This window comes from Amblyomma mixtum, chromosome 3 (assembly GCF_055824585.1).
Source record: "Amblyomma mixtum isolate Tamu chromosome 3, ASM5582458v1, whole genome shotgun sequence".
Classification (NCBI taxonomy): domain Eukaryota; kingdom Metazoa; phylum Arthropoda; class Arachnida; order Ixodida; family Ixodidae; genus Amblyomma; species Amblyomma mixtum.
In genome coordinates this window covers 409,049,622-409,120,180 of record NC_143014.1, presented here as the reverse complement: position 1 = coordinate 409,120,180, position 70,559 = coordinate 409,049,622, and the positions used below count along the sequence as shown (strand labels likewise).

Below are 70,559 nucleotides of genomic sequence, written 5' to 3'. Positions count from 1 at the left end.
ATATTAAAAACAGCTCCGTGCAGCTGCATAGGACGGTGGCTCTTCTGCGAAACACTAACAAAGCAAAATGTTCACTTTGTCAGCTTTTATTTCATGACCAGAAGCTTGTGTTCAGAAGTATTTGATGGTGATATTCCCATATTACCAGGAAATACTTCACTTTCAAGCTGCTGGGGATTTGACTCTTACTGGCACACTGGAATGTGCTCCCCTGAAGTGAAAATAGAAACTAAATATTTATGCCCTCATGGAAAGACGTGCTTATTTTTATTAAATTAATTTCTACCTATTTCTCTCTATACCCCTGTCAAGCGGGCAAGTTAAGTGCACTTACGGGGAGTGCGCTTTGGCATCCCGAGTGACACTTTGGGCTACGCGGTGCTAAACGGAAAAGCAAAGTGCACTCATAGTAAAAAAATAATTGCTACAGAAAATGAGCGGAATTTCTGAACAGGCCGATGGAAAAGAAAAAAGACTAATAATATTTGATTGCTTAACTATAGTGCCTAGAATATACTGGCTAGTGTGCTGAGCGCGGGCGGCGCGGTGGCACCCGAGGTGATGCCTGCCGCGGCGGCCGCATAGCGGCGCTGTGGTGCGAGAGGGTGTCGGGTGAGCGCGCGCGTCGGGGCGAGCCGGTTTCTCGCACGCGTCGCGCCGCTGAGGGTTGGAAAGGGCTAACCAAACCAAACGCTGACCAAATGTAAGCACACGCGAGCGGTTGATGGAATTCAAACTAAAAAAAAACACGTTTCACAAAAAACACAATTCGGTTTAATAGAATGAATGCAGCGTGTTTAATCAAAGGGGTAGTGCGAGTTGAGGTAATGCTTTTTGGCCAGCAGAAAGTACGAAAAAGCGCGTATTCAATTGCAGTGGCAACAGACAGACACTGTCGCAGATTGCCAGCAACAGACAGACACTGTGTAGGCTTCACCTGCACAAATTAACTTTGAGTGTGATAGAGTAGCACAATTTATATTTGCCACAGCGGCAGTATATCAAACTTACAGCTTTTGACTGTATTAGTACGGAAACAGATAAAACACTACGCTATTATGAATCCATCGCAGCCTATAATTTATATAAATTTTAAAAGTTCCAAGTAAAGAGAACTTGTTACAATTACGGCTGAACGTGTCCATGCTTTTGGTCTTTTCGCTTAGTCTCAAAAACCTTCGTGTTCAGACCAAAGCCACCCTTAAATCATTGCAGATATTTTTGCAAGCATTTTCGCCCAGGCAAAATCATAATGTTCTGCTTCCGAGGGTGCTCGTAGAGCTTTGGGCTCCGCATCCTCATTAGCAAACATTCCACAATCCAGGCATCATCATATGGCATGCCTCTCAGAGACTTTCGTCTTGCGGCCAGGAAACAAGCTCTCACAGCTAACTGCTGCTTCTTCGGGGGTGACTGTATTTTTACCTCGAGTGCTTCTTCGCTCAGTGCTTTGTTTTGTTCCTTCATTTGAGCCACATGACGCTGAGCATTGGCCAGGCTTTTCTTTGTCTTTTTCAAAGCACGAGAAAAATTCTTGAATTTTTTTTTGTCACTGCAAGGATCTTTCGTCTTTTTTCTTCTGCACATGTTGTTCTGCGAGAGCTTCCGTAAATATTTGTAGTGAAAGCATGACTCTCCTTTACCATCGGTGGTCAGCAAGCATTTCTCTGCAAAGTACATACTTCTGTATGAAGTGTGCTTGCCTGCAACAGGAATCATGCCACATCCATTACAGAGGCCACGCAGAGCCATTTCTTTGATTAATGTCTCTGCCTCATGGCGGGCTGTAAGCACGCGCTTTTCCTTTTCTCTTCCTCGGAAGTAAATTGTGGCAATTACAGAACTGTGCTCACGCAAAGGTTTTCCAAAAGTCACCATTCTTTCGATGAATAGTTTCGAAAAGTCACCAGCTTCGGTCTCGCAACAGGCATAAGTTAAAGCGACATTAGGCGCAGCAGGCAACTTCATCCATGTCACCGGAATCAGAATTACATCCAACGGGTGCCGAACATTACTTGGGCACGGACACTGCAGTATCGCTTCTCTATCACACATCGGTCCTGTAGCAATGTCTGTCTGCTCGGAATCGGAACGGTTCTGGAGTTCATCTGATGCGCCTCCACGAGCGACGCAATGAGAGTCAACCCGCGTATCATCACAGTTGACTGCAGAGCACAACTCGGGATCCACCAGCTCGACATTTCGCTTCCGTTTAGGTGCCGGTCCTTGGTCGCAAATGTTTCGCACCTTCCTTTTCACCGTCTTTTTTGGCAGAAGAGGAGGTGGATAATTTTCGAATACTGTAGGAACAGCATCGGGCTTCAGGCGTGGCTTCACTCGGGCGAGTTCGTTCACGACGCCGTTCACCGAAATCTTAAAAGATCTTTCGATGCATTCGTTCTGGAAATGTTTTTCGCATACGATAGCCTTCGGTGTCAGCCTTCTGTCTGCCCTCTTGATCTTACTTTCCCATTCAGCAAGCCGTGCTGGGTCCGCCGGTGCAGTGAACAAAGACACCCTTTCTTCGTTAGACCGATAACCGCTTCGACGCAACGGAACAATACACGTCCTCTCTTTGCATCACCGCTTAGCCTTCAACATTTCAGGACGTTCTTGCTCACGTTTAGCGTCTTACAGCTTCACAATCCAAGAGATAATGCTTGTCAAACATTGATTTCACGAGAGCAATCGCGCGAGGCTGCGGTATCGGCGCGACAGCAGACTACAGGAGTTCGGCGGCTTTTGCGCACCCACCCGACTGGCAGCGCCCCTTGCGGCCTCTCCGCGCAGGCATCGCGGCGGGGGCCTCGCCCTCCCGTACGAAATGCGCGCGCTGCGCACACTAGCCAGTATATTCTAGGCACTATAGCTTAACGTGATAGTGCAAATAAAGCGAGGCTCAACAGTTTTTAACGATGAAAAAAAAAATTAAATAGCAGAAAAGCCAAGACCAGCCAAGGCTATCCAGAATTTCGACAACAAACAAGATGGCCGCGGGCAGCGATGTTGCATCTGATCACGTTTACTTGTTTTGTTGCTTCGGTTGTAGCTATAACCAACGAACTTTTTTCTGAAAACAGTTTATAACACGTAAAATAATGTTGTAAGTACTATTTATGCATTATAAATTTTGTACCATTGGAACCGCTGGCGTCGAGGCTACGCACTCGGCCAGCAAAGTATGTTCCGTGAACGCACTCCTGGCGGAGTGCACTTTCCGCGAGTGACACTCCACTTGCGTCGTTTAGATGCGGCAAAGTGTACTTACAGCAAAGTACACTTTCCGTAAGTGCACTTAACTTGCCCGCTTGACAGGGGTATTACTTACGCTCCGCGTCGCTACTGTGACTCCTCCTTCTATGGCGGCCATCGCAACTGGTCTTGCGGCCAGCAGCAGCAAAACCAGGTTGTTTTAACCATTGGTTCCACCTGCGTGTGTGTGTGTGCGTGATCGTGTGTGCGCTCGTGTGTGTGTGTTTACCGTCCCTAAGCAACTCAGGCTATGAGGGACGCCGTAGTGAAGGGCTCCGGAAATTTCGACCACCTGGGGTTCTTTAACGTGCAATGATATCGCTCAGCGCACGGGCATCTAGAATTTCTCCTCCAAAGAAATTCAACCGCCGCGGCCGGGATCGAACCCGCGTCTTTCGGGTCTGCAGCCGAGCACCATAACCACTGAGCCACCGCGGCGGCGTATGTGTGTGTGTGCAACGTTACTAGAACCAAGTCAGTTTCACAGCGGTGCCCAGAGAGCTGTCCCAAGTGGCGGTCGCGCGAACTAGTGGCGCTGCGATCGAGTCTTGCTCCCTCGTACCCTCGTCGCCGCTCTGTGCGGCTCGCTGCCCTGCTGCGCCCTTTTTAAGGTGCACTCGCGACAGCCGCTTTGTGTTGTCCGCTTCTCAGTTAATTTTAAGGCGAAAGCCTTTAATGCCTCATACTGTCGTTTGCAGCCGTGTCGGCAGATGTGTCCGTGTTTCGGCGTCACTACTTAAAAAGCTGTGTCGAGGCTGAGCATCGAACCAGGGCCTTTGGCATTTGAAGTCATTAATTACTCATTTGGCATTTGAACCAGTCATTAACTCATGACTAGTTAGTCATGATTGTTTAATGACTAACTAGTGATGATTAACCAGTCATGACTGGTTAGTCATTCGTTAGTCATTAATCACTCATCAGTAGTTAGCCATGATTGGTTAGTCGTGACTAGCTAGTCATCAACCAGACATGTCTAGTTCATCATTAAGCAAAGATGACTAGTTAGTCATCAACTAATAAGTCAAACTAGCTAGTCATTAACTAGTGATCAATTAACTAGTCATAACTAGTTAGTCATTAAGCAATCATGACTAGTTAGTCATCAACCAATTAGTGATGACTACCTAGTTCATTGACCAGTCATCAATTAACTAGTCATGGCTTGCCGCCGCGGTGGCTCAGTGGCTATGGTGCTCGGCTGCTGGCCCGAAAGACGCGGGTTCGATCCCGGCCGCGGCGGTTGAATTTCTTTGGAGGAGAAATTCGAGGCCCGTGTACTGTGCGATGTCAGTGCACGTTAAAGAACCCCAGGTGGTCGAAATTTCCGGAGCCCTCCACTACGGCGTCTCTCATAGCCTCAGTCGCTTTGGGACGTTAAAACCCCATAAACCAAACCAAACCAAACCAAACCTAGTCATGGCTAGTTAGTCATTAACCAATCATAACTAGTTAGTCATTAACTAATAAGTCAAATTAGCTAGTCATTAACCAGTCATCAATTAACTAGTCATGACTAGTTAGTCATTAACCAATCATGACTAGTTAGTCATCAACTAATTATTCATGACCTAAATAGTCCTGACCTATTAGTCATTAACCAATCATGACTAGTTAGTCATCAACTAATTAGTCATGACTAGCTAGTCATTGACCAGTCATCAATTAACCAATCATGGCTAGTTAGTCATTAACCAATCATGGCTAGTTAGTCATTAACTAATCATGAGAAGTTAGTCAATAATCAATCATGACTAGTAAACGAAGACAAGTCCCCTTGTCGAAACGTTGGCTCTAGCAAACTGAGGTTTTCCCCTCCCTTGTTCATTTTGTGATCACCAATCATGACTAGTAAGTCATGACTAGCTAGCCACTAACCACTCATGGTTAGTCATGACTAGTTAGTCATTACTAACCATGACTAATTACTGATTAGTCATGACTGGTTAGTCATTAAGCAGTCATTAAGTAGTCATGACTAGTTATGATTGGTCAATGAATGGTTAGTCATGAGTAGTCAGTCATTAAGCAGACATGACTAGTTACTATTGCTTAATGACTGCTTAGTCATGACTAGTCATGACTGGTTTGTCATTGCTGGTTAGTCACGACTAGCTAGTCATTAACCAGACATGACTAGTTCATAATTACCGAATCATGACTAGTTAGTCATCAACTTATTAGTCTTGACTAGCTAGTAATTAACCAGCCATCAATTAACTAGTCATGGCTAGTTAGTCATTAACCAATCATGACTAGTTAGTAACCAATCATGACTAGTAAGGCATGGGTCATGACCCAATTAGTCATGGCTAGCCAAACCAAGTCACCCCATAGCCTCCTCGCAAAATAACGTTGGTTCTGCCGCCTCGTGTGTGCCAACAGCCGTGCGGCCAAAGTTGCGTGGAAAGGCTTTCGTCTCGCGCAGTTTAGATCCTCAAAGCGGGGCCTGAATTTTTTGTTTGTATGTTGTAACATCGGGCCTCTTCATGCTGACCTGTTTTGCACCGGGGTGCAATAGCGGGTATCGCAACGATGACTCGACGGACAGTCATTTATTCAGGCCACCGATATACAGCTGAGCCACCACCGCTGCCACGTGCAGACAGAAGAGAATTGAAAGCAATACATGGTAAATGAAAGGAAAAAGATTGTTGCTAGCTCCGGCATCTGCCATCGCTGCTGAAAGCACCTCAGCTGGTTCAGCAGAAATAAAGGATAGCAGGCAGTGTGTAGGAGTGAAATGAAAGAGGTGAGAGGATTGTAGAAAGGACAGGGGGAGAGGTACAATGGTAATAAAACTATTTACATATTAACGTAACAGCAACAGAGATAGAAAAGATGCGCGTCGAAGTAACAGCGTCCGCTGAAGCGGAGACGTTGGTTGCTGGCCCTGCTACGCCCTTGAAAGAACGCGCGTCGCAGTAACCGCTTCCGCCGAAGCCAACGTTTCTAGTAAAGACAGTTGGCAAACTGCGCCGGCGAGCCAGGGAGCAGAGCGGCCCCACGCGATCACCGTCTAGGCGGTGGCGCTGCGGTCGCTTTAGGATGAGCGCGTCGTCTGCTACTCCCAGCCCAACGTTTTTATATAATATTATCAACATAAACTACGAGGAGGCAAGCGGTACGTAATGTTTCTCTAAACCGCGGAAAGAAGGGCTTCCAGTTATTTCCGATATTTACAGCCAGAAGCTCTACCTCGAGCATCCTGCCCTGACGTACCCCAGACGTAGAGCGCACGCGGACTTCGCAATTCGTAGAAAGCCCTTTGGTAACTTCACTTCCAATAGAGGAGTGCGCCAGGGCTCCGTTCTCGCCCCAACATTATTCAATGTGGCTTTTATTCCTCTTGTTAGAGCCCTAGAAACCGTCCCTTCTATCCGTGTGCTTGCGTACGCCGATGACATAACCTTGTGGTGCTGTCACCCAGATGCGTCTATCCATCAGTGGGCCCTCCAACATGCGCTAGATGTCTTGATATCTCGCCTCCCACCTCTGGGTCTAACCCTCTCGCCTACTAAGTCATGTTTCATTCGCATTGGAAACAAAGCTGGCTTACGGAAAGCAGTCCCTTTAAACTTTACAGTAGATAGGTCTCCGATTCCTCAGGTAGAAACTGTTCGTATTCTTGGCCTCCTCCTTCATACCTCTGGGACTGGCACCCCTTGGCTGACAGCCACACGTAAATCAGCTCACGCTACTATAGGTCTGATTCGTCGCATAGCTATGCGATCTGGTGGCGCACGTGCTCATACGGCCCGCCAGCTTGTGCGCTCTATCCTTCAGCCACGGATAATATATCAGGCACAATTTCAACGTCTCACCCGCAGACAGTGGGACTCCCTTGAAGCTATCAATCGTGAGGCTATGCGCGCAATAACATTTTTGCCTCGTTTGACACCCATACCCGTGCTTCAGGAGTTCGCCCAAATTAATACTCTCAGTGAACTCATCGACCAGCGGGTGGCAAACAGAGCTCGCAAACAGTCTCTACAACTTCATCGTTTAAAGACGCTCCCTCCGTGGTCGTATTGTCAGCTCACAGACAATCGCCCCACTGTTTCCCCGTCGGTATCAGCCGCGCATCTGCCTGAAGGGTGCATATTGTACACCGATGCGTCACATACTGCAGAGCGGGGAGTTACCGCTGTATATAGTCCCTCCCATCCGCATCTCAACTCTCGTGCGACGTACACCGCAGATACATGTACCCCCCTGGCAATGGAACTTCAAGCCATTTACAATGCCATTGCTTCCCTTCCGCTCGTTCCCACATTCAATGCAGTTCATATTTATACAGACTCCCTCGCCGTCCTTAAACAGCTTAAGGCTGTTCGACGCACATTCCAGATTACACAATCAATTCACCTACTCTGCGCAAAATACACATGTCCTGTACGCATACACTGGATTCGCGGTCATGCTCACGATCCACATAACATTCAAGCAGATGCTATGACTCACATTGACACATCAGACGACCCGCCACCTTCCCCTCTTCCCCCAGATCCGTTCCTGTCCCATGTCTCCGATTCACAAGCTCTGCGCCAGTGAACACGCGCTCTAATTCCTCCGTGTTCGCACCCTCTCCCCCGTAGTCTAACTCGGCAGGAGGAGGTATCAGTGCGCCGGGTTCGGGCAGGGGCGGCCCTGACCCCATCTGTCCGTTATCGGTGGGGTGATTAATATCTGCCAGCAACTGACAGCTGCCCTCACGGCGGCGCTGCACAGGACATTTGTGATGTGCGGCACCTGTTGTGGACTTGCCCAGCGACGGCCCCTATTAGAAAACAGCTCCTCAGGGAGGTCGGCCTGTGGTGGAACCGCGACGGGGACTATGTGAAGTGCACTATGGACAATCACTTCACCAGCAGCCTATGGGAGTACCTCGCCGAAACTGGTCTACACTCCTTCTTTTAACTTTCTGTAACCTACATTCCACTCCTCCTTTTCTCAACTTATGCCTCAAGGCAGACTTCACGAATTAAAAAAAAAATTCGTAGATGAGCGCGGCTAGAAGCAGCCGCCCCCTGCGCAGACGATGCGAGGCGCGAGCTAACAGTAATCATTCGCGCAGCAAACTGTGACCAAGCGGAGCCAATGGGCGCCGCGGCGGTGAAGAGAAATCGTGGCCTCTGAGATCAAGCCCAGTGTTAAAGTACCGATGCTTCAGCTGGATACGGAGGCACGGAGGCCATGGAAAAGCAAACGCGGTACTCCTACCAGCCGAAAGATGGCGCTCGTATCTCTTTGAGATGAAATCGGCGACAGAAAGGGGCCGCATACCCGGAGCATGTTTTCCAACTGTCTTTATCTAGAAACGTTGGCCGAAGCGGAGACGCTGGTTGCTGGACCTGCTGCGGCCCTTTGTAAAGCGCGCTTGCGACAGCCGCTTTGTGTCGTCTGCTTCTTAGTTAATTTTTGTTTGTATTTTGTGACATCGGACCTGTTCATGCCGACCTGCTTTTCACCGGGGTGCAATAGCGGGTATCGCAACGATGACTCAACGGACCGTCATTGCTTCGGGCCGCCAGAAGACCACATCGAGTTTAAAAGATGGGAGCGTGCACTTCACAGAAAGGATCGCAAACTGACTTCGAAATGCAAAGTTTGTGATCTCCATTTCGAAGAAGAAGACCTTCTAAAGCACTATCCCCATGTAGTGCAAGGTACGGAAGTGCTTTTCGAGACAGGGAAATGGATGCTGGCACCAGGCTCTCTTCCGAAGCTGTTTCCTTTATTCCAGGCGCATATTTCAAAGCCAAAATGCACTACGCCGAAGAGAAAGCCTCCAATGGATCGCGGTGCCCAGTGTGTCGGGACAGCAGTGCCACGAGGTGACTTAGAGGATTCCGAGATCGCAAAAGTGCATTCCGAAATGGCCAGCTGCGCTGCACAAAGTGACAGTCTGGAGTCCGCAGCATTACCGACAACGCAGTGGTTATTCGAATATTCACTACGTTCCCTCCTAAAGTAGAGTGCACCCACGCACTGAAACTTTGTCTGACCTCTTTACATTATAGGAACTATGCACTGGGGTACGCGCTAGAAAACACAAGCCATTGAGCAAAGCAAGAAACAATGCTCGCGAGCGTGTTGCCAGCATTTTTGGACTTTTTTCACAATATTAAAAGCCTAATTTCGCATCACAGAAACGTGTTCTCCCAGATAACACGCAGCTTCGAAGGAAAAGCTGCCGCAATTGAAGTATTATTTTACTGCAGCCATGTAGAGCGCAAACGCAGCTCGCCAAAACCTGATATGTGCCGGCCGCTCCTCGCTTCTGTGCTGCCTGTAGCAGACGACGCTCCCGGCAGGGAGCAAGACTCGACTACACCGCCGTTAGTTCTCGTGACCGCCGCTTGGGACACTCTCCTCCGCTGGGCGGTATGGGGAGCTGTGAAACTGAGTTGGTTCTAGTAACTATGTGTCTGTGTGTGTGTGTGTTTGTGTGTGTGTGTGTGTGTGTGTGTGTGTGTGTGTGTGTGTGTGTGTGTGTGTGTGTGTGTGTGTGTGTGTGTGCGTGTGTGTGCGTGTGTGTGTGTGTGTGTGTGTGTGTGTGTGTGTGTGTGTGTGTGTGTGTGTGTGTGTGTGTGTGCGTGTGTGTGTGTGTGTGTGTGTCAGACGCGTTATCCGTTGCGCCACAGGCCCACAAAGACCTCCGGGTTCATCTATTTTATTTATTAATACAGGGGAAGAGTGTAACCAAAGATTAACTACCACGTTCCTCTTTTTTGTCAGTGTGTTGTTCTATATGTTCGTTTGTTGTTGTTTTATAAACGTTGGAAATAAACGCTGGAATAACTTTTCCTGACCTTCAGTAAACATTTAAACTTTGAAACGTTTAACCACGCAGTTAATACGACGTTGCAGCCTGGGGCTACAAAGCGACACGAAATACAACAGAGCACAATTAATACGTGCTACTTAAAAATTCCCCTTGAAACGGACAGCATCGACTCCAAGATTAAACAGCCTACCGTGAAGGGTGCCATAATTGATCATGGCGGATGGGTGACATTTAGAGTTTTCTCGTGACAATTCGGGACTGTACATGCGCTCTATGGCAATCACAATCTCTAAGGCATAAGTAAAGCAGGGCGAATGAAGAAGCCCGAAGTAGAAACGAAGAAGGGACGCCTTCGGGCACCTTCATTCGCGCTGCCGAACTTACGTCAGAATGGACCATCTATCCCAGCAAAAAGTTCTACTTGAATACCGTCTCATGAAACAGAAAAGTTCTGCTAATAGGAAAACCTCACTACGTGCCAAACACAGATATATTCCGAGATACGTCAAACCTTAGAAATAATGCAACGTTCCTTTATCGCTATGGTTTTACATTATACTAACATTAGTTTTATTCGAAGCTTGACCTGCCCAGCCATCGATGTCGACTGCAGTCGATTTTGGAGACTGTAAAGCAAATTGAACCTTTCAAGGAAATCATAACTTTTTACCACACATATAAAAACACGTCGTATACTATAACGCAAACCTTGTTTCAAAAAAGAAAAAGTTGTTTTTCTTTGTCAGCATATAACTCTGGCCACCACTCTTCTAACTTCGAAAATCTGCACACAATGTGCCTCACACACACACACATAGAATCATAATCTACGCGTCGCCAAATTTGCGTCATCATTTTAAAGGACGTTAAGTAATAATGGACTCCTAAAAGGTGTTAAAAAAGTCATTCAGCATAGAAGTCTGGCCACTATGCACTTTTAAAGCTCGAAAATCTAGACACAATGTGCGTATTACATAAACTCAAAATTATAACGTACGCGTTGCCAATTTTAAGTCATCATTTTTATTGCCGTGAAGTAATATTTGGTTCTTAAAGAATATTGTTCTGAAATAAATTACTAATTTACTTTCGAAATCTGGCCACAGTGTTTTTCACGAGAGTCTGGCAACAATATGCTATTTTTCAAATAAACGTAATATTGCTTCTTTTGCCACAATAATTTTTTTTCTAAAATTTTTGAAGTATATTCAACGCATGATGCGCATTCGGAGCTGTTTTTAGTTGGAAGCAGTATGCATGGATTCGAAAATGCGCTCATAGACTACCCGGGTGCGGAGCTGTTTAGCGCTGGTTTGTCTCAGTGACTGTCACTTTTGCTGGGACAATAGCACCTAACACCGTGCTCTCAATGAACGAGAGGAAAAGAGGCATTTTTCTCAATACAGTGTGGTTTCGCCGAGTGCGTGTAGATGAAGTTGAAACCTATTGTTAGACTGATATTAAAAAACAGCTCCGTGCAGCTGCATAGGACGGTGGCTCTTCTGCGAAACACTAACAAAGCAAAATGTTCACTTTGTCAGCTTTTATTTCATGACCAGAAGCTTGTGTTCAGAAGTATTTGATGGTGATATTCCCATATTACCAGGAAATACTTCACTTTCAAGCTGCTGGGGATTTGACTCTTACTGGCACACTGGAATGTGCTCCCGTGAAGTGAAAATAGAAACTAAGTATTTATGCCCTCATGGAAAGACGTGTTTATTTTTATTAAATTAATTTCTACCTATTTCTCTCTATACCCCTGTCAAGCGGGCAAGTTAAGTGCACTTACGGGGAGTGCGCTTTGGCATCCCGAGTGACACTTTGGGCTACGCGGTGCTAAACGGAAAAGCAAAGTGCACTCATAGTAAAAAAATAATTGCTACAGAAAATGAGCCGAATTTCTGAACAGGCCGATGGAAAAGAAAAAAGACTAATAATATTTGATTGCTTAAAGGGGTTGTGAAAAGAAAATGAAGCTGCCCGGTTTTAATTTTTACTGCTTCCATAAACATTAGACATGCTGATTCCGAAATATTTCGTCTCAATATTGAGTCTGCATTTAATAAAGCCCGTTCGAAATCGCTGCCTTTTTGCGTTCATGAAACGACCATACGCCGCCGTCGGCCGGCACACGCACTACTCGACTACGTCATTTTAAGACCTTCAGAAACGTATAGAGAGATCTTCAACTTTCGTTTGCCCTAAAATAATAGCTTTATGAGAAATTGAGAAAGTGAAACAAGGTTTTCCAATTATTTGCACACGTAATTGCACTCTGTTGAACTGCAGCGCGTGGTCATACATCAATCACTGACCTGGGACCAGTTTCGGTTTCGGTTCTGCTTCTCCATCCTCCTTGGCTTCAGTATCAGCGGCTCGACATAGCCTTGCTTACGTGAACCTATCTAGGTGGTGTTCCTTGACAGCGGTGGTTTGAGTCAGAGAATCGAGCTGAGCAAAGTCAGCCCATCTCGACGACTCTGTTTACATGAACTCGATACGAACGAGTCAGCTATCGCGGCGCGCATCGGTTCCGCGCTTCTGTTCTTTGCTGCAGAAAAATATATTCCAGAAGCGTGAAGAGGGTTAGGCATAATTTGCAGATGGGGCTGCGAGTCAACCCACCCCTTGCGATAGAGATGAAGACTCGAGTCTACGACCGGGTTCGGAGGTTCACGGTTGGGGCTCCCGCAGGCAGAGGTGTCGCGGGCTCTCGGCATGACTGCTACTTGCCGGGCGCGCGACGCGCCGTTGAGAGCGGCGTAACAACGACTTACAGCAGCTCGCCGCCTGCGCCCAACCGATGTCAATGACAGGCCGCACGCGGCGCGTCGCACTGACAAGGGGCAGAATGCGAGCGCGCAGAGCGCCAGCGTCATAATGACGTGGGGGCGCGTTTCTCGGGGCCGGCCTGTCAGCCTGGATGCCGGCCGCCGGCGTCAGAAAAACACGCTAGTATTATTTGTTCACGCTCATAACAAGCAGTGGAATAGATGAATGCCAAAAATGAATCATTTTTAGGATCGTTGGCTGATGCCAAGTTGCTGGCAGTATTTAATTCGGCGATACAAGCAAATTTCATCTCCTGACCGCTTTATTTACTGCCTGGTCGCCGCTCGCATAGCTGGCATTTGCTAGCTCCGCTGGCGTCGCGGAAATCGAGCATATCTTTATTTTATTATGGGACAGGTTCACAGTTAAAGGGGTGACGAGAGTAGTACCTTTTACAGCGCTGACCAGTTCCGAAGCTCCCTCAGCTGCGGTATCGATAGTCGATGCAAAACCAGGTAGGCTTAGCGACGACCAGGGCCGCCGGCAAGCCTCGCAGTTCATCGCCCGGCGCGTCCGCAGGCGGCGTCGTTGCCGAAAGCTCGGCATGCTGCCACTGCTCGAATATAATAGGCAGCCTTTCTGATAGCATGGCTGTTCTGTCTTTTCTGGTGCGAATGTGAAATACAGCGATCGAGTCTGCAGGCCGGCCGGCAAACCTGGATCCCGTCCGCTGGCGTTATATGAGCTAAATATTTTTTTTTCACGTAAATAATAAATTGTGGGAGCAAGAAGTGTGGAAAATAGATCATTCTTGAGGATCGTTGAACAATGCCGAGTTGCTGGTAGAGCAGCAACTGTAATACGAGCAAATTTCTTGCCACAACCGCCGCTCAGCTGCCGCTGCCCGGCCGTTGCGGTCCGGCTTGCGCGCCTGGCGTCCGCTATATGGCTCCGCTGCCGAGCGCACCGCAACAGTGACAATATTTTTTGTTGTGAGACGGTGCTGTTGACAGTTAAGTGATGCCAAAAGCAGGCATTTTATTATAACCCAGGCTACTTTCGAAGCGCTGTCCACCGCGGCTTCAATGCAAAACAGGCCTAGCGACGACCAGGGCAGCCAGAGAGCAGTGCAGTTCGTCGCCCGGCGCGCCCGCGTCCAGCGCCGTTGCCGAAAGCGCGCTACGTGGGCAGGCATGTTTTGTCGCCGCCCGAGTACAGCCGGCAGCCTTTCTGATAACTTCGCTATTTTGTCTTTTCTGGTGCGAACTTCAGTAGCCAAGCACCGCACAGGCGCTGCCCAAGCAGCACATGACATCGGTCCAATGTAGGATCTGAGTTGGCAAACGACAGCCCTGTGAAGGCCCCGCGTTGCCTCTGTTCTCCCAGCCTTGGCTCAGCCATTTTTAGAAGTTGGCGGTATTGGACCAGTTTCTCAGACGTTCTCCCAGCCTTGGCTCAGCCATTTTTAGAAGTTGGTAGTATTGGACCAATTTCTCGGACGTTTCACCCGCCTTGGCTCAGCCATTTTTAGAAGTTGGTAGTATTGGACCAATTTCTCGGACGTTTCACCCGCCTTGGCTCAGCCATTTTTAGAAGTTGGTAGTATTGGACCAATTTCTCGGACGTTTCACCCGCCTTGGCTCAGCCATTTTTAGAAGTTGGCAGTATTGGACCACTTTCTCGAATGTTTCCCCTGCATTGACTTTGCCATATTTAGAAGCTGGCCAATTCCTGCAATAGGCAACGCAACTTTGAAGTGCCGACTGCTATGGAGCATCATGCAGTTGCTATTGTGACTTCTTAGTTTTATCAATTGCGGCGATAGGCGCGATATATATATATATATAGCTCGCACATTGTTAATTATTTATAAGCATATATAGTTCGGGGCGTAGATAATGATATCTTCGTAAAAACCCGCATAACCTCCTGTGAGATTTTTTAAATCTCAGTTTTTTAAACTAAAATATGCAAAGTTGCATGCATGCATGCGATTATTTCCCCCTTTAAGGTTGTGGTCTTCGTTCTGTGTAAATGTAAAAAGTCCAGTCGTGCAATGAAAGAATGCGAGTCGGAGAAACATACATGCAGCACCGATTTTCAGGCCTGAATTTCAAAAACTATAAATAGCATTTTATAAAAATAACTTCTCGACTCTAACGTTAAATACGCTGTACCTTGATGTGCTTGGGCGTCGCAGTTAATGCGGTATACCTGCAGAACAGCACCAAAACATATATGCATGGCGCAACGTGTCGAGCACTCCATTAAAGCAGGAATGGGTAAACAATAACGTGCGTTTGCTCCATGATAGGACAGCGCTGACCATGCGCTTATATAAGAGATACATATAGCTTAAGAAAAAAACGTTACATCGTCTGCGGGAACTCGAATTGGAAGAATACGAAGGCATTGCGCCTCCACGGTACTCGTTCTCTCCCTTTGCCTCGTATGCAGCCCATATGAGTTATATGTGTCAGTATATGTGCCTCATATGAACACATATAGGCTTCATACGAGTTCATATGTGCCTCGTTTGACTCATATGGGCACCATATGAGCCATATGTGTCGACAAATGCGCCTCGTATCAGCACATATACTTCATACGAGTTCATGTGTGTCACAAATTAATGTGTCTCGTATGAACGCGTATAGGCTGCGTACGAGCTCATACGCGTCACAAATGTCACAGATGAACACATCTGCTGCATATATAGTAGTTCACGCGCTACGGAAAGGTGACTTGTATGGATTACATATGTGGCATACCTTAACTGACACGCGACACTCGTGCGTACACAAGAGCTCCGATATGCACCGTATCAGCTTACATCAATCTCGTGCGAAACACACAGCCGCTGATGAGTGCCTCTCATAGAGTGGGCCTTGCTGTTTGAAACACGCGGAAAAGAAGGGATGAACAAGCGATTAACAAGTGCCCAACCAACGCATAAAAAAAACTCTTGGCCTGTTTCAAATATTTTTCTCCTTGATTCTCTGCTTGTGCCCTCCTGTTGTAAACCGCGCCTATCCAAACAGTATGACGTTAGGCGTTTCCAATGTGCTTGGACAAACGTTCAGCCAGAAGGCAAATGTTGCCTTCTGGGCTTAGTTGAGCTAATAACGCCAGGTATTTTCATGCAAGAGCTCCGACTGTAGTTAACAATATGTGCGCAATGAGAGTACTACGATCAATGGTGCAGGCGCTGTGAAAATTAAAATACATACAAATATCAGATCTTTCAGTGCTTATCACAGAGCACATCAAGATCCACAATATCAGTGGAAGTGCAATCGGCTGTAGTTCAGCTCCTTATACCTTAAAAATAAACATTTGTCCTCGCACCTAACCGTCGAATTCTATAGTAGTGGGAAGCATAGCATAAGTCTTGTCATCGAAATGTAAAGCAGTTTTTACCATGCCAGCAGTGGTGTAGTGAGTAGTGTAGTGAGCTGTAGATCTCTAGGTCGGTGGTTCGAATCCGGAACAGCGCGTAGTTTTTTTTTTTTCGCGTCCGAATTTTTTTTTTACTTTCTTTAGTTTACTAACTTCAATGGAAGCTATTTTATTGTTAATTGCCTTATAATTCCACCCCAGCCCTTCCCTTTCCTTTCCCAAAAATTGTAAACCAGACACATATGACACATACGAGATATTCCATAATCATACGAGATATTCCATAATCTCGTATGAACCAGACACATATGACACATATATACGAGATTTTTCGATAGGGACGTATTAATCGCTATCGGTTAATCGTCTTCATATTGATTACGGTCATAGATTTCAATCACGCGTCTTCAGCGCGCACTTCGCTTCTGCGTCGCGTGGTTGCTTCGGACGGTAGCAAGAGTTGGGGGGTGCGTACGTCGACTGATGTTTCGGAGTGCGATCGTTTCCTGCCGCCTTGATCCAAGCTTGAAGACGTAGATGCGACCGGCCGTTGTGAAATACCGAGATCTTGCAAGATCTCACGGTATTCTTTTTCAACGATACGGTACTTGCGTTGCTTTGCATTCATGGCGAAATGCAGAAGCTTTGCGGTGAAAGACGAGAACCGCAACAGCCGCACAAAGGGACAGCAGACAGGCAGTACGACCAACACCTCCACACCACAAAAGAAAAACAAGCGCGAGCACTCGCGGCATGACTCGCGGGCAGGGTTGCCGTTGGGAACATTTTAAAAGGAGCCAAAACTTGAGCTGAAAGTAGTCAAAAGTAGCCATGCCATTCCATCTTAGCTGTCGCGTAAAATACGATGTTTTGCTCATTAATAAATTGAAGTGTAAAAAAATTGATAAAAATTATTCTTGGCGGTGTTGTCAACACTAAGCTTCAAAGAAATTTTCCGAAACTAAACGTGTGTTTATCCACCGCTTTACGCATAAACGTAGGCATCCGCTCTCGCTCCCACGTGCGTTCCAAGCCAATCCCAATCCATAGCTTGTGGTCATTTCGTTTGGACGTTTGGCAGCAAAGCGCTCGCTTGTGAATTTTTATTTCTTCAAGCTTTTTGAAGTTTGGTGGCGGCACGCGTGAGTCACCGAGGGGAACCAGGAGGCACTGCTTGCGTAAGTATACATTCTGTCCTTTTTTCCCTTTCATGTTAGTTGTCAGCTAATATTTACTTGTGAACTTGTCAAGAGTGAGGACAATGAGCACGCCTCGTGTGTCGCCCCTTTATCTAACTTGTCTGTAGGCATCTGTCAGCAGTTGTCTTTTGATTAACTCAGCGGCGCATTGCAAGGTGTAACTGCGTGTAAGGGTTGGGGTAATATGAAGTAACACACACGTACACGAAGGGAAGCGCTTCTAAATGTCGTGTGTGTTTGTGTGTTCCTTCATCAGGGTGAACGCACTATCCCGGCAAATCTTGTTGGCGCATTGCTTCTGAGAGGGTTTGTTTCTCACGGCACATCGTACATTTATGTACGTGTATAGATATTATGATCATGATCGCAATGACAGTCGTCACGTGGTTACGGCGCTCGGCTGCTGACTCGAAATAGGCGGGTTCGATCCCGGCTGCGGCGGTCGAATTTCGATGGAGGCGAAATTCTAGAGGCCCGTGTACTGTGCGCGATATCGGTGCACTCTAAAGAACCCCAGGTGGTCGAAATTTCCGGAGCCGTTCTCTGCGGCGCCCCCCATGACCAACCAGTTGCCACGTGCGATGCAGTTGAGTGTTTTTCATCGCCAATTTTTGCTTTTGTGAGGCTAATCGCTTGGTTCAGGCATGCATGTCAGACGTCATAGAGTCGCAGCCTGCATGCCTTGTGCTTGATTGACAAATGCTTCCATGGCAGTGTTGACATTGTTGCGTTGCGAGTCTCCGTGCGATGAGAGAAATGTGACAAGAACAGGATGAATGAACACAATTCTTCTGTACTGCCAGAAGTAATGCTGCTCCTGCCAGTGATCGGTTACAGAAAAAAAATTGAGAGTACTTTTTATTTATGTGTGTCCCTTCCCGCTACTGAGAGCCTTGTATTACAAAGTCTAGATCAGTGTGACTCTACATATAGCGAGTGCTAGTTTCGAGCTCGCTAATTGAACGCGCTTGTTTTCTCTCTTCCTCATTTGGTCAATCTTGCGTTTTACTGGTTTCTTTTTTCATCACTATGCTCCTGGTAGACTGCACTCAGTTTGATGTTCAATGCAGTGAAGTTGCACGCCACTATTGCTGGCTGTTATTTGGTTCACATGACAGCAGGCACAGAAATATTGTTTAAATAAGTCCCAAATTGCAGGCGCTCGTGACACTTGTAACTCTCAACTCATGAAAGTTCAGAAGTGCGTTGCGAAGTAGAACGAGATGGTTGTAAGAGTACCTGTCAGTTGTCATGGTAGTGTGAAGTTTTCGGCACCCAAACAGGCAAGTGCCAGTAGAGTATGGCACAGACAGTGTCTGGTAAAAATCTTTGTTTCCCCATTAATCTTTTGTCGTGTTTCCTCTGTGCAGCATGTCAAAACCATTCGCTGTGGTGAAGTTTCCTCTTGAGGACGACTGCCTTGCAGTCATTCCTGTCGGATGGCTCACAGAGACAAAAGAAGAGTGCTACTGGCCTGTGGCCAGGAGCTCGGAGGTGACGCGGCTCGCAAAAGCTGAGGCCGAGCCAGCTCTCGGAGGGGAGTGGATGCGTTGCCCAGTGGTCGTCGTTACCACTTGCCATAAGTAGTCTTATTGCAGACATATTGATGGTAGCTTCATCAGCGATTGTAAAGGCCTCTTTGCTAGATTCTGTGAGTCTGCACCTCTGCATGGCTAAATTACGACTAAGAAGTCATGTTGATAGCCACCGCTTAGCCAGCTGTCAAAAAGAGGAGCAGAATGAACTGTTAGCTATTGCACTTGTAAGCTGATGAACTACTTCTGAAACTCATTAGTGCCTTGTTTTTGAAGACCTGTAGTTCCCAGAATTAGTGCTGCACTCAGTATGCTTAATAATATTTAGTACAGAAAGGTTTAGTATGGTAATTTTTTTTTTGCATTATGAAACATTTTTTGGCACACAAAAAGCACAGACAAGGAAAGAGCACACAATACAAATGCCAGACATCAATTGATGCTTTGCGTTGTGTGCTCTTTCCTCATCCATGTTTGTTGTGCACTGAGACAGTGTTTCATAATGCAAATTCAGAACCAACTCATCCAGCTGTTTACATTTAGTTCAGTTTGAATTGTTAGCCTGTCGCAGGGGCTGAGTGGTCCATGCTGCTGAGCCGAGGGCCCAGGTTACATCCTGTCTGTGGTGAAATGGAGCAGTGCAGAATGCGCTTGTGCTGTGTAATATCAGTGCATGTTAAACAACCCCATGTGGTCTAAATTAATCTGGAGTCTTCCGCTACGTCATTCTTCATAGCTTAAAGCTGTTAAATCCTAGAAACCAGAATCACACTTTTAATTGTAAATAAAACAATGCCTCTGCCACATGAGTGTTTCACAGGCTTTCAAACTGATAGTCTGTTGGCCTGAGTGTTGCTATACAGGCAGCTGAACGGGCATCAAGTCAGCAAAGCAGCCCTCGGACATATTTTGTAGTGACAATTCTGTTAAGTATGGATACGTGTTTAATTATGAGGAATTATGTGAGTTAGTTTTTGAAACCCATAGTTTGTACGAGATTTTGGTGCATGGTATTGAGGGTGCCTAAGACTGTATGCTGTTTGGGCAATTAAATATGTGCTCTCGAAAGTCTGCCAGTTTCCTTTCATAAGGTTTCTGATATAAACAGCAAGCTTCTTGTGGTAAGCGGCCGTGATGGTTAGCAGTCTATGGTTGAGGAAGGAAGGACCCGTGCTCTCACTGTAATGTAAGTTATCAATCGCTCGTACAGCTCTTTTTTGTAAAGTAAGTACTTTCACAAAATTGGTTGAGGTAGTCGTTCCCCAGATCAACAAACAATATTGTACATGCGAAAAGACTAGAGAGAAATAAATTTGTAGTTTGAATTTTCGAGGCAGTATTGTGCGAAATTTATTTAGGATACCAACAGAGCGAGCCATTTTAGTGCAAATGTAGTTTACACGATCTGTCCAGAGTAAATGTTCTTCAAAAATGACTCCAAGGAACATTGTAGAGCTGACACGAGTTATAGGAGCTTGCTCGAAGTGAATTTGGAAGTTGTTCGTGTCGTGTTCGTCGACCAAGCGACGCCAGGCCGCGCCAACAGCCCTGGCCTCCTCCGCGCATACTCGCCGCCCGCTTCCAAGAAACAAGCGCGGGCCGGCCGCTCCCACAAAAGCAGGCATGCGTCTGTCTCCCCCGACGACATCGGATCCCCACAGCCCGTCGACTGACGCATTCCGCAGCAGCGGAAGTGCTTCTTGTACACTCGCTCTCTCTCTCTCTCTCTCCCTCTCCCTCTACGGTAATAAACCCCCAGTCTACACCCAGCAACCGCCTTGAGAAGTTCCTCGCACGCGGGGCTCCCACGCCCCGCACCAACACCGCCATTAACACTGGCGACGAGAAGTGGGATGTAGAGCGTACGCAGTTCGAGGTGTCGCCGATGGCTACTGGAGGACTACACGGTGTCATCGAGCCTTTTCGTGGATCGTGGATTCAGCGCCTCACATTCTACCTCGTGGCAAACGATGTCTCCGACGAGGCAAAGAAGCACGCGCTCTTCCTGACGCTATGCGGACCGACACCTTCGAGACTGCTCGCGTGCTGGTCACACCGAAGACTCCCGGAGAAGTCAGCTATGGATACCTATAGTCACACTTCTCCTGAAGCACGTCGATGGCAGACCATCCGAGCTGTACAGCCGGTACGCTTGACCATCCGAGCTGTACAGCCGTAACGTTTCCAGCGACGTGACCAACTGCCGTAAAGTCGATCAGCAGCTACGTCGCAGCCCTCAAAAGTTTGACAGCCGACTGCAACCCTGGAGGGCTGACGACAACGCCTGCAACATCGACGACGCCTGCAGAAAGCAAGTCGATCAGCAGCTACGTCGCAGCCTCAAAAGTTTGATAGCCGACTGCAACCCTGGAGTGCTGACGACAACGCCTGCAACATCGACGACGCCGGCAGAAAGCAAGTCGATCAGCAGCTACGTCGCAGCCTCAAAAGTTTGACAGCCGACTGCAACCCGGGAGTGCTGACGACAACGCCTGCGACATCGACGACGCCGGCAGGAAGCAAATCGATCAGCAGCTACGTCGCAGCCTCAGAAGTTTGACAGCTGACTACAACTCTGGAGTGCTGACGACAACGTCTGCAACATCGACGCCACCAGAAGCGTGCTTTGGACCTGGCCCTGCCATCAAAAAGTGCGTCAAGGCAGCAGCGAGGACTCAAGGGAGTGACGAGCTCCGCAGAAGTCCACGAGACTTCTCAATACAGAAACGGAACGGTTCGTAGGCACCTTGGTCACATTAAACCAGGTGCAGCAGCCTACCCGACGGAAGATCCGCCGCCACACGATCGGACGAACGGACCAGCAGCAAGTAAACAATACACTGTGCCAGCTACGTTCGTGATCACGCTGCCAGCGGAAACTTCGCCTGTGTTCGATCTGTCTACAGCGCCCCCCTCCGAACATGGAGAACCGGCGGCCAGTCTGGACGACAGTGCGACGGAACCTTGCGGAGACCAACCCAACGGGTCCACGCAACAGCAAGCGCTACGACCCCAGCGTGAACGGCGCCCGCCCGACCGATACGGTGACCACAACTAAGGAGGAAGGGATGTCGTGTTCGTCGACCAAGCGACGCCAGGCCGCGCCAACAGCCCTGGCCTCCTCCGCGCATACTCGCCGCCCGCTTCCAAGAAACAAGCGCGGGCCGGCCGCTCCCACAAAAGCAGGCATGCGTCTGTCTCCCCCGACGACATCGGATCCCCACAGCCCGTCGACTGACGCATTCCGCAGCAGCGGAAGTGCTTCTTGTACACTCGCTCTCTCTCTCTCTCTCTCCCTCTCCCTCTACGGTAATAAACCCCCAGTCTACACCCAGCAACTGCCTTGAGAGGTTCCTCGCATGCGGGGCTCCCCACGCCCCGAACTAACACAACCATTAACAGTTCGGAACTTCCTTATTTTTGGCTCTAAACAGTATGTACTTTGTTTTCCTGACATTAAGTTCTAACCTATTTGATTTTAACCAAACAGACAATTGGGATAACCAACTATTGGAGGCTGCTTGCAAAATATTACTATCTTGCCCTGAAAAAAATACGTTAGTATCGTCTGCATAGATTATAATGTTGTCTGCTGGATGAAGGTTGACGATATCATTAATATATAATAAGAACAACGTTGGTCCTAGAACGGAGCCCTGTGGCACACCAGACACAATCTGACCGATCCCAGATGAAATACCGTTAATGATAGTTGTTTGAGATCGGTTGTCAAGGTAGCTAGCAAATAAGGTTAAAGGAACGCCGCGTATTCCATAACACTGCATTTTTTCAAGCAATATCTTATGGTTAACCGAGTCAAACGCTTTCCTCATATCAAGGAATATGCCAACTGTTAGCAGTTTATTTTCTATGTTTTCAATTAGCTTTTCTTTGATTTCCAGTAAGGCGGCCTAAGTTGTTTTGTTTTTTTTTAAATCCGTACTGTTGCTTGGAGATGACATGGTTTTTGTCGAGATATTGAGAATGTTTGCAGGATCCTACAAGAGCGCCGAAAAAAAGGTGCGGCGCTACGAGTTCACTTCAGCCCTAGAAAGCTCGGCAGTTTCTGGTAATTGAAATTCTCATATTTCTTTATTGATGAGAAATTATTTTGCATACTCAACAAGACGTTCATGTGCAATTCTTTTTTAGGAAATGAGGGCCACAACGATGTTGTACAGCTGCCGTCACCACGTAAGACATGAATTCTCATTTGTTAAGCCGCCGCGGTGGCTCAGTGGTTACGGCGCTCGGCTGCTGACCCGAAAGACGCGGGTTCGATCCCGGCCAAGGCGGTCGAATTTTGATGGAGGCGAAATTCTAGAGGCCCGTGTGCTGTGCGATGTCAGTGCACGTTGAAGAACCCCAGGTGGTCGAAATTTCCGGAGCCCTTCACTACGGCGTCCCTCATAGCCTGAGTCGCCTTTGGATGTTAACCGCCTTAAAACTAAAACACCATTTCTCATTTCTATTTAATGTAAGGTCGACATTGTGTTAGTTTTGATTGGGGATTTATGGTAGTATGCTTGCAAAATCTGGGAAAAAAACTCCACCGTAGCTAATTGCACTTGCAGAGAAATGGAACGTGCTCAGACTTGGCATCAGCTTTTTACATTTGCCATGCTCTCAGATCAGCAGTGAATCTGCCAGTAACCATTTCGTGGCAAACTCTCTTACCCACGTTAACAGTACTGCGAACAGGTTTCTATTCACATGACATATATTCCGCTCTCTGTTTTTGGTTTCGCCATGACAGTTTCTTTTGTGTCCTTAAATGAACCGCATTTTCCAGTGTATAAGACGCACCCGCCATATATGCAGGCTGTAATTGAAAAAGTTGCTATATAAGACGCACCCTTATATAAGACGCACCCCAGTTTTCCCAGTTGGGCTAGTGAGGATCAATTAAACACGCTTGCGCGACCATCACGAAATTCACCGTACTTGTGAGAAATTCTTAAGCAACGCTAAGTGGTCGAAAAAGGCAACACTCACGTCATTCCTGCCCACGTTTTGGAAAAAAAGAAAGAAAAACGAAAAAACTCTCCCACATGTCCATAAGAACATTTTATTTCTACTTAAAACCTTCGAAGTCTTCACCTTCGGATGCGCTATCAAAAAGTTCGCCCATTTCTGGTGGCAACGCGACTGAAATATTCTCTTCGCACTACGTACATGGAGCAAACAAAGTGGCAAAGGGTGGCTGAAAAAAGAACGCCGGCTTGTCCTGGCTTGTCTTGACAATGGCGAGAAGCGTGATTGTCGTCATCTTTTGGCATTTCACATTACTTTTGCTTGGGGCCTCCGAAACGGTGGTGTGTTTGTGATCCTGGAAGTCGTCATCCCCGTCGTTTCATGATAAAGTTCACCTAAAAAAAGTTGCGCACGGTGGTCCCCATATTGAGGTATTAACCGTGTTACAACCGCTTCATTGCTAGTGATATTTTTTCGGTAAAAAAGGCTTGAACATGAACCTGAGTAATTTCTGAACTCTCTAAAAAAAACGAAAAATTCGCATATAAGACGCACCCTTGTATAGGACGCACCAGCAAGATTTTTGAAAAAAGCCGCGTCTTATACACCGGAAAATACGGTACCAATGCACCATGCTGGTGCATGAGAAATGTAATTATTGAAGTACTATAGACACATATTTAAAAAATTGAAAACTGATTTTTCAGGAAAGAAAGTGGTGCAGTAATTCTCTCGCATTTCGGTGGACATTCATAAGAGAAGGGATAAAGGAGGGAGTGTGAGAAGAAAGGAAGAAGGAGGTGCCATAGCGCCCTGGGATAATTTCAGCCGACTGGGGATCTTCAACGTGCACTGACATCGCACAGCACACGGGCACCTCTTGCGTTTCGCCTCCATCGAAACGCGCCGCCGCAGTCGGATCACAACGTTCTTTTATGTGTCATAGGTATCTGCATGATGTAACATTGTTTGTCACGTCAACTACTTGTCATGGAGGTGTCGGTTTTGATGGGTTTTGAATTTTGAAGTCTTTGTACAGCCTGTGATTGAAACCAAATTAAAATATCTTTTCGGCCAAAGGAAGTGTTACTATTGCCTGGGGGGCATCTCTATATAACCAGGAATTTGTTTCTGAACTTCGTAATTTTGTGTCTATTGTGTTTTAAAAAGATCACCTGTATGCAAAACAGCCTGGCCATGCAACTGTTCTGTCCCTTCTCCAAAAATATCCTGAAGTAGCATTTCTGCATTCAATTAGGATAGAAATGTGACATTGTGGTTGTACACAGTAGTGTGTTCTGTACTTCCTGGATTGCCATCAATGACGCATGTTCATCTCCAGCCCCACTGAATCACGCTGGGGAGAGCGTGAACGAAAACAGTGCGCCACCCAGCAAGCTGGAGGGGTCGACAGCTGGGACTGTTGATGGTGAGATTTTCACTTTGTTTACTTTTGTGCAAAAAGAGAAATGCAAGCCAAACATGGGGACACAGTGAGAGGACAGAACAAATGCTGCTTGTCCCGTCTTTTCACTGTGTTCCTTTCTTTTAATTGCACTCCTATTTTGTCTAGTATCAAGTGACACAACAAAATATAGAAGCTAGATCTGCTTTGCCTTAAAGAAAAACAGCAAATTTTAAATTTCTCATTGTACCTGCTGCTGCCGAGCAGCAGTCAACGGGCCCAGAAAGACCTAGAGAATATACTTATTCAGGAAGATATTTGCACGGAGTTCTCCTCAGTGGCTCTTGAAACGGTGCTAGGAGCACATTTCTAGTTTCAAACTATGTGCTTTGAAAGGGGTCACTCTGAAAATCATCACATGTATTTCTCAAGAACGATTGTATTGAACTGAAGTGGTACTGGAATTTACAACCTAGTACTTCCATTGCTTTCTCCTCTTGTGATTCATAGTGGAGTGGTTGTTGTGTGCCCTTCCCAAGAGCTGTATGTTGTGCTTTTGTTGGGTTCTTTTGGATCCTGACATTTCTGTTGCCTCTCTCGGCCTACATCACCACCAGGAAGCCACTCCTACGAATTGCACTCTACACAGTAGTCCCATGTTCTGTGCATTTGTTTCCTTACCAGCATAATTTGGTCGCTTGGTCGCGGTTGGTCAGCAAGGCCCATATTGTAATTTTTCATTGTCTTTCAAAGTATTTTAAAAGTTTACTGGTTGGAAGTCAATGCAGTGCCTTGGATGCAGCGAAATGTGCTGAAAAAAAATTAATTGCGCTATCACAAAGCTCCCATAAAGGGTGCTGAAGGAGATAAGCAGCCAATAATAGTGGCATGCTCTGAAGGAGGACCTCTTGCTTAGGAAAGAACTGAACAGCCTAACTGCCTTGTGGAGCACATCAGCTGGCTCCTAGTCTTGTCTTGCCTGCAGCAAAATGGATGCGTGGTAAGAGATAAATGTGACCTTGTTTTATGTCTCAACGGTTTGGCACCTCCTGTGCCTAGCAAGAAACATTTGGTCCATCTCTTTGTTGCATTTCGCCTGTCAGCTAAGGGCTATAATTCCATAAGGGCTATCTTTGTTGCAGTTTTAATGCATTGATCCCTGCCAGCACTTGCAGTTAGAACAGATGTCTAGCTCCAGCATTTTGGCCAATGTGGGTTTTGCCGTGAGCAATACTTTCCAAATGGTGCAATGCTATATTAAGGGCACAGGCCTGCTCTGCTTTCTCGCTTCTATTAGCACATGCTTCTCATGACACTGGAAGAATCCATTTGCGACTAACTGCTGCCATCTCTGCCATGGTGCAATAGCAGTGGAAATGCCCATGAAGCAATGTAAAAATTGGCGGAGCTCATAGACTGAGAAGTCCTTTACACAACAAGGCTGCAGGTTCTGTGCTAGCTATCACACATAGAGCAGCTCCATTTCACCTAAGGGTTTGTCAGTGCATGGTGACATTTATGGCATTTAAATTAGGCTAGCAAGGAATAGAACATGAATTAGAAGTGTCCTGGAGGATAAAAACTGGTGGAAGTTTAGGAGCATAGTACAGAGTGTGTTGCTGCCTACTGTTAGCCTCATACTGTTCTTTATTGTACCTCAGTGCGCAAATGATATTATTGCGCCCAGGTTAACCCTGCTCTCTCTGAAATTGTTGATTGCTTCAGTTTCAGCTACCCTGCTGAAGCTGATGTGCCTGGTGCTGGAGGTCCGACAGCAGCAGCGCGACTTAATGCAGCGGTTACAAAGGCTGGAGGATCATGTGCTGCTGCGGTCGGACCGGCAGCTGGAGCAGAGGACTCGGCCAGTGTCCCCCTCGCCACCGCCTCCCACCCTTGCACTGCCCGCATTCTCCCCCGAGGAGTTGGACACTGGAAGCTGCCGTCCAGGACGACAGCGTGGCTGCTGGACTGGTGATTTAATGTTTCTGATAATTCGTGTCTGGAAAAAATGAATGCCTACTAACGATTTGCATGCATAATGTAATTGCGAGGTTTGTGAAGAAATCTTGAGCTCCAAGAGTGTTTGCATGCCGTGCTCTGTGAATAACATGCTCTTCATAGATATAATTCCTACTGTTGTGCTGGAGTGTGCTGTCACAGTGTGTTTTGTTAATGTAAATGTCTTGTTCATGAAAGTTGCTTGCTGATATACACACTGGCTGTTTCAGTGAACATTTTCAGGAATTCCTAAGAATAGGGAGTTCAAAATAGAAGAAATATTTGCAGGTACACACGCACAGTTATGCAGTAAATTATGTCCACCACTGCTGAGAGATCGTTCCTCCAAAAAAAAAAAATTGTTTTCCCATATCGAACTTGCGCTTCTTTAGGAATTTTTGAGAGTGTTCACTGGAACGCCCTGTCGATTCCTTGTGTGGTGAGATTTACTGTTGGAAGCAAAAGTGGTACGCAATGCCCAGCCGGTAGCAGAGCTTGCAAAAACTGCATCACGTGTCGGGACAGCTGTTAGGGGACTCTCTTTATCTGCTCTTTGGCTCCTATCAATTTGTTGGGCTCAGTAGCAGTGCTGAACATGTGGCGCTCGCAATATTGCTTACGGCAAGTGCCAGTTGTCACATCATGTTTCAGCCACGCAATGCAAAGAAAATGCCACCTGCGAGACTGCTGTCGCATCAGAGCGTTTAGGCGAGAAGGAGCGCTAAACAGCAAACCAAGCTACTGATGCTGGTTCTGTGCGAAGCATTGCACCTGTCACATCTTGTAGTAGCTTGGTATTTGGCGGTGCAGTCACAGGCTTTTTTGGGGCAGTTGCTCTCAGATGGTGTCACTCAATGTCATTCGATGTAGTTTTCCAGAGCTCTGCCAGTGGCCGGTCGTTGCATAACAGACTTGGTTCCAACAAATTTTTTTTCTCAGTCAAATATTTCTTTGATTACATTATTGTTTTACATCGATCAACAGCAAAAAAAATCCCCTATGCTTTTGTTGCCTGTGGCTGCCTTTCTTCGTAGGTGTCTCATAACGAGCCCCTCATTTTCCTTACATTTGTCATTTATTGTTGTGCTGTTTTAATTTAGTTCAGCAGTGGACTTTGTAGCTAACATTAAGGATGTTGTAAGGTCTGTTTTACAGGAAGCTGAGCTTTCGGTTAATATACTGTTGCATGAACTGCTGTGAACACAGCTGGAAGTTGGTCCTCTCTCAGCGCGTCTTTAATTTCGGCTAGGTTTCCCAAATAATGGGGCAGCTTGAACCCACCTCTTCCCTGTCTTTTGCTCACATTATGCACATTTCATTACTTAATCTGCTGCCAAAAACAAGCAACATCGTTTAATTAAATGTGGTTGCTAAGCACGCAGCTTTACTCAGGTGCTTGGGGATTTAAATAAGCGCCCTTTGTATAGCATTAATTAGACTGCTCAATTTCAGGGTAGTGAGCCCCGCCATGGTGGCTCAGTGGTTAGGGCACTCGACTGCTGAACCCAAAGACTCAGGTTCAAACCCAGCCGTGATGGCCAGTTTTCCATGGAGGCGAAAAGCAAGGCGCCCGTGTGCAGTGTGATGTCAGTGGCGCATGTTAAAGACCCCACGTGGTCGAAACTTCCGGAGCCCTCCACTATGGTGTCCCTCATCATAGCCTGAGTCACTTTGGAACTTTAAGTTCTACAAACCAAATCAATTTTAGCGTAACGGCTGTGCAGAGAAAACACATCCAGTACATAGATATCTGCAAAAAGCATTATAGTTATAATATAATAATGTCCAAGATGCAAAGCATAATGGGTAGGAGTTGGCCACCTTTGCTTAATCGCTAAAGTTTCCCTGCTCTTAGTAAACTGGGAAAAAAAAGAATGTCCATATTGGTGGTGGTGCTTTCTGCTGGTAGCAACTAGTCAAGCTATTGTATCATACAGAAATTATGCATTATGATTGTAGGTACTCGCATGGGCTGTTGACAGGTAGTCACACAATTGTCTTAGCTATTCGATTCTGCTAAACTAAATGAAATTATAATTGATGTTTCTGCCTAATAGCTTGTGCACCTGTGGTGTTTCTTTTCAGCGAAAGCAGCTGGTCCGCCTGGGGGGCAAGGGCCTGAGGGAGGTGGGCTCCAACATAATGACCGCCATCATAGGGGTGGCTGTACAGAGGATGTACAGCCTCCATGGCCGCAAGGGCAAGTGGTCATTTATTGCCCTGAAGTTATGCAAGGTGGCAACAGGTATGTTGTTGCAGTAGCTTTTAACTGAATTTTAAAAGATGAGTGGAAGAACATGCACCAGGTTCTGCTGCGCTTTGTTTTCTTTTCTTCTTTTCAGTTGATACTTTACCAGTTTTCTTTTTCATTACAGGTGAATATTTTGTTACTGTTTTTATGGGGGTAGTCATCTGCAGTTTTCTTCCATGTGCATCTGAAGATATATGAGTCAGCAGATGCCTTTCAAAGAAAGCCCTCCCACCAATCACATCCATCTCTTGTCATGGATCGTAGTCGTGCCTTGTATCTGCCAGCCATTTGTGCTCCCATATGTTAGTAGTGCAAAGTGGTCGTCCGTGATGTCGCAGCAGCTTTATACAGTTGGTTAGAAGAGCTTTCAGGTGGATTTTCTCAAGTTGTATTTGGATACTGTAGGCCTTTCATTTTGGCACGCACTTTGAGTTAACATGTACTTGTGGCCTTTTCTGTTTTCTCTGTTGCTGAAATAATCTTGATTTCTGTTAACGAGCAAAGTTTTTCTGCTGGCCTAAAATGAACGCTTATCTTATGCAGATGCCATCTGTGAGAAGACGGGCGCGGATGTGGTGGAAGCGCAGGGGTTTATTAGGAAGTGGTTGCCAGGTTCGGTGGACCGTGGCGGCGGACGCAAAAGGCGTTTTGCCGAAGCGTTTCTGCCAAGTACCGCTGCCGGCCTGGCAACCACTGCGAGCCCCTGTGCTTCAGCCCCCAGCACAGTGCCCTCCCTTCCCCAAGCGGCCCCCACCTCCCAGAAATCCTCCTCCCGCGCGGCCCTGGCTCCTTCCCAAGGTCCCGCCTCCTGCGCGGCCCTCGCTGCCTCGCAGGACTCGCGCAACCGCGCGTCCCCAGCCACGGTGCCTAATTATTTAATAAATTGTTTCTCAGTTGGATTCTTTCGTTGCCTCATTTTGTTGTGCATGTGTATAGAAGAGATGATTGCAGCTTTGCAATGCCAAAACCCATGGCTTTCCCAATGCGAACATTAACTGGAATGTGAATATTCGCTGAACTGGAAATGCAATGGCATAAACTTCGGGCAAGCGTTAGCAGAAAGGCTGAACAGTGGCCTAATTGTGGTATGTCAAGCCGGTGTTGGTAGAGCGGCTGAAAGTGGGTACAACAGCGGCATGAATGTCGGTTCAGTGTTGGTAGAGCGGCTGAACAGTGGTCTGATAGTGGCATGAATGTCGGCTCAGTGTTGGTAGAGTGGCTGAAAGTGGGTACAATAGCGGCGTGAATGTCGGTTCAGTGTTGGTAGAGCGGCTGAACAGTGGTCTGAGAGTGGCATGAATGTCGGTTCAGTGTTGGTAGAGCGGCTGAACAGTGGTCTGAGAGTGGCATGAATGTCGGTTCAGTGTTGGTAGAGCGGCTGAACAGTGGTCTGATAGTGGCATGAATGTCGGTTCAGTGTTGGTCCGAACATCAGGCCAAGGTTGGAAAAAGTAACTTTTTGCCCCAATGCCGACGTCGGTACGACTTTCGAGCCGGTTTTGACCAGCATTATGCCAGCGTCGGTCCATTGTTGGTGTGCTGCTTGGGTGGTGTGCGGTGGCAGTGTTACACCGGATGTGGGCTGGGCATGAGTCTAGCGGCGCAAAGATGCTTGCCGCTCCGTGTCCCTGCTTGCAGTAGGCGGCAGTTCGCAAGCGGCGACTGGTGCGGCGCGCTGGCCAAGCTTTCGCACATGTGTCAGCTTGACAGCTAGCAGACTCCATTCTGATCAGACGACGGTGCCACATTCGAGTCAATATGAGTGCTGTAACCTCGGTCAACTATGGCTAAACAGGCCTCGCTACGCCGCCATGTTGTGTTGACGACAGAAGCCTCTGATTGGCTTCTTAAAATGACGTTTGCTGTGAGTTGAGGGGGACGCGCGCTGGGAAACCGAAATTTAGTTTTTTTCGCTATTCAATCAACCCAGACGATGAAACGAACCAAGGTATACTAGAGAATGAAGGGTCAGAATTCCAAATACACACGTCATTAAAAATTTTCGGAAAACATTTCACGACCCCTTTAACGTGATAGTGCAAATAAAGCGAGGCTCAACAGTTTTTAACGATGAAAAAAAAATTAAATAGCAGAAAAGCCAAGACCAGCCAAGGCTATCCAGAATTTCGACAACAAACAAGATGGCGGCGGGCAGCGATGTTGCATCTGATCACGTTTACTTGTTTTGTTGCTTCGGTTGTAGCTATAATCAACGAACTTTTTTCTGAAAACAGTTTATAACACGTAAAATAAAGTTGTAAGTACTTTTTATGCATTATAAATTTTGTACCATTGGAACCGCTGGCGTCGAGGCGACGCACTCGGCCAGCAAAGTATGGTCCGTGAACGCACTCCTGGCGGAGTGCACTTTCCGCGAGTGACACTCCACTTGCGTCGTTTAGATGCGGCAAAGTGTACTTACAGCAAAGTACACTTTCCGTAAGTGCACTTAACTTGCCCGCTTGACAGGGGTATGAGTCAGTGCTTGTTGTGCCTCTAATGCGGCGTATGGCATTTAGAGCGACTCGTTCGGCGCGCAGAGATACAGGCCAGGATGATGTTTCTGCGTAAGTGGCAGCAACGTGGGAAGAGTGCGGGAGACGAAAGAAACAGCGGATGGCGTTTCGGTGGTCCGTGTCTATGCTGCGCCAAAGGTTGGGACGAATGTCAAGAAATGGCAGAGCATACAGGAAACGAGCAACTGCGATGCCGTTGTAAAACTGCAGAGCAAGTGTAGGAGAGCAGCCGCCGCCCTTCGCGATGAGCTTGTTGGCGGCTGATGCGACTTGTTTTGCCTGCTTCCTGAGATGGGTGACTGCGGGGCGCCACGAGAGTTGGCAGTCGATGATGAGGCCAAGGTATCGGGCAGAGGGCTTCCATGGGATGGGGGTGCCGTCGAGTTGGAGAGGGGGAATGATGCTTCTTGCAGCAGCGCGTGGGTGGAAGACGAGAGCCTCTGTTTTGGTTGGCGAAAGAGAGAGGCCAACAGAACGGAGGAAAGTGTGGACTACATTTAGTGCAGCCTGGAGTTGAGCACGAACTATTCGTCCCTGTAGGGTAGGTCCAGAGCAGTAAAGCGCAATGTCGTCCGCGTAAATGCAACAGCGGACTGGAAAGCCGTTTGTGACATGGAGGTAAGCTGGTAGTTTGGCCAATACTAGATTAAAAAGAAAGGGGCTCAAAACGCTGCCTTGTGGCACCCCAGCAACTAGTGGGCGAGGTGTACTCATGGAGCTGCCAGCTTTGACGCGAAAGGAGCGGCCAGTGAGAAAGGAGTGTATGTATTGGAACAGCCTTCCCGTCACGCCGAGAGAGCGAACGGAGTCCAATATTGCAGTGTGTGAGAGTGTGTCAAAGGCACTTTTCACATCGAGGAGAAGGAGGTAGGCGCGTTGTTTGTCGTGCTTGGCTTGTTCAAGGGAAGCTACAAGCTCGATGATACAGTCGGCTGTCGAGCGGGAGTTTCGGAAGCCACTTTGCTCTTGAGCCAGTGCGTTGGAGGCGTTGGCAATCCACTCAAGTCTCTGCAGGGCGAGCGCCTCCAGGAGCTTCCCAGGAACTGAGGTAAGGGAGACTGGACGATAAGATTTAATGCTGTTGACAGGCTTCCCCTTCTTGAGAATTGGGATAACGGTGGCAGTGCGCCAATCGTCAGGTAGCTCACCGTTTTGAAAAATACGGTTGTATGCAGCGAGTAGTCGGTTGCGTTCTTTGTTGTCAAGGTTCCTGATCATTTGATATGTAATGCCGTCGGGACCTGGCGCGCTTCTGCCTTTCCTGGTGGCGATGCATTTATCCAGCTCATGCATTTTAAAGTATTCCATGCAGAGAGTAAGGACATCGTCTGCTATGTGCGCTGGCACGATAGTGATCAGGAGAGCAGTAGTTGGGGATGAAATTGCTCCACTCACCGCTGTTGTGAAGTGATCTGCGAGGATGTTGGCAAGGTCAGCGTTGCTCATGCGCCGTGTGATAGCGATGGCCAGGACTGGGTGACGTGGTATTCTCGGATTGAGGATCGCAGACAGAATGCGCCAACCACGTGCAGGCGAGCCGGGGCGGTCGAGTGATGCACAGAGTCTGGACCAGCTGCGGCGGCGAAGGCGCTTGGAATGGCGGCGACAGGCGGCATCCAAGCGGTTATAGAGCGTCCAGTGATCTGGTCTGTCTGTGCGGCGTGCCCTTCGCTGGGCTCGGCGGCGAGCAGCACGAAGATTAAGGAGTTTTATGTCAGGCACTGGTGATGGAAACTGCACAGTGCAGTGTGTAGTTGCTGAGAGGGCACATTTGTTTATATGCGAGAAGAAGTCTTCATCATGACAGTCACTGGCGCAGAGTGCGCGGAAAAGAGACCACCGCACAACACTGTAGGTTTTCTTGAGTGGTGAGGATGGAGAGGAAGGGATGATGTCAATTAGGAGATGGTCAGAGCCCTCCGTATCCGGAGCGATGTGCCAGGAGTACGAGCAGCCGGTTGAGGCGAGGGTGAGGTGGATGGCCGTAGGATTGCTGTGCGGGCCGATGCGAGTGGGTCTTCCGTCATTCAGAAGAAAAAGTCCTGCAGCATGGATGGCGTCCATAAGTTCGCGGCCTTTTTGGTGGTTATGTGGGAGCCCCAGGTGGTGTGGTAAGTGTTAAAATCCCCACATATCACTTGGCCTTTAGCCAGACGGGCAGAGAGAGCTGTGACAAAACGGGCGTCCCAATTGTAGGTGGGAGGGCGGACATAAACAGATGCAACAGAGGTGTCATGGCCGGACATGCGAACAGTGACAGCTGCGCACTCGACACGATCGGTGGAAATGTCCGTGAGATCGATGAGAGTATGTGGGAGCGAAGCGCGCACATAGATGCCAACACGAGGGGGACGATGCGGGTGAGTAGAGTCGGCACATGGAGAGTTCGTGCATGAATCGAGAGTGCAGGGAGTGGGGCTACTGTAGCCTATGTAGCCAGGTATCTTTAGCTCCTCCGCGCGTGCGTAAGTTTCTTGTAATGCAAGAATGTCGCACTCAACACGCGGAAGGAGCTGAGCCAATTCAGCGTGACGGCGGCGCAAGGAACGGCAGTTCCATTCCCTTATGCGCGGCCGGGGGATTGTTCGCTGGTTAGCCATGCTGGCTCAAGGCCTGTTGTGCGGCCAAGGCCGCTGCACACAACTTGCGCGCAGTTGATGACGGCGGGAGCTCCTCGATGATCGCCTGAACGGCCGCAGTGAGTGCGGCGATGATCGTGTCACGCTGGTCGGAAGGTGACGATGAGGTTGATGGAGCAGCACGAGGTCCTAAGACGGCGTCGCGGAAGGAGCGGCCCGTGGTTGCGACGGTGGGAGGAGCGCAGGGCGCCGAGTTGCGTGCAGCAGCTGAATCTGTGTGCTGCGCAGAGCTGAGAGCGCTGGGCTGGACTTGGCTGCTAGGTGCAGCTGTTGCTGGCGGTGAGAGCGAGGTGGGTTCCTTGCCTTGCCGTTCTCGGACAATTCTATCGGCCTCTTGTCGTGTGAGATGTTTTTCGCTCGTGGCGAGAACGATGGCAACTTGTCGCTCGTGTTGCCAGCGTGGGCAGCGGGGCTCGATGGTTGCGTGCGTGCCGCGGCAATTAGCGCAGCGTGGTTTCGGGGCGTCGCAGTTATCGGTGGCGTGGTCACCGCCGCAGCGAAGGCAGCGAGCCTTGTTTCGGCAAGTTGCCGTGGTGTGCCCGAAGATGCCGCAGCTGTGGCATTGTAGCGGGCGAGGAAGACGGGCGCGGACTCGTCGGCGGAGCTTGAATAGGGCCACCTCTTGTGGGGGTTCGATGCCAGCGAAGCGGACAATGATGTTGGCACCACTGCGTGTGCAGCTGATGACGGGGACCTTGCTGTCGAGGCCAGCTGCAATATCTTCCTCGGAGAGGCCGCGGTCGACACCAAAAATGACGCCAGTGCAGGTTTTGGGGCCAAGGTGTTTGGCGCGCACCCTGACGCCGCAAATCTCTTCCACGGCGAGGAGAGGAGCTATATCGGCTGTCGAAGGGGCGTCGACGGCGCAAACATTGCGGTTGATGTTGACACGCACTGCTGTGACACCAGGAAGGTGGGATAGTTGCGCGGCAAGTGCGTCGCGCGAAGTGTTCTTAAATGTCCCTTTGTTTCCGAGAGGGAAATAGAGAACAGTAGCGGGCTTGGTCTTGCTGCACTCCTGAGGCCTTGGCGCTGAAAAGCGACCAGTCGAGGGGGGGACGATGTCTGGAGCTCCCGAAGGGGGCGCCTGTCTGGGCTTGGTTTGCTCAAGAGGACGGAAGGCGAGACGGCGCTTCTTCCTTTTGTCTGGTTTGCGACCCTGCTCTTTGAAAGGGAGAGCTTCGTTCTCGCCGTCTGAGGGGCGAGGGGGCGAGGGGGGATCCTGCTGAGGGGGGCCACGCTTGGCTTGTAGGTAATCTTCTTCAGAGAAGGCATCCACTATTGTGGGAGTGGAGGTGGTGAAAGTGTTCTTTTCTTTGGCTTCAGAACAGCTTATGCCAGAGCGACGGCTGGGAGGGGAAGTCTGTGTTGCTGCAGCGAGCTTCCCTTCTTGCGGAGGAGGCGTTTGGTTGCTCTGAAGGTGCGCAGTGCTTGGCTGTAGAGGAGGAAAATCCTCTTGGCCTTGAGGTGTGAGTTGTAGTGCCTCTATTTCTTCATTTTGGCAGTTCGGAGGTGGAGTAACGGGGTTCTCGGATGCACTGAAAAGTTGTGCCTGTGCATCGGATGCCGCGTGTTCAAGCGGTGATGGAGAGGCCTGAGAGGGATTCTAGATGGGCTCTGTGGTTTGGATGAAGGCAGGTGCCATTTCAGTGCCCTCGGGGCTCATAAAATAGTAGACTATTGTGTCTTCTCCACTTTCGGTGGACACGTTTGGAAGTGCAGCAGTCGGAGTGACGGGTGCTACTTGAGTAGTTGGCTGCGACTCGGCATTGAGTGGCTTGCGTGTGGTGGGACTAGGTTCAGTCTTGCTGTCAGCCTTGGGGGAGCGGTGAGCAGCAGAGAGTAGGCGACGAGCGTCGTCTTGAGACTCGATAATCTTCTGTGCCTCGACGTAAAGTTGTTGAAGCATGCGCGAGCAGCCGACGCTGCCGGCGCGGCGGTGGTGGCGGCCGGGAAGCCGGGCGCTAGGAGTTGGAGGCAGCTTCTCCATGGTCCGTTGCAGACAACAAAAAAAAAGGGTAAAAGAAATTAAGAAAGAAAAAAGGACCCCATGGTGGGGTGAAAGGCGCGACGTTTACGCGACGTTAAGGTAGGAGTGGTAATACAGCAGCGATAACGAAAGATGCTGCAAGATAATACTAGAAGAGTGGGACGATGGCTGCGAGAGCAGGAGAAAATTGCGTCCGCTCGTTAAGAGAGTAAGACCCAAATAAATCAACCGGCCGCGTCGCGCGCCGTGAGAGAAATGCCAGGAGAGGGGGTGGGACCTCCGGCGAGGCGCAGCCTCTCATTGGAGGAGAGATTGAACGAATCCCATGCAAGCGGAGACGCGCGCAGGAGCTGTGGAAGCGGCGCGCCGAGGCGATGGCCTGGCGAGCGAGAGAGTGCGATCGTGACCCCAAGAGGAGACAACCAGCAAGCACTGCACGACCTATTCTTCACCAACCAAGAACCTCATAGCGTGGCGAGCGAGAGCGGGCAGAAATGCGCACTGTGAAAATAGTTTTAGAGTCGTGCTCGTAAGCACTTCTGGTCAAAAAATGCAACGACCAGCTTGAATGCACGGCGAATTTTGTCGCGTGGTCCTTTGGGAAAGAGAATGTCATTCAGACATGTACATGGAAAACCGAGATCGCGAAAGCCATCGCGAAGAGTCTGTCGCGGGGCATCGAGAGACTGGCAGTCACAGAGGATATGCACAAGGGTCTCAATGGAACCGCAATTCTGGCAGAAAGGAGTGCCAGTGTCGCGGAGGCGGAAAAGGCGCTCAGCTGTCCAAACACAACCTATGCGCATTCTAAGGAGAGTCGCGCGCTCACGAATGCCGAAGTCACTGAAGTGAATCAGCTGGGGGGGGCTTCCTGAGGCGACGCGACTGTCGGGATGCTTTTTAAGGATACACTCGTGTATTGCCAAGCGTGCGACGTCGAATGCGATGACGTCGGACGAGAAAGGAACGTCTGCGTCGTGTGCAGACTTCGCTAGCTGGTCAGCCCGCTCGTTGCCGCTAATGCCAACATGTGAAGGGAGCCAGTGTAGGGAAACAGAGACGCCGCGGTCTTGAGCAGCGCGTAGCTTGCGGTCTAATGCCCGGACGATAGGTAGGTGGTGCACACGTTGCCTTAGGAGCATGAGAGCTGCTTTCGAATCGCATAAAACAGCGACGCGTCGGAGGCTTGGGGTTTCCAGGATAGAATCCGCAGCCAAGTTGAGTGCAGCGAGTTCAGCTGTAGTGGAAGATGCGCGAAACGGAATTCGGCACTGCTTCGTTAGGCGGAGACTGGGAATGACACTAGCTGCGGTGACAGAGGAGCCGTTTTCGAGAACCGATCCATCTGTATAAACATGCGTGCTCTCACGAAGCTCTTCTTCAATTAGAGCAGCGGCTTCTTGTCGGAGAGCGCAGTGGGGCGTGTTCCGCTTAGCTCTAATGCCGGGAATGTCGATGCGGACATTTAGAGGAACAAAGCGTGGGGGGGGGGGGGGGGGGGGGCATGGTAGAGCCGCCCGGGGAGGAGGATCCGCGATGTGGGTGTCGAAGAATCGAAGTGTGCGTCCCATTTTTGAGTGCGGCGCTGCGAGGATGCGGGAGATGAGCAAATCCGTGCTGGATGTGTTTCTCATGCGCGCAATCGCATGCAAAGCAACGCGCTGGGCGCGGAGGGAGACAGGGCAGGTACCAGATTCTGCATATGTGGCAGCCACGTGTGAGAAGTGCGGTAGGCGCAAGAAGCTGCGGATTGCATTGCGCTGGTCAGCATCCATGGAGTGCCAGAGACGAGGTCTCAAATTCAAGTAAGGGAGGGCGTATAGAAACCGGGCAACTGCAATGCCGTTGTAGAAGCGGAGTGCGAGGGTGGGTGAGCAACCGTCGCCTTTAGCTAATAGTTTGTTAGCTGCAGCAGCCACTTGCTTCGCTTGCTTCCTTAGGCGAGTCACAGCTGGAAGCCAAGAGAGTTTTGTGTCGATTGTTAAGCCCAGGTACCGAGCCGTAGTCTTGCAAGGTATGTTAATGCCGTCGAGTGTTAGGGGAGGAATTAGCCTCCGCGCATAAGGTCGAGGGTGGAAGACGAGAGCTTCAGTTTTGGTGGGCGATAGGGTTAGGCCGACAGATGAGAGGAAATCTCGAACGGCATAAAGAGCAAGTTGAAGATGGGCACGAACGGCTCGCCCCTGTACTGCGGGGCCGCGGCAGTAAAGGGCAATGTCATCAGCGTATATGCAGACGCGGACGCGGAAACGGAGGTGAGGGAGAGATGGAATGCATCGCGGAAGCTTAGCCAACACAAGATTGAAAAGAAATGGACTGAGAACGGTGCCTTGTGGGACACCAGAAGTGAGGGAGCGAGGAGTGCTGAGGGCGTCACCTGCCTTGACTTGGAAGGAGCGGTCAGTCAGGAAGGATTGGATGTAGCGGAAGAGCCTTCCCGTCACGCCTAGAGCGCGTACAGCGTCAAGTACAGAAGCATGCGAGAGGGAGTCAAAAGCGCTTTTGACATCCAAAAGTAAAAGATAGGCGCCCTCCTTATTGTGTCGAGCTTGTTCAAGGAATGCAACTTCTTCAGAGATGCAATCAGCAGTAGAGCGAGAGGCACGAAAGCCGCTCTGTTCCGGTGCGAGAGCTTGGGTCGCTTCGGCAATCCACTCGAGGCGGTTGAGTGCGAGGGATTCCATAAGTTTGCCAGGCACAGAGGTTAGAGAGACAGGGCGGTAGGAGTGGATGTTGTTAGGTGGTTTGCCCTTTTTGAGAACAGGAACAACTGTAGCAGTGCGCCAGGCGTTGGGCAAATTTCCGTTGGCGAAAACGAAGTTGAAGTCTGCAAGGAGACGACCGCGTTCTTTAGTATCTAGATTCCTTATCATCTGATAAGTTATTCCGTCTGGGCCTGAGGCGCTCCTACGTTTCCGAGAGGAAAGGGACGTCTCTAGCTCATGAATGGTGAAGTCTTGCATGCACAAGGCTAGAACATCATCGGCTATACGAGCTGAGATGGTGGTGAAGCGAACAGAAACGACAGGAGTAGTCGTGTGTCGCACAGAGGTTGGCTAACGCGAAATTCGAAATGCCAAGGGAAACAGCAATAGCCAGTACTGGGAGATGTGGAGTTTTTAGGGCTGAGCATGGCAGAAAGGATAGGCCAGCCACGAGCAGGAGAGCCAGGCTGGTCAAGAGAGCGGCAGAGTCTGGCCCAGCTTTGGCGTCGTAGGCGCTTGGAGTGGCGGCGACACACTGCGTCCAAGCGATTGTAGAGAGTCCAGTGTTCAGGCTTGCCTGTGCGTCGAGCTCTGCGTAGCGCTCTCCGACGGGCAGCGCGCAAGTTGAGGAGTTTAATGTCAGGCACTGGAGCACCGCACTGCACAGAGCACTTCACAGTGGACAGGTTGGCACAATGGGAAATGTGGGCACAGAAGTTGTTGTTGTGGCTGGAATCCGATGCACAGAGCAGTCGAAATTTGCTCCAGTTCACAACAGCGTAGGTTTTTCTGGGCGGTGGAGCAGCGACAAGGGGGGTGATCTCGATGGGGAGGTGATCAGAGCCCTCGGTGTCAGGAGAGGTGCACCAGTTGTAACTAAACTGCGGTGAAACAAGGGTCAGGTCGATGGCAGAGGGGCGTTTGCCCGGTGCGATGTGTGTAGGGCTACCGTCCTTCAGAACTAGCAGTCCGGCGGTGTAAATCACATCACAGAGGCGGCGGCCGTTTACTGAGGTGGAGCGGCATCCCCAAGCTGTATTGTGCGTGTTAAAATCACCGCAGATGACTTGATCGGGAGTGAGGCGTGCAGAGAGGTGGGCGACGAACCTGACGTCCCAATGAGTGCTGTTTGGTCGCACATACACACTCGCAACGGAGGTGTCACAACCGCCCATGCGAACTGTTATGGCGACGCACTCGACACTGCTAACTAGTAGGTCATTCACAGGAACGAGGGAATGAGGGAGAGAGGCACGCACATAAATTGCAGCGCGTGGTGCACCAGGTGGATGAGTGGGGTCAGTGCAGGGAGAATCCGCGCACACATCACTCGCGCACTCCGTGGCACTGGTGTAAGACACATAGCCAGGTAGGCTCACTTCTCCCTCTGCCGCGTAGGTTTCCTGTAATGCGAGCACATCGAAGGAGCGGAGAGGAAGAGAGGAGGCAAGTTCTGTGTGTCGGCGGCGGAGGGAACGACAGTTCCATTGTAGTATCCGCGGCCGGAGCGCAGGTGAGTTGCTAGCCATGATGACTGAGGGCTTGTTGTGCGGCGAGGGCCGCAGCACACAGTTTGCGTGCAGGTGATGTGGGCGGCAGCTCATCGATTATCGCCTGAACTGCCGCAGTGAGGGCGGCGATGACAGTGTCACGCTGGTCGAGAGGTGACGATGGGGGTGATGGAGCAGTGGGGGGTCCTATAACAGCGTCGCGAAAGGAACGGCCAGTGGATCGGGCGACAGGAGGAGCGCCGGGCGCCGAGTTGCGTGCAGCGGCGGTTATACTGCGCGGCGCAGTGGTGGGAGCGCAAGGCTGGGCGCCGGAGTTCGGTGCAGTGGTTTCGGGCGGAGGCGACAAGGTAGGCTGTTTTCCTTGTTGTTCTCGGACGATTCGATCGGCCTCTTGTCTTGTCAGGTGTTTCTCCGAGGTGGAGAGAACAGTGGCAACTTGACGTTCATGTTGCCAGCGTGGGCAGCGGGGCTCGATGGAGGAATGAGTGCCGCGGCAGTTGATGCAGCGGGGTTTCGGAGCATCGCAGCTGTCGTTGGCATGATTGTCGCCACAGCGGAGACAGCGGGACTTGTTTCGACAAGTTGCTGTGGTGTGCCCGAAGAGACCGCAGTTGCGGCATTGTAGGGGCCGAGGTAGGCGAGCGCGGACGCGTCGACGATGTTTGAAGAGGGCTACCTCTTGTGGGGGTTCCGTGCCAGCAAAACGAATGATGACATTGGCACCACTACGTGTACAGTTGAGAATAGGGATCTTGCTGTCAAGGCCAGCGGCAATATCTTCCTCAGACAGGCCGCGATCAACACCGAAAATAACACCGGTGCAGGTCTTGGGACCGAGATGTTTAGCGCGAACTCTGACACCACAGATCTCTTCGACTGCAAGGAGCGGAGCGATGTCAGCTGAAGGGTGAGCATCCACAGCACAAACATTGCGGCGCTTGTTGACACGCACTGTCACAACACGGGGAAGGTGGGAGAGTTGAGCGGCGAGTGCATCGCGTGTTGAGTTAAGAAAAGTTCCTTTGTTGCCCAAAGGGAAATACAGAACAGTAGAAGGCTTGCTGCGGCTGCTCTGCTGTGACGGGGGTGCGGAGAAGCGCCCAGAGGAAGAGGGCAGTATGCCGGGTTCTTCACGAGCAGGCCCTTGTTTGGGCAAGGTGTGCTCGAAGGGACGAAATGCGAGGCGGCGTTTCTTCCTTTTGTCTGGTTGCCGAGGCTGCTCTCGAGAGGGGAGACCGTCTGGGGCAGTGTCCCTGTCTGAGGGGTGAGAGACGGGGGAAGGGTCGTGTTGTGGGGGAGCACCCTTGCTGTGTTGGGCGTAGTCTTCTTCAGTGAAGGCATCCGCTATTGTTGGAGTGGATGTGATGAATGAGTTTGGTTTGCCTTCAGGAAGCCTGGTGCCAGGGGCAGTGCTGGGAGAAGTTTGTGTGGCTGCCGTGAGCTTCTCTTCTCGTGGAGGGGGAATTTGCTGGCTCTTTTGTGAAGGAGCATTTGGAGGAAGAGGGGGGAAATCTTCTTGCCCATCGGGAGTGAGCTGAGGTGCGATGGCTTCATCAGCTTTGTTGTTTTCACGTGGGGAAGTGGAGGTATCGGAAGCAACAAGTGAATGTGGTTGCCCGTCGATTGCCGCCGCTTGAGGCAGTGGAGAAGAGGCCTGACAGGGGACTTCTGAGGGCTCAGTGGTGCGTATGTAGGCAGGAGCCACTTCGGATCCGTCGGGGCTCATGAAATAATAGACAATAGTGTCTTCAGTGCTGTGAGCGGACTCGTTCGGGAGGGCCGAAGTCGGGGTGGCGGGCGTTGTCAGCACTGGTAGTGCAGTCTCGTCGCTAAGCAGCTTTGGTGCGGTTGGACTGTTTTGCTTGTTGCTGTCAGCCGTGGGCGAACGTTGGGTAGCCAGAAGAAGACGGCGTGCGTCGTCCTGAGAGCTGATTATCTTTTGCGCTTCGTAGTAGAGGCGTTGTAGCATGCGGGAACAGTCTACGCTGCCAGCGCGTCGGTGCTGGCGACCGGGAAGCCGGGCGCTAGGGGGTGGAGGAGGATTATCCATGGTCCGATGCGGCGGACAATAAAATAAAGAAAAAGAGACTAAGAAAAAAGAAAAGACCCCATGGCGGAGTAAAAGGCGCGACGTTAACGCGACGTAAGTGCTGGCGTGGCACTAGGGGGAACTAGAGATGACAAGATGAATGAATTCGACTGGGGCGCAGAGCAGCGGGAGCCCTAGAAAAAGCGTCCGAACGGTTCGATAGAAACGAAACGAATCGCCGCGTGCGAGCACGTTCGATTGAAACGAAACGAATCACTTACATTTGCCCTGTGCAAACATTGATTCACCTCTATTTTCGCTTTCCTACCGCTTGCAGTTTCCTTGCCATCCTGGGATCCAAGCGTCCCCTCTCTCATTGGCCCGCCGCTCCTCCAATCGGCGCCTGCGTTTCCCACGGGTCTGCGCGTCGGACGAGGGGATTCTTTGTCTTACTCTCTTAACGAGGGGACGCAGTTTTATCCTACTACCAGTCGTGACAACGCCCGCCACCCCGACTTCGGCCCTCCCGAACGAGTCCGCTCACAGCACTGAAGACACCATTGTCTATTATTTCATGAGCCCCGACGGATCCGAAGAGGCTCCTGCCTACATACGCACCACGGAGCCCTTAGAGGTCCCCTGTCAGGCCTCTTCTCCACTGCCTCAAGCCGCGGCAATCGACGGGCAACCACATTCACTTGTTGCTTCCGATACCTCCACTTCCCCACGTGAAAACAACAAAGCTGATGAAGCCATCGCACCTCAGCTCACTCCCGATGGGCAAGAAGATTTCCCCCCTCTTCCTCCAAATGCTCCTTCACAAAAGAGCCAGCAAATTCCCCCTCCACGAGAAGAGAAGCTCACCGCAGCCACACAAACTTCTCCCAGCACTGCTCCTGGCACCAGGCTTGCTCAAGGCAAACCAAACTCATTCAGCACATCTACTCCAACAGTAGAGGATGCCTTCACTGAGGAAGACTACGCCCAACGCAGCAAGGGTGCTCCCCCACAACGCGACCCTTCCCCCGTCTCTCACCCCTCGGACAGGGACACCGCCCCAGACGGTCTCCCCTCTCGAGAGCAGCCTCGGCAACCAGACAAAAGGAAGAAACGCCGCCTCGCATTTCGTCCCTTCGAGCACACCTTGCCCAAACAAGGGCCTGCTCGTGAAGAACCCGGCATACTGCCCTCTTCCTCTGGGCGCTTCTCCGCACCCCCGTCACAGCAGAGCAGCCGCAGCAAGCCTTCTACTGTTCTGTATTTCCCTTTGGGCAACAAAGGAACTTTCCTAAACTCAACACGCGATGCACTCGCCGCTCAACTCTCCCACCTTCCCCGTGTTGTGACAGTGCGTGTCAACAAGCGCCGCAATGTTTGTGCTGTGGATGCTCACCCTTCAGCTGACATCGCTCCGCTCCTTGCAGTCGAAGAGATCTGTGGTGTCAGAGTTCGCGCTAAACATCTCGGTCCCAAGACCTGCACCGGTGTTATTTTCGGTGTTGATCGCGGCCTGTCTGAGGAAGATATTGCCGCTGGCCTTGACAGCAAGATCCCTATTCTCAACTGTACACGTAGTGGTGCCAATGTCATCATTCGTTTTGCTGGCACGGAACCCCCACAAGAGGTAGCCCTCTTCAAACATCGTCGACGCGTCCGCGCTCGCCTACCTCGGCCCCTACAATGCCGCAACTGCGGTCTCTTCGGGCACACCACAGCAACTTGTCGAAACAAGTCCCGCTGTCTCCGCTGTGGCGACAATCATGCCAACGACAGCTGCGATGCTCCGAAACCCCGCTGCATCAACTGCCGCGGCACTCATTCCTCCATCGAGCCCCGCTGCCCACGCTGGCAACATGAACGTCAAGTTGCCACTGTTCTCTCCACCTCGGAGAAACACCTGACAAGACAAGAGGCCGATCGAATCGTCCGAGAACAACAAGGAAAACAGCCTACCTTGTCGCCTCCGCCTGAAACCACTGCACCGAACTCCGGCGCCCAGCCTTGCGCTCACATCACTGCGCCGCGCAGTATAACCACCGCTGCACGCAACTCGGCGCCCGGCGCTCCTCCTGTCGCCCGATCCACGGGCCGCTCCTTTCGCGACGCTGTTATAGGACCCCCCACTGCTCCATCACCCCCATCGTCACCTCTCGACCAGCGTGACACTGTCATCGCCGCCCTCACTGCGGCAGTTCAGGCGATAATCGATGAGCTGCCGCCTACATCACCTGCACGCAAACTGTGCGCTGCGGCCCTCGCCGCACAACAAGCCCTCAGTCATCATGGCTAGCAACTCACCTGCGCCCCGGCCGCGGATACTACAATGGAACTGTCGTTCCCTCCGCCGCCGACAAACAGAACTTGCCTCCTCCCTCCCTCTCCGCTCCTTTGATGTGCTCGCTTTACAGGAAACCTACGCGGCAGAGGGAGAAGTGAGCCTACCTGACTATGTGTGCTACACCAGTGCCACGGAGTGCGCGAGTGATGCGTGCGCGGATTCTCCCTGCACTGACCCCACTCATCCACCTGGTGCACCACGCGCTGCAATTTATGTGCGTGCCTCTCTCCCTCATTCCTGTGAATGGCCTACTAGTTAGCAGTGTCGAGTGCGTCGCCATAACAGTTCGCATGAGTGGCTGTGACACTTCTGTTGCGAGTGTGTATGTGCGACCAAACAATACTCATTGGGACGTCAGCTTCGTCGCCCACCTCTCTGCACGCCTCACTCCCGAACAAGTTATTTGTGGTGATTTTAACACGCACAATACAGCTTGGGGATGCCGCTCCACCTCAGTAAACGGCCGCCGCCTCTGTGATGTGATTTACACCGCCGGTCTACTAGTTCTGAATGACGGTAGCCCTACACACATCGCACCGGGCAAACGCCCCTCTGCCATCGACCTGACCCTTGTTTCACCGCAGTGTAGTTACAACTGGTGCACCTCTCCTGACACCGAGGGCTCTGATCACCTCCCCATCGAGATCACCCCCCCTGTCGCTGCCCCACCGCCCAGAAAAACCTATGCTGTTGTGAACTGGAGCAAATTTCGACTGCTCTGTGCATCGGATTCCAGCCACAACAACAACTTCTGTGCCCACATCTCCCATTGTGCCAACCTGTCCACTGTGAAGTGCTCAGAGCAGTGCGGTGCTCCGGTGCCTGACATTAAACTCCTCAACTTGCGCGCTGCCCGTCGGAGAGCGCTACGCAGAGCTCGACGCACAGGCAAGCCTGAACACTGGACCCTCTACAATCGCTTGGACGCAGTGTGTCGCCGCCACTCCAAGCGCCTACGACGCCAAAGCTGGGCCAGACTCTGCCGCTCTCTTGACCAGCCTGGCTCTCCTGCTCGTGGCTGGCGTATCCTTTCTGCCATGCTCAACCCTAAAACTCCACATCTCCCAGTACTGGCTATTGCTGTTTCCCTTGGCATTTCGAATTTCGCGTTAGCCAATCTCCTGGCAGACAACTTCGCTCCAACTGTGAGACATGCGACTCCTCCTGTCGCTTCTGTTCGCTTCACCACCATCTCAGCTCGTATAGCCGATGATGTTCTAGCCTTGTGCATGCAAGATTTCACCATTCATGAGCTAGAGACGTCCCTTTCCTCTCGGAAACGTAGGAGCGCCCCAGGCCCAGACGGAATAACTTATCAGATGATAAGGAATTTAGATACTAAAGAACGCGTTCGTCTCCTTGCAGACTTTAACTTCGTTCTCGCCAATGGAAATTTGCCCAACGCCTGGCGCACTGCTACAGTTGTTCCTGTGCTCAAAAAGGGCAAACCACCTAGCAACATTCATTCCTACCGTCCTGTCCCTCTAACCTCTGTGCCTGGCAAACTTATGGAATCTCTCGTACTTAACCGCCTCGAGTGGATTGCCGAAGCGACCCAAGCTCTCGCACCGGAACAGAGCGGCTTTCGTGCCTCTCGCTCTACTGCTGATTGCATCTCTGAAGTAGTTGCATTCCTTGAACAAGCTCAACACAATAAGGAGGGCGCGTATCTTTTACTTTTAGATGTCAAAAGCGCTTTTGACTCCCTCTCTCATGCCTCCATACTTGACGCTGTACGCGCTCTAGGCGTGACGGGAAGGCTCTTCCGCTACATCCAATCCTTCCTGACTGACCGCTCCTTCCAAGTCAAGGCAGGTGACGCCCTCAGCACTCCTCGCTCCCTCACTTCTGGTGTCCCACAAGGCAGCGTTCTCAGTCCATTTCTTTTCAATCTTGTGTTGGCTAAGCTTCCGCGATGCATTCCATCTCTCCCTCACCTCCGTTTCCGCGTCCGCGTCTGCATATACGCTGATGACATTGCCCTTTACTGCCGCGGCCCCGCAGTACAGGGGCGAGCCGTTCGTGCCCACCTTCAACTTGCTCTTTACGCCGTTCGAGATTTCCTCTCATCTGTCGGCCTAACTCTATCGCCCACCAAAACTGAAGCTCTCGTCTTCCACCCTCGACCTTATGCGCGGAGGCTAATTCCTCCCCTAACACTCGACGGCATCAACATACCTTGGAAGACTACGGCTCGGTACCTGGGCTTAACAATCGACACAAAACTCTCTTGGCTTCCAGCTGTGACTCGCCTAAGGAAGCAAGCGAAGCAAGTGGCTGCTGCAGCTAACAAACTATTAGCTAAAGGCGACGGTTGCTCACCCACCCTCGCACTCCGCTTCTACAACGGCATTGCAGTTGCCCGGTTTCTATACGCCCTCCCTTACTTGAATTTGAGACCTCGTCTCTGGCACTCCATGGATGCTGACCAGCGCAATGCAATCCGCAGCTTCTTGCGCCTACCGCACTTCTCACACGTGGCTGCCACATATGCAGAATCTGGTACCTGCCCTGTCTCCCTCCGCGCCCAGCGCGTTGCTTTGCATGCGATTGCGCGCATGAGAAACACATCCAGCACGGATTTGCTCATCTCCCGCATCCTCGCAGCGCCGCACTCAAAAATGGGACGCACACTTCGATTCTTCGACACCCACATCGCGGATCCTCCTCCCCGGGCGGCTCTACCATGAACCCCCCCCCCCCCCCCCCCCCACCGCTTTGTGCCTCTAAATGTCCGCATCGACATTCCCGGCATTAGAGCTAAGCGGAACACGCCCCACTGCGCTCTCCGACAAGAAGCCGCTGCTCTAATTGAAGAAGAGCTTCGTGAGAGCACGCATGTTTATACAGATGGATCGGTTCTCGAAAACGGCTCCTCTGTCACCGCAGCTAGTGTCATTCCCAGTCTCCGCCTAACGAAGCAGTGCCGAATTCCGTTTCGCGCATCTTCCACTACAGCTGAACTCGCTGCACTCAACTTGGCTGCGGATTCTATCCTGGAAACCCCAAGCCTCCGACGCGTCGCTGTTTTATGCGATTCGAAAGCAGCTCTCATGCTCCTAAGGCAACGTGGGCACCACCTACCTATCGTCCGGACATTAGACCGCAAGCTACGCGCTGCTCAAGACCGCGGCGTCTCTATTTCCCTACACTGGCTCCCTTCACATGTTGGCATTAGCGGCAACGAGCGGGCTGACCAGCTAGCGAAGTCTGCACACGACGCAGACGTTCCTTTCTCGTCCGACGTCATCGCATTCGACGTCGCACGCTTGGCAATACACGAGTGTATCCTCAAAAAGCATCCCGACAGTCGCGTCGCCTCAGGAAGCCCCCCCCCAGCTGATTCACTTCAGTGACTTCGGCATTCGTGAGCGCGCGACTCTCCTTAGAATGCGCATAGGTTGTGTTTGGACAGCTGAGCGCCTTTTCCGCCTCCGCGACACCGGCACCCCTTTCTGCCAGAATTGCGGTTCCATTGAGACCCTTGTGCATATCCTCTGTGACTGCCAGTCTCTCGATGCCCCGCGACAGACTCTCCGCGATGGCTTTCGCGATCTCGGTTTTCCATGTACATGTCTGAATGACATTCTCTTTCCCAAAGGTCCACGCGACAAACTTCGCCGTGCATTTAAGCTGGTCCTTGCTTTCTTTGACCAGACGTGCTTACGAGCACGACTCTAAAAACTATTTTCACAGCGCGCATCTCTGCCCGCTCTCGCTCGCCAGGCCATTAAATAATAATAGTGGTTATTGCCGCGGTAGTGCGCTGGGGGAAGGGGGGGGGTGAAGTGTGGGAAAGCTCAGCCTGGTAATTGCCTCCACGTGGGGGTCACCTCAACCGGGCTTTGCTGGGAAGGGGATTAATAGAATAGGGGAGAAGAAGCGGGTCGGGGTCGTGACTGGGCACAGGGCAGGAGAGTCCGGCGCGAGGGCAAGGCAGAAGGCGTCGCTGTGCAAGGCCAAGGGCACGGCGGTACCTGTGCATGTCGGCACAGTAACGTCCCCGTGGTAGACGGTGGCGAAGCGGTCGGCTCTTCCCGAGGTCCAGAAGAATCCGGAGAGGGAGTCAGCCGTGGTTGCCGCCGTCCTCGGCTCGCACGGGCAACCGGATCCTACCTCGGGAGCCGATCATCTAAGGCCACACACGGGGCGCACAGACACAACACGCACAGGCGCAGTCACTGCCGTTCGTTTAGGCGGCGAACGAGAAAAGAAACGGGTCGGGCCGTAGGCCGGGGCGTGGCAGCGGCCGCGGACGTCCGCGATGAGCGGGCCCGTTGCAGACGGCGGCGAAGCGACAGGCTGGTCCCGAGGTCCAGAAGAGTCCGGGAAGGGGGCCGGCCGTGGGAGCTGCCGTCCACAGCAGACACGGGCGGCCTGATCCATCCTCGGGGGCCGGTCGGCTAGTGCCGCAACTGGGCGCACGCTCGCAAAGCTGCGCGAGCACAAACACGGTAGGACCGGAGGCCGGCGCACGGGGAGAAGCGTGAGCGAGCCCCGGCGATGTTGCTCGTTCGAGAGTCAGGCACGGACTGCCGGCGACGCGGGGAAGAGCGGGGCGGCCGCGCCGGGATTGGCCCGAAGGCCGCGCGGACGTCGCGGAGCAAGGGCGCGGCTCAGCCAATGAGGGGGGCGCGCGGCGTGCACGCAGAATGCTGGAAAGCGCGCCGCGCGCTGAAATGTCGTGCACCTCACAGACTTGAGCGCAGGTCACACGCTCCAATAAATGTCAGCAAGTGACGTAAGGCTGTGGTCTGGCTCCCACGATGGCGTGGGGGGAACAGCAGGTCGTCCAGGGTGTCGCACGGCAGGCCGAGATCTCTGTACCCCTGTTGCATGTGTGAGCGCTCCCGTGAGAACGCAGGGCACGCGCACAAAATATGGGTCATTGATTTCTCTTCACCGCACTGCGAGCACACTGTTGAGGGGGGGTCACAGAATCGGTGAAGACGGTCTGCAGACCACCCAGAGCCGGTGCGCAGGCGGAGGAGCAGGATGAAGTCAGCCCACGCGAGTTTGCGTGGGTCTACTGTAGTAAACCTGGCCGCGGTGGCCACTCGTGGGTCCGGGTGGAGGCGCCGAACGGTGCGTCGCAGGGTGAGTTTCGCGTTGTCATAGGGGGTGACGAGACGCGACAGGGGCACTTTCGGGTCGAGAGCCGCCCTGGCTAGTTGGTCAGCCGCCTCGTTCCCCTCAACGCCGACGTGAGAGGGGACCCACTGGAGAGTTATTTGGCAGCCGCGGGCACCGAGCAAGTGGAGCTTTAGCGCTGTGAGCTGGAGCAGGCGCGAGCCCTTCTCGGGATGTTGAAGGGCTTGTAGTGAACTCCGGGAATCCGTGAGGATGGCTGCTTGGCTGACGGCCGGGTTGGAGCCAAGAATGTCGGCCGCGAGCGAGATGGCTGTCAGCTCAGCTGAGAGGGACGATGAGGGGGTTTTGAGTCCGATCTGCCGGACGGCGTGCAGAGCGGGAGCAATGCAGGCTGCTGCGGCCCGTCCCATCTCCTCGCTGACGGAGCCATCTGTGTACAGGATGGTGTGGCCTGCGAAGTCTTCGTGCACTTTCGCAGCGACTTCCTGCTGCAGGGCGCATCGCGGGGTGCTTCGTTTGGTGATGACGCCGTGGAGCGTGGTGGATATGCTCGGCGGCCGATAAATATGCGGCGGCGGGAAGCGGGGCGGTGGCGGTGGTGGTGGGCCGAGCAGCTGATGAATCTGCTTAACAGCCTTGCCCATTTGCGTGCGGGACTGAGCTCTGAGATGTTTGAGCAGAGCCGCACAGGTGCCCGAGCGCTGCATGCGAACTACGTGGTTCAGAGCAGACAGTTGAGCGCGCAAGGACACGGGCCATGTGGCTGTTTCAGCATAAGTCGCTGCAACTGGCGAGTTCCGCGGGAGGCCATAGAATTGACGCAGTGCGTTGCGGTGCGCCTTGTCGACCTGGTTCCACTGTGCCTGCGACAGGCCAACGAGTGGGAGGGCGTAGAGTGTTCTGGCAGTGGCGACCGCTTCGTAAATGCGCAGGCAGAGCGCGGGAGAGCAGCCACTGCCTTTAGCGAGGAAGCGCCGCGCGATGCGGGCGACGAGGGCTGCCTGGCTGCGGATGTCTTTGAGCGCGGGTCCCCAGGTGAGGCGGGAATCGATGACCAGGCCCAAATAACGCACGCTCTTGCGCCACGGGATGGGAGTGCCGTTCAGGGTGAGAGGGGCAGTTCGGTTGTGCGCCGCCGCGTTGTTCGGGTGCACCATGAGCGCCTCGCTTTTCCCGGGCGAGAGGGTGAGGCCGATGCCCTTTAGGTGGGTCGCAATCGCGTTTAGGGCATCCTGGATTTTGATGCGGGCTGCGCGCCCGCGGCGGGTTGTGGAACGCGCGAAGACTGCAATGTCGTCCGCGTACACTGCGATGCGGACAGTCTTTCTCGCGCGTGGCGGGATGCAGTCTGTCAGGTGGGCGAGGACGATGTTAAAGAGGAAAGGGCTCAGCACACTGCCTTGAGGCACGCCGCACGGAAGGTGGTGTTGCGAGCTGGTGATATTGTTGACTCGCACACACATGCGGCGGCTCTCGAGGAAGGAGCGGATGTAGGAGAAAAGCCTTCCTGTGATACCTATGGCTGCGAGTGCATCGGTGATGGCCCAGTGTGGCACTGAGTCAAATGCGCTCTTGACATCGAGGAGGACGAGGAATCCCGCCTCTCCGCAGGCGCGGGCCTGTTCCAGTGTGGCGACGACGTCCGAGATGGAGTCAGCTGTGCAGCGTTGGTGGCGGAAGCCGCTCTGCACTGGCGAAAGCGCTCCGCAGGCGGTTGCAATCCACTGCAGTCTGCGCAGGGCAATGGACTCCATCGTTTTCCCCGCGGCCGAAGTGAGGGAGATGGGCCGGTAGGAAGTGAGGAGCTTCCTCTGTTTGCCCCGTTTTAGAATGGGCACGACCACTGCGGTTTGCCAGGCCTCTGGGAGGGCGCCGCTTGTCCAAACTTCGTTGAACGCCGCGAGGAGAGCACGGCGCTGCGGGGCATCGAGGTTCCGAAGCATCTGATATGTAATGCCGTCCTCCCCGGGTGCGCTGCCTCGCTTGCGCACTGCGAGCACAGTTTGTAGCTCCCCGATGGTAAGGGGGTCCTCGCAGAGTGAGGCAATATGCACCTCATCACGCAGCGAGACGCGGTGCGCGGGGGGAGGGGGCAGCGCTGGACGTGCTGCTGGCGCTTCGGGGATAAATTGGAGCGCCAGGCGCTCAGTCAGCTCCTCGGTGCTGATGCCCAGGTGGATGGCTGCGGCGAGGACGGGGTGTCTCGGCAGTTTGGGCTGCAGCATTCCTCGAACGATGCGCCAGGCACGCGGCTGGTATCGCGGGTCACTGAATGTGAAGCACAGTGCTGCCCAGCTTTGAAGGCGGCGGCGGCGGGCGTGTCGTCGGCACACGGCGTCGATACGGTTGTAAACTGTCTTATCGGACGGCCGTCGAGATCGTAACATGCGCCTTTGTGCTCGCCGGCGCGCGGCGCGGAGATTGAGGAGTTTGATGTCGGGCACGGGGGTGCCGAGAGGTACTGTGCAAACGGTGGAGGCCTCCCTCGCGCACTGAACCACGGCCTGTAGGAAGTTCGCGTCAGGTGGGATGGCGGCGCATCTTTCGCGAAAGAGTTCCCACCTGGTCACCACATAAGAGCGCGTGCGTGGGCGCGTGATGGCTGGCAGCAGTGCTATGGGGAAGTGGTCCGATCCATGGGTGTCCGGCGCGCACTGCCACACATAGTCCTGCACGCAAGCTGGCGAGGCAAATGCGACATCGATTGCCGTGGGGGCTCCCGGGGCGTTTAGGAAGGTGGGATCGCCGCGGTTTAGGAGGACGAGGCCCGCAGTGAGCGCTGCATCAAAGATGTCCTTGCCGCGACGATCGCACCGTCGCGAGCCCCACGCAATGTGGTGGGCATTCCAGTCACCACACAGTATGCAGTCCCTGGTGAGCCGTTGGGTGAGGCGCGTGAGTACGGTCGGATCGCACTGGATGCGGGGGCGGATGTAGACACTCGCCACCGAGGTGTCGGTGCCCCGAATCCGCACAGTCACTGCCACACACTCTGTAGACGCGCCGGCGAGGTCCGTGACGTCGTGCACCACGTGTGGAAGTTCGGCGCGCACATACACAGCCACGCGTGGCTTGCCGACGGGATGGGAGGGGTTGCGGCACGGGAAATCAATGCAGGCCACTGCACCGCACTCCGAAGCACTGCTGTAGCCAACATAACCAGGGAGCGAGACGTCCTCGGCGCGGCAGTAGGTTTCCTGCAGTGCCAGGACGTCAAAAGGGTGCAGCGGCAGGTGTTCTGCCAGCTCAGCTGATCGGCGGCGCAGGGAGTTACAGTTCCACTGCAACACACGCGGCCGAACTACAGCTGAGCTAGCCATGGTTGGTTAGGGCTTGGTGGGCAGCCAGGGCTGCGTCGCACAACTGACGGGCTGGGGAGGTGGCTGGCAGATAGTCAATTATAGCACTGACCGCTGCCAAGAGAGCCGCGATGACTGCATCTTTCCCACGCTCTGCAGTTGCGCCAGCTGGCCGCGGTGTGCTGTCGGATTTACCTCGCAGCGCGTCACTGTATGATTTCGGCTGTGGGCTGGTTGGGGAGGGTTGGGTCGTGGTTCCAGCCCCCTCTCTAGCGTTTGGCAATGCTGCGGGCGTGGTGGTGGTGGCAGGTGCGAGCTGCGTACTTCTCACCGCGCGCTGGGCCTCCCGCCGTGAGGTAGGAGCGGTGGTTTTGGTGAGAATGATGGCCACTTTGCGTTCTTCCTGCCAGCGGGGGCAGCGGGGCTCACTGGCTGGATGTGGTCCACGACAGTTCACACACCGTGGCTTGGGCGAAGAGCATTCCACGATGAGGTGGGTCTCTGCTCCACAGCGGCAGCAGCGCGACGAGGCAGTGCACGCCGCAGTCGCATGTCCGAATGCCCAGCACTTGCGACACTGCACAGGGCGCGGGAGGCAGGCTCGAACAGGGCGTCGCAGCTTGAACAGTGCTACCTCGCTGGGGGGGGTGTGTCCTTCGAAATGAAGGATTAAATTTTTCCCCCTCCTGGCGCACCCAACGAGTGGAGCTCTGCTCTCGATATTAGCTGCGAGCTCGTTTTCTGGGATGTTGACATCCACCCCATAGAGCATCCCCGTGCAGGTGTTCGTGCGTGCCGCGCGGGCGCGAACTTGGACACCACACACAGAGGTAATTCCCAGGAGCGGCTGTAAATCCGTCGCGGGAGGTGCGTCCACGGCCACAACGTTGCGACGGTGATTCACGCGCACAGCCTGAACTCCTGGTAGCTTGGAAAGTTCCGCTGCAATTGCGTCGCGCGACGAATCCAAAAAGTTTGCCTTTTTGCCCACGGGTCTGAGGAGCACAGTTTCCGAACGGCCGCCGTCAGCTGGCCGTTGGGCGAGGGGAGCGAAACGGGTTTCCACGCCGAGGGAGAGGGCAGCGCGCCTCTCTGGGCCAGCAGACGACGCCGCGGGAGAAGTGCCGCTGCCGTTCGGGTGGCGCTGCTGTTGCGACGACTCTGGTGCCATTGCCAGGCCATTGCCTCGGCGCGCCGCTTCCACGGCTCCTGTGCGCGTCTCCGCTCGCATCGGATTCGTTCGATCTCTCCTCCAATGAGAGGCCGCGCCTCCCCGGAGGCCTCGCCCCCTCTCCTGGCATTTCTCTCTCGGCGCGCGACGCGATTCTTTGTCTTACGATCTCTCCTCCAATGAGAGGCCGCGCCTCCCCGGAGGCCCCGCCCCCTCTCCAGGCATTTCTCTCTCGGCGCGCGACGCGGCCGGTTCGGCCGCTCGCTCGCCTCGTCGACCACGCACCCCGCTTTCACCGCGGCGCCTACAGGCCCTGGCCGAACTCGTGCTGGGCAGCGTCTGATTCGCTCTCCCTACTCGAGACCCGCGTTCCCCTGGTCTCGCGTCTTGTCCTGCCCTTGGCCTTGCATCACCTGCCTTTCACCCGGACCCTTTACATCACTATCCTGTATATTCCTTCTCCCCATCGAGGCGCAACGGCGGTGATTCCCTCACTTAGAGGAGACAGTTGAACGCGCCTCTACCCCTCTTCCTACATCGTCATCAAGAACCTCGCCTCGCCTCGCCTCTTAACGAGCGGACGCAATTTCCTCCTGCTCTCGCAGCCATCAGCCCACTCTTCCAATATTATCTTGCAGCATCTTTCGTTATCGCTGCTGTATTACCACTCCTACCTTAACGTCGCGTAAACGTCGCGCCTTCCACCCCACCATGGGGTCCTTTTTTCTTTCTTAATTTCTTTTACCCTTTTTTTTTTGTTGTCCGCAACGGACCATGGAGAAGCTGCCTCCAACTCCTAGCGCCCGGCTTCCCGGCCGCCACCACCGCCGCGCCGGCAGCGTCGGCTGCTCGCGCATGCTTCAACAACTTTACATCGAGGCACAGAAGATTATCGAGTCTCAAGACGACGCTCGTCGCCTACTCTCTGCTGCTTACCGCTCCCCCAAGGCTGACAGCAAGACTGAGCCAAGTCCCATCACACGCAAGCCACTCAATGCCGAGTCGCAGCCAACTACTCAAGTAGCACCTGTCACTCCGACAGCTCCACTTCCTAACGTGTCCACCGCAAGTGGAGAAGACACAATAGTCTACTATTTTATGAGCCCCGAGGGCACTGAAACGGCACCTGCCTTCATCCAAACCACAGAGCCCATCGAGAATCCCTCTCAGGCCTCTCCATCACCGCTTCAACTCGCGGCAACCGATGCACAGGCACAACTTTCCAGTGCATCCGAGAACCCCGTTACTCCACCTCCGAACTGCCAAAATGAAGAAATAGCGGCCCTACAACTCACACCTCAAGGCCAAGAGGATTTTCCTCCTCTACAGCCAAGCACTGCGCACCTTCAGAGCAGCCAAACGCCTCCTCCGCAAGAAGGGAAGCTCGCCGCAGCAACACAGACTTCCCCTCCCAGTCCTCGCCCTGGCATCAGCTGTTCTGAAGCCAAAGAAAAGAACACTTTCACCACCTCCACTCCCACAATAGTGGATGCCTTCTCTGAAGAAGATTACCTACAAGCCAAGCGTGGCCCCCCTCAGCAGGATCCCCCCTCGCCCCCTCGCCGCTCAGACGGCGAGAACGAAGCTCTCCCTTTCAAAGAGCAAGGTCGCAAAGCAGACAAAAGGAAGAAGCGCCGTCTCGCCTTCCGTCCTTTTGAGCAAACCAAGCCCAGACAGGCACCCCCTTCGGGAGCTCCAGACATCGCCCCCCCCTCCACTGGTCGCTTTTCAGCGCCAAGGCCTCAGGAGTGCAGCAATGCGAAGCCCGCTACTGTTCTCTATTTCCCTCTGGGAAACAAAGGGACATTTAAGAACACTTCGCGCGACGCACTTGCCGCGCAACTATCCCACCTTCCTGGTGTCACAGCAGTGCGTGTCAACATCAACCGCAATGTTTGCGCCGTCGACGCCCTTTCGACAGCCGATATAGCTCCTCTCCTCGCCGTGGAAGAGATTTGCGGCGTCAGAGTGCGCGCCAAACACCTTGGCCCCAAAACCTGCTCTGGCGTCATTTTTGGTGTTGACCGCGGCCTCTCCGAGGAAGGTATTGCAGCTGGCCTCGACAGCAAGGTCCCCGTCATAAGCTGCACACGCAGTGGTGCCAACATCATTGTCCGCTTCGCTGGCATCGAACCCCCACAAGAGGTGGCTCTATTCAAGCTCCGCCGACGAGTCCGCGCCCGTCTCCCTCGCCCGCTACAATGCCACAGCTGCGGCACCTTCGGGCACACCACGGCAACTTGCCGAAACAAGGCTCGCTGCCTTCGCTGCGGCGGTGACCACGCCACCGATAACTGCGACGCCCCGAAACCACGCTGCGCTAATTGCCGCGGCACGCACGCAACCATCGAGCCCCGCTGCCCACGCTGGCAACACGAGCGACAAGTTGCCATCGTTCTCGCCACGAGCGAAAAACATCTCACACGACAAGAGGCCGATAGAATTGTCCGAGAACGGCAGGGCAAGGAATCCACCTCGCTCTCACCGCCAGCAACCGCTGCACCTAGCAGCCAAGCACAGCCCAGCGCTCTCAGCTCCGCGCAGCGCACAGATTCAGCCGCTGCACGCAACTTGGCGCCTTGCGCTCCTCCCACCGTCGCAACCACGGGCCGCTCCTTCCGCGACGCCGTCTTAGCACCTCGCGCTGCTCCATCAACCTCATCGTCACCTTCCGACCAGCGTGACACTATCATCGCCGCACTCACTGCGGCCGTTCAGGCGATCATCGAGGAGCTCCCGCCGTCATCAACTGCGCGCAAGTTGTGTGCAGCGGCCTTGGCCGCACAACAGGCCTTGAGCCAGCATGGCTAACCAGCGAACAATCCCCCGGCCGCGCATAAGGCAATGGAACTGCCGTTCCTTGCGCCGCCGTCACGCTGAATTGGTTCAGCTCCTTCCGCGTGTTGAGTGCGACATTCTTGCATTACAAGAAACTTACGCACGCGCGGAGGAGCTAAAGATACCTGGCTACATAGGCTACAGTAGCCCCACTCCCTGCATTCTCGATTCATGCACGAACTCCCCATGTGCCGACTCTGCTCACCCGCATCGTCCCCCTCGTGTTGGCATCTATGTGCGCGCTTCGCTCCCACATACCCTCATCGATCTCACGGACATTTCTACCGATCGTGTCGAGTGCGCAGCTGTCACCGTTCGCATGTCCGGCCACGACACCTCTGTTGCATCTGTTTATGTCCGCCCTCCCACCTACAACTGGGACGCCCGTTTTGTTACAACTCTCTCTGCCCGTCTGGCTAAAGGCCAAGTGATATGTGGTGATTTTAACACTTACCACACCACCTGGGGCTCCCACATAACCACCAAAAAAGGCCGCGAACTTATGGACGCCATCCATGCTGCAGGACTTTTTCTTCTGAATGACGGAAGACCCACTCGCATCGGCCCGCACAGCAATCCTACGGCCATCGACCTCACCCTCGCCTCAACCGGCTGCTCGTACTCCTGGCACATCGCTCCGGATACGGAGGGCTCTGACCATCTCCTAATTGACATCATCCCTTCCTCTCCATCCTCACCACTCAAGAAAACCTACAGTGTTGTGCGGTGGTCTCATTTCCGCGCACTCTGCGCCAGTGATTGTCGTGATGAAGACTTCTTCTCGCATATAAACAAATGTGCCCTCTCAGCAACTACACTGTGCACTGTGCAGTTTCCATCACCAGTGCCTGACATAAAACTCCTTAATCTTCGTGCTGCCCGCCGCCGAGCCCAACGAAGGGCACGCCGCACAGACAGACCAGATCACTGGACGCTCTATAACCGCTTGGATGCCGCCTGCCGCCGCCATTCCAAGCGCCTTCGCCGCCGCAGCTGGTCCAGGCTCTGTGCATCACTCGACCGCCCCGGCTCGCCTGCACGTGGTTGGCGCATTCTGTCTGCGATCCTCAATCCGAGAATCCCACGTCACCCAGTCCTGGCCATCGCTATCACACGGCGCATGAGCAACGCCGACCTTGCCAACACCCTCGCAGATCACTTCACAACAGTGGTGAGTGGAGCAAATTCATCCCCAACTACTGCTCTCCAGATCACTATCGTGCCAGCGCACATAGCAGATGATGTCCTTACTCTCTGCATGGAAGACTTTAAAATGCATGAACTGGATAAATGCATCGCCGCCAGGAAACGCAGAAGCGCGCCAGGTCCCGACGGCATTACATATCAAATGATCAGGAACCTTGACAGCAAAGAACGCAACCGATTACTCGCTGCTTACAACCGTATTTTCCAAAACGGTGAGCTACCTGACGATTGGCGCACTGCCACCGTTATCCCAATTCTCAAGAAGGGGAAGCCTATCAACAGCATTAAATCTTATCGTCCAGTCTCCCTTACCTCAGTTCTTGGGAAGCTCCTGGAGGCGCTCGCCCTGCAAAGACTTGAGTGGATCGCAAACGCTTCCAACGCACTGGCTCAAGAGCAAAGTGGCTTCCGGAACTCCCGCTCGACAGCCGACTGTATCATAGAGCTTGTAGCTTCCCTTGAACAAGCCAAGCACGACAAACAACGCGCCTACCTCCTTCTCCTCGATGTGAAAAGTGCCTTTGACACACTCTCACACACAGCAATATTGGACTCCGTTCGCTCTCTCGGCGTGACGGGAAGGCTGTTCCAGTACATACACTCCTTTCTCACTGGCCGCTCCTTTCGCGTCAAAGCTGGCAGCTCCATGAGTACACCTCGCCCACCAGTTGCTGGGGTGCCACAAGGCAGCGTTTTGAGCCCCTTTCTTTTTAATCTAGTAGTGGCCAAACTACCAGCTTACCTCCATGTCACAAACGGCTTTCCAGTCCGCTGTTGCATTTACGCGGACGACATTGCGCTTTACTGCTCTGGACCTACCCTACAGGGACGAATAGTTCGTGCTCAACTCCAGGCTGCACTAAATGTAGTCCACACTTTCCTCCGTTCTGTTGGCCTCTCTCTTTCGCCAACCAAAACAGAGGCTCTCGTCTTCCACCCACGCGCTGCTGCACGAAGCATCATTCCCCCTCTCCAACTCGACGGCACCCCCATCCCATGGAAGCCCTCTGCCCGATACCTTGGCCTCATCATCGACTGCCAACTCTCGTGGCGCCCCGCAGTCACCCATCTCAGGAAGCAGGCAAAACAAGTCGCATCAGCCGCCAACAAGCTCATCGCAAGGGGTGACGGCTGCTCTCCTACACTTGCTCTGCAGTTTTACAACGGCATCGCAGTTGCTCGTTTCCTGTATGCTCTGCCATTTCTTGACATCCGTCCCAACCTTTGGCGCAGCATAGACACGGACCACCGAAACGCCATCCGCTGTTTCTTTCGTCTCCCGCACTCTTCCCACGTTGCTGCCACTTACGCAGAAACATCATCCTGGCCTGTATCTCTGCGCGCCGAACGAGTCGCTCTAAATGCCATACGCCGCATTAGAGGCACAACAAGCACTGACTTACTCATCTCCCGCCTACTTAAAGCGCCGGACTCAAAAATGGGCCGCACTCTGAGGTCTTTCGACGGCAACATTGCAAAACCCCCTCCCAGAGCGCCTCTACCACCTGCTCCGCACTGTGCAACACCACACGCCGTCCGCCTCGAAATACCTGGCATTCGGAATAAGCACAACACACCCCTCTGTGCCATGCAGCAACACACTGCGGCGCTCATTCACGACGAGCTCCAAGCCAGCACACACATATACACGGATGGCTCTGTGGCCCCTGGCGGCACCTCTGTCACTGCTGCATGTGTCGTCCCTGCTCTCAATCTCACCAGACAATGCCGCATTCCTTTCCGCGCCTCCTCTACCACGGCCGAGCTTGCTGCTCTCAACTTGGCTGCAGATGTCGTTCTAGAACGACCCTGGCTCAATCCAGTCGCCATACTTTGCGACTCGAAAGCTGCTCTCATGCAGTTAAACCAACACCACACCCGTCATCTCCCCGTGGTACAAATTCTCGACCGCAAACTTCGCGCTCTCAAAGATCGCGGCACAAACGTCTCGCTCCACTGGATCCCCGCCCATGTCGGGATAACTGGGAACGAGCGGGCTGACACCCTGGCCAAACGGGCTCACAGCCAGGATGTTCCCATCTCTTCAGATGTCACTAAATATGACACCGCCCATCTCGCCATCTACGAGGCCGTCCTTTCTCGACACCCCGACGAGCGTGTTGCCTCACGCGGGCCATTTCGCCCTCTTCATTGCGCCGACTTTTCAGTCCGCGACCGAGCAACGCTCCTAAAGATGCGCATTGGCTGTGTGTGGACGGCAGAACGACTTCACCGCCTTCGTGGCATTGGCGACCCCCGCTGTAAGGAATGTGGTGGTCTGGAAACCCTCTCACATCTCATGATGATGATGATGATGATGATGATTGCTTTGGGGTATTCTTGGGAGGGGATACTGGTCCCGACGTATGTTGGCCAGTTGGTGGCATCACTCTTGGGGACCAGGGGAAGGGGTAGGGGGATGTAGGGAGGGGAGAGGGGAGGGGGTATGGTCGTCGCCTCGACGGGAGCGGTCCGTGTCCTTGCAGGGGGAAGGGTCTTGGAGTAGCGCCGCCGCCGCAACAACAGCGCCGGGGGAAGCCTCGGTGCACTAGGATAGAGTGCAAGCACCGGGCTGGGGGAGGCAGATTCCTAGACCTTCATGTGGCTGGGAGGAGCCGAAGGTCTAGAAGAGTCCAGGTCCAAGGCTGCAGGTCCAGGAGGCCGCAGGCCTTGGGCTGCAGGTCCAGGTTCCTCGGGCTACAGAAGGATGTCCAGGCCGGTCTCCTTGAGGTAGGCCAGCAGGAGCCGGCAGGCGGGCAGAGGGTTCCGGGCCGGGAACAGCAGCTGGTCCTCCGTGTCTGCTGGCAGGCCGAGGGCACGGTAGCCTGCAAAGAGACGGCTACGAGGCAGGGCAAAAGTAGGGCATGCACCCAACAGGTGACCCAGGGTGCCTGTATCCCCGCACGATGGACAGGCAGGGGAGGAGGCCATACCAACGACGAACTTGCGTGTCGGCGTCCATGAGCATCCGATGCGGAGTCGGAGCAGGAGAGCACGTTCTCTGCGCGGGATCTTGTCTGGGAGCCGGTGGAAGGGCCTGCACGCAGAGATACGCCTGTCAGGGTGCTTTGCCCTTACCGCTCGCCTGAGTAGTTGCCGGGCAAAATCATGCGGGGCCACTTTGGTGGTCACTGGCGACCCATCGTTGTGGGCAGCCTTGGCGAGGGAGTCGGCGTCCTCGTTGCCCTGGACGCCGGTGTGGCCAGGGACCCAGTGAAGGGACACCTGGTAGCCTGCATCCTCCAGTGCGTGCAGGTGGGCACGCAGGACACTCGCCGATGTCTGCGAGATGTGTGGCCTGCTCAGGAGCTGGAGGGCAGGTCGGGAGTCGCACAGGACAGCGACAGGGCCTGGTGGGGTGGTGGACCCGATGAATTCTGCTGCCAGGTGGAGACCTGCCAGCTCAGCTGCCGTGGAGCTGCCCGGGAAGGAAAGTCTGCAGGACCGGGTCTGCTGCAGTTGGGGCACCGCCAGAGCCGCCGCTGCCTGCCCTGTGGCTGGCAGGACCGAGCCATCGGTGAAGAGGAGGGTGGTCCCTTTGCACTCTTCCAGGAAGGCAGCAGTGGTCTGGCGGAGTGCTGCAGCAGGGGAGTGGCGCTTGGTCACGCCGTCAAGGTCCAGGGTGACCTGCAGAGGAGGTCGGGTTGGAAGAGGGGGGAGGACTGGGAGGCCCTGGGGAGGGCCAAGTGTCTCCACGTAGAGTGCGTGGAGCTTCCCCATCCTAGAGTCGGCATTGGCCTGCAGGCGAGCGCGGAGGGCACCGCCATCACGAACGTGGGCGAGCCGGTCCGTGTGGGTCAGGCCCATCTGCAGGAGCAGGAGGTCCAGCGGGAAGATGCCCGCCTCTGCTAGCGTGGCCGGGACCTGCGATCGCGGTGGAACCCCCAGGAAGCGGCGGATCCATTTCCTGCGAGAGAGCTCCATGCGATTAAGGCGGGTGCTCCGGAGCGTAACTAGGGGGAGGGCGTAAAGGATGGCTGATGTCGCCGCTGCCTCGAAGAGTCGGATGGCCCAGGTGGGGGTGCAGCCGTTGCCTCGGGCGACGATGGAAAGTACTGCTCGGCCGACTCGCTCCATGTGGGACAGGAGGGCCTTGTCAGCAGGAATCCAGGAGAGCCGGTGGTCGATGGTGAGACCAAGGTACTTCACCTGCGATTTCCAAGGGAGCTTAGTGCCGTCAATCTTGAGGGTAGCAATCTGAGCCGTGGCTCGTGCTCCCCTCGGATGTATAAACAAAGCCTCAGATTTCGTGGCTGAGAGAGACAGCCCCTTGGTCGCCAGGAACTGCTGCACCCCGTTGAGGGCACGCTGGAGTGCCTGTCTGGCAGAGGTAATCTGCCTCCTCGGAGCTCGGACCCAGAGGGCGACATCGTCCGCGTATACAGAGCAGAGAACTCTGTGGCGGCGGTCCTGCTGGATGGAGCGAGGGAGGCCTGCCATGACCAGGTTGAAGAGGAAAGGGCTGAGGACAGACCCCTGAGGGACCCCGGTGGTGATGGGGCGAGGACTGCTCAGAGTGCGGCCAACCCGAACCTGCATAGAACGATTGGACAGCAAGGAGGTTATAAACCGCCGGAGGTTACCTGTCACCCCCAGCTCGTCCAAGGCCATCTCGATGGTGCTGTGGGGCAGACCGTCGAAGGCCGACTGGACGTCCAAGAGGACAAGGATGGCAACGTCTCCGTGGAACTTCGCTTCCTCGAGGGATGACACCACGTCCGCGATGGAGTCTGCGGTACAGTGGTGCCTGCGAAAACCTGTCAAGTTCTCGGGAAGAAAGTTAGTAGCCTCAGCAATCCAGGTGAGTCGTTGGAGTGCCACCGACTCCATGGTCTTACAGGCAGCTGAGGTCAGCGAGACGGGTCGGTAGGACGACAGCTCCTTGGAGGGCTTGCGGGGTTTGAGGATAGGGACCACGATGGCCGTGGTCCAGCTCTCCGGGAGGATGCCGCTCGACCAAATGTCGTTAAACGCGGTCAGCAGGCGGGCCTTTTCCGGGGCATCCAAGTTCCGCAGCATCTGCAATGTGAGCCCGTCTGCCCCAGGAGCGCTCTTCTTTTTGGACCGATGGAGGGCCCTGAGCAGCTCGTGTGGGGTGATCGGGTCAGTGCAGAGGGAGGCTACGCCAACAGCACCTGCAAGGACAGGAGGAAGTTGAGTTCGACACTGGGACGGAGGTCCCAGTGGGGGGCCTGGACTCGGGTGGGCAGCCTTGGTGAGGTGGTCGGCCAGCTGCTCCGCCAGTGCCTGGTACGACACCCCCCGGGCAATGGCGGCACCGAGGACTGGGTGTCGGTTTGCTGCGACCTGGAGGAGGGACCGCAGGAGTCGCCAGGCCGTCGCCGACTGCCGTGCCGAGCGGATGGACTGGCAGACGCCAGCCCAGCCCTCCCTAGCCCGGCGGTTCGCCTGGCGACGGCAGACAGCATCAATCCGCCGGTAGGCCGTCCAGTCCTCTGGGAGCGACGTGCTCTCCGCCTTCCGCTCGGCTCGTCTCCTGGCAGCTCGGAGTCCCAGGAGGCGAAGGTCTGGGACAGGGGCCTGCACTGAGGTAGAGCAGGACACAGTAGCAGTTTGTGCACACTTGCCCAGCAGGGTCAGGAAGTCCTCTGCATGGGGGATGTCCTTTGCGAGTTCCCTGAACATGGGCCACTTGGTGATTTTGTACACTTTTTCCTTCCTGCGCCTTCGAGAGGAAGGGTTCAGAAGGATGGGGAAGTGGTCCGAGCCCAGGGAATCCGGAGCTCTATCCCAGGTGTAGTGGCAGGCGTCCGACAGCAAGGCTAGGTCGATGATGGACGAACGGCCTGGTCGTATGAAGGTAGGGGCCCTGGGCTGCAGGACCCTGAGACTGGCTGCAGTGATGGCATCCAGAAGCTTCCTGCCTCTGGCGGACGTGGTACGGCTGCCCCAATCCCTGTGGTGAGAATTAAAATCTCCACAGATTAGAACATCCCTACCAAGTCGTGCATGAAGGGCCGTGAGGCAGGAAGGGTCCCAAGGCACACTGGGTGGGAGGTAGACTGAGGCCACTGTGGTGTCCGTGCTGCCCATGCGGACGCGCACAGCACAGATCTCCAGGTGACCCAGGTCAGGGTCATCGGCTGCCAGGACAGTATGGGGGATCCCATTCCTGACATAGAAGGCCGTGCGGGGTCTCTCCTGGGGGTGGGCGTCGTCCCGGCAGGGGGCGTCACTGCAGTCCTGGAGGGAGCAGCAGGAGCGGCCCGAGTACCCAGTGTACCCTGGGAGACGGGAGGATTCTGCAGGGATCCGGGTCTCCTGGAGAGCCATGATGTCGTAGTCCAGGGAGCCCTGCAGAACAAGGTCTTTTATGTCGGCCCGCCGGGCACGCAGGGAATTCACGTTCCACTGCATGACCCGAGGCCGTGAGGGGGCCGAGTTACGGCGATCCATGGTGTTGGGTGGAGGGGCCCTCGGCAGCGAGGACAGCCAGGCACATCTGACGTGCGCCCGAGTCACGGGGGAGCTGTGGCAAGAGGGCCTGGACAGCAAGCCGCAGGGCTGCCGTCACCGTCTGTTGGGCATCCTGCGCTGGAGAGCGGGCTGGGACCCCGGCAGCAGGGCGGGAAGGTCCGGGGCCCCGAGTCTGCAGGGCCCTGGCGTAGCTGAGCCCCTGGGTGACCCTGGAGGATCCGGGTCCCGGTTCCCTGGGAGGCTGCTGCTGCTGGCGGCGGATCTGGACCCTGGCCGCCCGGCGGGCCCCAGGCTCTGCATGCCTGCGGAGAGCAGTCGCCACCTTACTCTGTTCCCTCCAGATGGGACAGGAGGGGTCCTCCGCGCAGTGGCGTCCACCGCAGTGGATGCAGCGGGGGACGTCTGCTCTGCAGGCCCGGTGGTGGTGGTGGCCCCCGCAGAAAGTGCACCGCTGCGGTTTCGAGCAGGAGGCGGCCACGTGGTTGTAGCCCCCACACCGAGAGCACAGCAAGGGCCGGGCCTTGAAAGGGTGCACCGGGAACAGTATCCCGGCAATCTGGACCTGGTCCGGGGGCTCAGCTGCGAAGCGGGCGGTGACAGCACGGCCACGGCGACGGATGGCCAGGATCTCCACCGAGGACTCGATGGTGTCGGCGATGTCCTGTTCAGTCACCTCCGGGTCAATACCGAAGACGGCCCCGATGAAGCCATCCGGGCGGGAGGCCTCGAAAGCCCGGACTGGGGTCGACAGCAGGGAGCTGAGACCCAGGAGGGCTGCCCTGGCCTCTGGGGTGGAGACGTCCGCAGCGATGATGTTGCGCCTGCGGTTAACTCGTACCTCCAAGACGCCAGGCCGGGAGTACAGGAAGGCGCTGTAGTCCTCCTTGACAACGTCCCTGAGAGAGAAGGACCTCTGGCGGGGCCGGAAGAGGACAGTGGCCACACGGGGCCGTGGACGGGCTCCTGAACGCCTGGCCTTGCGGTTCACCAGGATCCATCCGTCTGGCCCACGTTGGTCCTGACTGGCTGCAGCAGAGGGGGGAGGGTTAAGTAGCGAGGGCTCGCCACTTACCTCTGGCGAGCCATGGCCAGGGGGGGAGAGAGACTCCTCAGGGGCATACATCTCATCTGCGACTGCCCAGGCTATAATGGCCCCAGACAGTCTCTACGTGCTGGCTTTCGCGACCTCGCTCTTCCTTCAGCATCCCTTGTCAACATCCTATTTCCAGATGGCCCGCGTGAAAAAACACGACGCGCCTTGAATCTCGTTCTTCGTTTTCTTGAAGACACCACTGTAAGAGAGCGTTTATAGCTCTCTAAACATCATTATAGCACAATACAATTCCCTATTTCACGCAAAACTAACCTACAGCCCTCAATTTCGAGCGCTCGCTCTCCCATTGGCTCACACACGCACTCCTCAGCCAATCAGCGATCTCGCGTCCCTTGAATGCTGGATTTCGGCATATTTTCCTCTTTTCGCCTTATGGGCGAGATTTTATCTTTTCTTTACCTCAAATTCCTTTCACCATGGCCCTTTTCATCGCTATCTTTTCCATTTCATGCATATTAAGCCCACAGCCCTCGATTTCGAGCGCTCGCTCTCCCATTGGCTCCCTCGCGCGCCTCTATCAGCCAATCAGCGACTGCGTCTCCCACCGGTCCGCGCGTGTCCCGTGAATGCTGGATTTGGGCATATTTTCTTCTTCCGCCTTTTTGGCCGTAATTTTATCCCTTTTTGCCTTCATTGTCATTCACCCGGACCCTTTTCATCACTATACTTTCATTCCACCTTCCCCAAACACGGCGCAACGGCGGTGATTCCCTCACAGAGGAGACAGTTGAACGCGCCGTGTCCCCACATTTCAAATGAGGCGAGGTTCTTGATGATGATGATGTAGGAAGAGGGGTCGAGGCGCGTTCAACTGTCTCCTCTAAGTGAGGGAATCACCGCCGTTGCGCCTCGAAGGGGAGAAGGAATATACAGGATAGTGATGTAAAGGGTCCGGGTGAAAGGCAGGTGATGCAAGGCCAAGGGCAGAACAAGACGCGAGACCAGGGGAACGCGGGTCTCAAGTAGGGAGAGCGAATCAGACGCTGCCCAGCACGAGTTCGGCCAGGGCCTGTGGGCGCCGCGGTGAAAGCGGGGTGCGTGGTCGTCGAGGCGAGCGAGCGGCCGAACCGGCCGCGTCGCGCGCCGAGAGAGAAATGCCAGGAGAGGGGGCGGGGCCTCCGGGGAGGCGCGGCCTCTCATTGGAGGAGAGATCGAACGAATCCGATGCGAGCGGGGACGCGCGCACGAGCCGTGGAAGCGGCGCGCCGAGGCGATGGCCTGGCGAGCGAGAGCGGGCATAGATGCGCGCTGTGAAAATAGTTTTTAGAGTCGTGCTCGTAAGCACGCCTGGTCAAAGAAAGCAAGGACCAGCTTAAATGCACGGCGAAGTTTGTCGCGTGGACCTTTGGGAAAGAGAATGTCATTCAGACATGTACATGGAAAACCGAGATCGCGAAAGCCATCGCGGAGAGTCTGTCGCGGGGCATCGAGAGACTGGCAGTCACAGAGGATATGCACAAGGGTCTCAATGGAACCGCAATTCTGGCAGAAAGGGGTGCCGGTGTCGCGGAGGCGGAAAATGCGCTCAGCTGTCCAAACACAACCTATGCGCATTCTAAGGAGAGTCGCGCGCTCACGAATGCCGAAGTCACTGAAGTGAATCAGCTGGGGGGGGCTTCCTGAGGCGACGCGACTGTCGGGATGCTTTTGGAGAATACACTCGTGTATTGCCAAACGTGCGACGTCGAATGCGATGACGTCGGACGAGAAAGGAACGTCTGCGTCGTGTGCAGACTTCGCTAGCTGGTCAGCCCGCTCGTTGCCGCTAATGCCAACATGTGAAGGGAGCCAGTGTAGGGAAATAGAGACGCCGCGGTCTTGAGCAGCGCGTAGCTTGCGGTCTAATGCCCGGACGATAGGTAGGTGGTGCACACGTTGCCTTAGGAGCATGAGAGCTGCTTTCGAATCGCATAAAATAGCGACGCGTCGGAGGCTTGGGGTTTCCAGGATAGAATCCGCAGCCAAGTTGAGTGCAGCGAGTTCAGCTGTTGTGGAAGATGCGCGAAGCGGAATTCGGCACTGCTTCGTTAGGCGGAGACTGGGAATGACACTAGCTGCGGTGACAGAGGAGCCGTTTTCGAGAACCGATCCATCTGTATAAACATGCGTGCTCTCACGAAGCTCTTCTTCAATTAGAGCCGCGGCTTCTTGTCGGAGAGCGCAGTGGGGCGTGTTCCGCTTAGCTCTAATGCCGGGAATGTCGACGCGGACATTTAGAGGCACAAAGCGGTGGGGGGGGCATGGTAGAGCCGCCCGGGGAGGAGGATCCGCGATGTGGGTGTCGAAGAATCGAAGTGTGCGTCCCATTTTTGAATGCGGCGCTGCGAGGATGCGGGAGATGAGCAAATCCGTGCTGGATGTGTTTCTCATGCGCGCAATCGCATGCAAAGCAACGCGCTGGGCGCGCAGGGAGACAGGGCAGGTACCAGATTCTGCATATGTGGCAGCCACGTGTGAGAAGTGCGGTAGGCGCAAGAAGCTGCGGATCGCGTTGCGCTGGTCAGCATCAATGGAGTGCCAGAGGCGAGGTCTCAAATTCAAGTAAGGGAGGGCATATAGAAACCGGGCAACTGCGATGCCGTTGTAGAAGCGGAGTGCGAGGGTGGGTGAGCAACCGTCGCCTTTAGCTAATAGTTTGTTAGCTGCAGCAGCCACTTGCTTCGCTTGCTTCCTTAGGCGAGTCACAGCTGGAAGCCAAGAGAGTTTTGTGTCGATTGTTAAGCCCAGGTAGCGAGCAGTAGTCTTCCAAGGTATGTTGATGCCGTCGAGTGTTAGGGGAGGAATTAGCCTCCGCGCATAAGGTCGAGGGTGGAAGACGAGAGCTTCAGTTTTGGTGGGCGATAGAGTTAGGCCGACAGATGAGAGGAAATCTCGAACGGCATAAAGAGCAAGTTGAAGGTGGGCACGAACGGCTCGTCCCTGTAATGTGGGGCCGCGGCAGTAAAGGGCAATGTCATCAGCGTATATGCAGACGCGGACGCGGAAACGGAGGTGAGGGAGAGATGGAATACATCGCGGAAGCTTAGCCAACACAAGATTGAAAAGAAATGGACTGAGAACGCTGCCTTGTGGGACACCAGAAGTGAGGGAGCGAGGAGTGCTGAGGGCGTCACCTGCCCTGACTTGGAAGGAGCGGTCAGTCAGGAAGGATTGGATGTAGCGGAAGAGCCTTCCCGTCACGCCAAGAGCGCGTACAGCGTCAAGTATGGAGGCATGAGAGAGGGAGTCAAAAGCGCTTTTGACATCCAAAAGTAAAAGATACGCGCCCTCCTTATTATGTCGAGCTTGTTCGAGGAATGCAACTACTTCAGAGATGCAATCAGCAGTAGAGCGAGAGGCACGAAAGCCGCTCTGTTCCGGTGCGAGAGCTTGGGTCGCTTCGGCAATCCACTCGAGGCGGTTGAGTACGAGGGATTCCATGAGTTTGCCAGGCACAGAGGTTAGAGAGACAGGGCGGTAGGAATGAATGTTGCTAGGTGGTTTGCCCTTTTTGAGCACAGGAACAACTGTAGCAGTGCGCCAGGCGCCACATTTCAAATCATTTTCACCAAGAACCACAAGAAGAAGAAGGCGCGCGACGCGGCCGGTTCGGCCGCTCGCTCGCCTCGTCGACCACGCACCCCGCTTTCACCGCGGCGCCTACAGGCCCTGGCCGAACTCGTCCTGGGCAGCGTCTGATTCGCTCTCCCTACTTGAGACCCGCGCTCCCCTGGTCTCGCGTCTTGTTCTGCCCTTGGCCTTGCACCACCTGCCTTTCACCCGGACCCTTTACATCACTATCCTGTATATTCCTTCTCCCCATCGAGGCGCAACGGCGGTGATTCCCTCACTTAGAGGAGACAGTTGAACGCGCCTCTACCCCTCTTCCTACATCATCATCAAGAACCTCGCCTCGCCTCCTGCTCCCGCCGCTATCAGCCCACTCTTCTAGTATTATCTTGCAGCATCTTTCGTTATCGCTGCTGTATTACCACTCCTACCTTAACGTCGCGTAAAAGTCGCGCCTTTCACCCCACCATGGGGTCCTTTTTTCTTCCTTAATTTCTTTTTACCCTTTTTTTTGTTGTCCGCAACGGACCATGGAGAAGCTGCCTCC

At 53.4% G+C, this 70,559-nt stretch overlaps 1 protein-coding gene and 1 long non-coding RNA gene across 6 annotated transcripts; both read left to right on the top strand.

The window, feature by feature from the left end:
* The first annotated feature begins 16,305 nt into the window (after positions 1-16,305).
* Positions 16,306-20,127, top strand: LOC149357565 (uncharacterized). The gene is made up of 2 exons (XR_016291853.1): positions 16,306-17,394; positions 18,786-20,127. It is a non-coding gene; the product is annotated as an uncharacterized LOC149357565 (long non-coding RNA).
* Positions 20,128-22,336: 2,209 nt separating this feature from the next.
* LOC149357564 (uncharacterized) lies at positions 22,337-30,477 on the top strand. Of its 5 annotated transcripts, none has more exons than XM_089584811.1 (7): positions 22,337-23,019; positions 23,103-23,144; positions 25,267-25,353; positions 27,055-27,300; positions 29,413-29,527; positions 30,122-30,153; positions 30,287-30,477. In XM_089584811.1, the coding sequence occupies exons 1-6, from the start codon at positions 22,911-22,913 to the stop codon at positions 30,132-30,134; spliced, it is 612 nt and encodes a 203-aa protein (XP_089440937.1). In that variant the 5' UTR covers positions 22,337-22,910; the 3' UTR covers positions 30,135-30,153; positions 30,287-30,477. The 5 variants fall into 5 exon arrangements, with proteins under 5 accessions (XP_089440937.1, XP_089440935.1, XP_089440936.1 ...); XM_089584809.1 differs by having other exon boundaries at positions 29,413-29,572; XM_089584810.1 differs by having other exon boundaries at positions 30,122-30,477.
* Positions 30,478-70,559: the final 40,082 nt, after the last annotated feature.

Coding starts and splice junctions, on each gene's coding strand:
- LOC149357564 (XM_089584807.1), top strand. CDS start 22,911: ATGGTTTTTGTCGAGATATTGAGAATGTTTGCAGGATCCTACAAGAGC. Junction 23,020..23,102: donor AGAAAGCTCGGCAGTTTCTG/GTAATTGAAATT, acceptor ATTCTTTTTTAG/GAAATGAGGGCCACAACGAT. Junction 27,301..29,412: donor ACAGCGTGGCTGCTGGACTG/GTGATTTAATGT, acceptor GTTTCTTTTCAG/CGAAAGCAGCTGGTCCGCCT.